The sequence below is a fragment of the Acomys minous genome, assembly GCF_964271855.1.
Source record: "Acomys minous genome assembly, chromosome: 8".
NCBI lineage: Eukaryota > Metazoa > Chordata > Mammalia > Rodentia > Muridae > Acomys > Acomys minous.
Genome location: NC_140489.1, coordinates 79,917,752 through 79,989,840, shown reverse-complemented (window position 1 = coordinate 79,989,840; position 72,089 = coordinate 79,917,752). Strand labels below are relative to the sequence as shown.

At 41.8% G+C, this 72,089-nt stretch overlaps 1 protein-coding gene and 1 long non-coding RNA gene across 2 annotated transcripts; one reads left to right on the top strand and one right to left on the bottom strand.

Annotated features, from left to right (window-relative positions):
* The first annotated feature begins 28,993 nt into the window (after window positions 1-28,993).
* Window positions 28,994-63,021, top strand: NAMPT (nicotinamide phosphoribosyltransferase). The gene is made up of 11 exons (XM_084791220.1): window positions 28,994-29,266; window positions 38,300-38,456; window positions 40,607-40,710; window positions 42,588-42,716; window positions 48,447-48,605; window positions 49,261-49,397; window positions 53,010-53,235; window positions 54,809-54,928; window positions 58,549-58,689; window positions 60,044-60,178; window positions 61,837-63,021. Exons 1-11 carry the CDS (start codon window positions 29,210-29,212, stop codon window positions 61,945-61,947), a joined length of 1,476 nt encoding a protein of 491 aa, XP_084647346.1. The 5' UTR covers window positions 28,994-29,209; the 3' UTR covers window positions 61,948-63,021.
* On the bottom strand, window positions 29,874-44,809 carry LOC311602738. Its single transcript, XR_014780828.1, has 2 exons — window positions 43,582-44,809; window positions 29,874-32,169 (listed from the first exon to the last, which is right to left on the bottom strand). It is a non-coding gene; the product is annotated as an uncharacterized lncRNA (long non-coding RNA).
* Window positions 63,022-72,089: the final 9,068 nt, after the last annotated feature.

Sequence of the window (72,089 nt, the reverse complement as noted above, 5' to 3'; positions counted from 1 at the left end):
AGAAAAAGAAATAAAGGAAGGAAGGAAGGAAGGAAGGAAGAGAAAGAAAGAGAGAAAGAGAAAGAAAAAAAGAAATGGCTCTAAAATCCTAGAAACAGCTAGCTACAACTGAGCTACGTGAGGTGGGGCTGAAGCACAACAATCCTGGGTTTAAAGTGAACCTGAGCTATACAGCAAAACCCGTCTCAAAACAAAACAAAAAATGCTAAAGTCAACAAATTTAAAAAATTGTTTTGTGGACCATGCAGCCTGAATGGGAGAGATGGTGAGAAAACCCCTGCCTGGCGCCACGCAGCCCAGGTGAGAGCGAGCCTGAGATGACCAGCAGTCCAGCCCCATGGAGCCCACACGGGGAGCCAGCCGGAAACAACCACCAGTCTGCCTCTGCGGAGGCCTGGGCGGGCAGGCCCTGACTGACATGACTCTTGCCTCATGCAGAACTGGAGGCTGAACGGTGGTGAGGAGCAGCCTGATATGATGCCACCTGGGACCACAGTGGGGTCTTGGCCTGCGCTGCCATCAGGGGACACATCTAGGTCTGTGGCCCTGAACCAACAAGGGTCTGCTACCATCAAAGGCAAGACTGTCACCTGGGGACGTGTTGATGTCGGAGGGCTGTGCAGAACTGATGCCACCCCTCACCTGGGCATGGAAGAGCGGACCCTGCTACTAGCCAGCTGTAGTACTCAGGAGGGTGCACCCAGACAAATACTCAGGAAACAGAGCAGAGCTGGCCCTGGTTGTGGACGTTGTAGCTGAGCTGGCCTGAAGGGTATGAGCATCGGAGAGCTGGCCCTGCCATGCATTCCCCATGTAGTAGCATAGATGAGGGAGAGATATCATCTTCCCTTGCCACCTGCAGCAGGCAGAAGACCTAGCTCTGGGGTCATGACAGCAGGAGATCTGTCCCTGTCCCTCACCTGCTGCAGGACTCAGGAGAGTGGGCCCTACACCTCACCTGGGCAGCCCAGTAGATCTGACCTTGGTGGCAGTGAGCTAACCCTCAGGGCATGAATGAGGGAGAGCTGGCCCCGCCACTAGTCTGCTACGCAGTAGTGTGGGCAAGAGAGAGATGCCCCTCCATGCCCCTTGCCATCCATAGCAGGCAGGAGAGCTGGCCCTGAGGTCATCAGAGCAGGAGAGCAGGCCCTGCACCTGGCCTGAGTAGCACAGTAGAACTGAGCCTGGGGGGTGGGGGGTGGGGGAGTCGTCCCCAGTCTCTGAGTTTGCAAAAGCTGGCTATACACCTTGTTGGCTGACTTATTGAATGGGCCAGCCAGGGCAGCACAGGAGAGCTCGCCCCAGTGACGTGGGTGCAGGAGACCTGTTGGTCTGACCACCTCAGATACCTCTCAGGCCCAGGCCCAGGCCTTCATGTTGGCCAACCCCGACATCTATCCCATTGACGAATGGCTGAAACACATGAAGGGGACGGTCCTATAGATCCAAAGCTGCAGGATCTCCAAGACACAGGCAACCACATGATATCTGAGAGGAGTCCCAGTGAGGATCCAGTATTGATAGTGTAGCAGAAACCAGAGGCCTCAAAACAGACCAATGAACATTTGCAAGCAAAGAATTGTTGACAACAGGGTACACTGTGGGACACACTGTGACACACAGCAGCTTTCGTAAGATTTTTTTTCTCCTCTTTTGTGGGGAGGTTGGAAGTGTGGAGGGTAGATACAAGGGGACAGGGAGATGAGTTGGATTGATGTGCATGATGTGAAATTCATATAGAACCAATAAAAAAAGTTTTAAAATTTTGTTTTACTAGCTTAAATGGCTCATTTCAAGCTAAAACTCTGAGAAATGTCAAGGATACTGAAATTTCTGAGGGGAAGCCAGGCTTGGTAACACCCACCTCTAATCTCAGCATTTAGGAATCTGAGTCCAGATAATTTTGAGTTCAAGGCCATGTTGGTCTGTGTGGCAAGACAAAGTGTTTATCTATCTGAGGTCATAACCTGACCCCATGGGGAAACTCAATAACATTTTATGTTCCAGACCTGGCCACAGTCATGTGAAAACATTAGGAGAAATAGTTTACTTAACTGAATAATAGACCTGATGCTTGGACCTTCAGAGGTAAAATAAAATGGAAAAGAAGAGGTCATAGGATGCTTTATGAACTAGCACCACCAGAGACTTCCCAGGAAGATTTACTACAGTACGTAACTAAAGGAGGCAGTACTACAGTTCCTGCTAATTGTAATTATTTAAATAAATTAGGGAATTTAACTGCTTCTGGAAAGAAATGACAAATCTGATGTCATAGGCTTTGAATCCTTGGCCTTAGCCACTCAATAACCAAGAAAAGGGAATCAATATAAGAAAACGAGGAGGATAGAGAAATGGCTGAGTGGTTAAAAATAGCTACTGCTCCTGCACAAGCCTGGGGTTGGGTGCCCAGCACCCGCTTGGCAGTTCACTACTTCCTGTAGCTATAATCCCAAGGGATCCTTGCAGCAATTCCGGTGCCCTCTTCCGGCTTCTGCGGACTCCTGCACACATGTGGTGCTTACAAACTCACACAAGCACACACACAAAAAGATAGTGAACTCAGGGCTAGAGTGATGGCTCAGCGGCTAAAAGTGCACTCCACTCCCAACACCTATGCTGGGTGCCTCATAACTGTCTGTGTTGCAGGATATTTGATCACACTGTGAATCCTGAAGTTGTGTTATTTACTGGGAAAATCTGTTTTTTCAGTTGTGGTGAGGCTCAGCCTTAGCACACACCTTTAATTCAAGAGCTTTCTGTTTGAATAGTGTAAACAGGACTAAATAGTCAACTATAGGTCAGGAGGTGGAGCAAGCAGCCAGCTGACAGGAAATGAACATAGGATTATTAAGAAAAGAAAAAAAAAACCAGAGAGGAAGCGGAAGTCGGGAGGAAGAAGAGAGAGATGCACAGGAAGTAGAAGGAAGGATCTCAAACAACCTCCTCCAAACTGAAGAGGAGAAGAGGATGCCTTCTCGGATGTTGGCTTAGGAGGAAGGTCAGCTGGGAGCTTTCTCTGCCTCTCTGAGAGAACAGGCTTTCACCCCAGCATCTGCCTCCAGGGTCTTTATTGGGAAAATCCAACAACTGAGACTTTTGTTAAAAACCACATGTTTGTAACTCCAGTTCCAGGGAAATCCAATGCCTCTGGCCTCTGTAGATGCTTGCATTCGTGTGCGCATACACAGACAAACACTCATACACATGATTGAATAAAAATTAAAATCTTAATAAAAATAAATCTTTTTTAAATGATTTTTTTCCCTTCTGGGAAGGAATTTTGGAGATAGTCCCATGTTAAACATTTTAAAATTTATTTATTTATTCACTTTACATCCCAATCATAGCCCCTTCCCTCCTTTCCCATATTAAACTTAATTCTGATAGCACTGACATTGAGCAGTCATTATCAGTTCTCAAGCTTTCTGTGAATATTTTTCTTATAAATAGAAAGTACCACCATCTCCAGACTGAGGTAGCACGTGCAGCTGATGGCTTCATACCCAGGATTGATTCACTCAACCCCTACCACCTACTGCTGGCAACTGCTCTGTCTCCCAGAGAAATTAGACTCAGATAAAGGAGATGATTCTATCAGTTGACACTCTACACACACAGCCACAAACATTCCTCCTCCTTGTATCCATCTAAACATATTGATCATGCCTCCCTTCAGCTGTACAGCAACGCTAGAGAAATACAAATTCAGTCATTGTTGGCTAGCCTAGGCCAGAAATGAGCCCAATTCTCATAATTTACAATCAGGTTTTTTTATTTGGCATGTGGAAAGAACGCTGTAATCAAGCTCTGCATTTCTCTCTCCCTCGGTTCTGTAAGCTCTAAAACAAAGGGATTTATTCTGTTCTCTCTGCTCTCTCAAGAGATACTTATTTTGAAATATGAGATATATATGTGTATGTGTATATATACACACAGTAACAGAAACATACTAACACACAAAATACACACAGACACACACATATACAAACACACATAGAGCCACAGACACAGACACACAAACACACAAGAAAGACACACAGACACATACAACACAAATAAAAAGACATAGACAAATATAGACAAAAATAGACACATAGTCCCACAGAGACACAGACACACAAAGACACACAGAAATACACACACACACACACACAAACACACAGGCATATATACACAGACTTACATTTACACACACAGGCACAAATAGAGAAACAGACATACACAAGGACACAGATTCAGGCAGACACACACACATACACAACACAGAGACAAACACACACAGAAAGACACACAGACACAAATGCACACAAATAGAGAAACACAGACACACACAAATATAAACACACACTCATACATTGAGGCACAAAAAGAGACACAAACACACAGACACACCCAGTCTTACATAGACACACATTCGTACATACAGAGAGAGACACACAAAGAATACCAGGCACAGACAAAGACACATGCACATAGACACACACATGTACACACACACACACACACACACACACACACACACACACACATTTAGTGGTTGTTTGATTATAAATACCAAGAATCTGTGCAAACTATAGTTTCTACTTGCAAAACATTCATTATAAATTTTCTATAATAAATAAATAAATAAATGTTTTGACCTTGCTTATACCAAAAAAAATCCAGTGTTATAAAAACTTTGAAAATGGGATATTTGCTAAAATATTGTTCCATTTGTTTTTCTTAGGCTCTCAGCCTTTTCAGCCTCAGGGCTGTATGTCCTGTGATCCTTTTTATACAAGGCTGACATTTAATACAGCCAACTTAAGAGAATACTTCCATTTGCTCTTCTGCCTCATCTGTTCTACTGAACATCTTAAGATTAAAGTTGCTCAAGCAGGGATTTGATGGGCAGATAAGATGGCTCAGCTCTGGCAGAGGACCATGTTTCATTCCCAGCATCTATATGGGGTAGCTCACAACCATCTGCAACTTCAGCTCCAAAGGAGCCAGTGTGTTTGGCCTCCACAAGCAACTGCACTCATGTGCACATAGCCTCACACAGGCACATAATTTAAAATAATATTAATTGAAATGTTGTGGAAAGAAGGGGCCTGATCTGAAGACTGTGGGGTAAGAGCCCTGCCTGAGTTTCCAACTTGTGTCATCTGCCCTGCAGATTTTCAGGTCAAAGTTGCAATATGAACTCTTACCTAAATTTCTAGTCCACTGCTCTGCCCTATGGAATTTAGACTTGTTAGTCTCTATAGTCGTATGTGCCAACTCCTTAAACCCCTTTTACTCTCTTTCTCTCTTTATGATGCAAGATATATACACACTCATGCCTGTAGCATACTTCTCTGCTTTGTTGCATGTCATGGAACTAAAAAACGGTCAACAGTTCTTCACACACAAAAAATATTAATTTTCTTCTGGATGAAATGAGAGACAGTATTGAACTACAGAAACCATACTATATTAAGAATAAAATAATTAGTCCCTCTTCCATCCCTTCATCCCTCAGGGCCCTGATTGTGCCACCAAGAGCAGTGGCAAACAGAATTGCCATATAGTCCTTGAAGTGGTCCCACAAGGAAGAACAGGATTCCTATTCTCACAACAGGCACTTTTAAATCCGTCCTTTCTCTACTTCTCTTCCATAACATGAGAGGAATGTGGATGTTTTTCGGCAGCCTTCTTGCCTCCTAGAACATTCAAATCTCATCAGAATGGTCTACTGCTGTCTGTCATCGTCAACACTGACCAATTCCACATTTCTCCTCTCCTTACTTACTGCTTCTCCCATCTTCTTAGTATAGAAGGTTTTCTCTACTGTGAGTGCCTAGGGAAAGGCAGGGCAGGACAGGGACTCCTTGCTGAACTTTGATGTGTCTCGTCCAGACACACGTGCCAGGATCTCTGTGAGAGCAGGTAGCTGGGCACACAGAACTCAGCAGACTTCCCTTAGGGTGCTGTGGAAGGTTGGTTTTAATAAGAGAATGAGACATATTTAGAGGAAGCAACCTCACACTGGAGATCACAAACATGTCCTGCCACCTTAAAGTATCAAGCATTTAGGAAATAAAATTTCCAGGGAAATACTGAAGTCATAAATATGATCAGGGTTGCGTTTTTAAAAGAGAGAAACTTCTAACTAGCAGAAAGGACAAATGCTGTGAGGAACTCCGCTAGATTTATAGGCCCCACCACATAGCTCTCAGCGCTGGGTGCTACCACTATTGCTTGCAGGAAAAGTTTTGGTGTCTTTTGAAACTCATTTATGTTATGTAAACATGCTTTTGTTGTAATCACAGGTGTGCAATATGGGGGCTGATCCAGTTGGTCCGCAGCTGATAACTGCCTCATGAGAGTGCATGGAACAGTTGTCAACAGGAAACTGCCTCGTGCGGCGGGGAAGAAAAGGCTTTTGCTGTGTTTGTTGTTACTCACTGAATATCTGAAACAGCAGGAAGTAGCGAAGAGAACTGTACTCTCCCTCCCCATTAACCTAGGGTCAGTGGGTTGAAAGGGACAAAGTAGATTTTTTAAAAATTAAAGCCTCCTCTGCATTGTTAGACTCACCGTTAGGCTGGTTACTAAGAAATGCACAGGTAGCATGAATCACAGACTCCACAACAGGCCTGGGTGTTTTATGGAAGGCAAGAGAGGCAGCAGTAGCCACAGCCAAGACTCTCGAAGTTAACGGCTCTGTCTCATCTCTGCTCTGTCTTTTCCCAGACCACCTGCCTCTATGTGTTCCCTCTCTTAGTGACAGCACACAACCTAAAGTCTTTAGTGCTGATTACCAGTAGGTTCGCTCATCTAGAGAAAGACTGGTGTGAGTTTGGGACCAAAGTCTAAATTCCTTGAGATGCAGACTGGATCTCGTATTCACCCCTGGGCTAATCAACCATGGCCAAAGCCTAAGATACATTGGAACTAACACTGCAGCTCCAATATTAACTGCATGAATGGGAAAGAAGGAAGAGTAGTCCCTTGAAATGGGAGGGAATACATCCAAAGGAAAACAGAATGGAGTGGAGCCAACAACTGCCCTCACACCTGCTCGAGGAATTCCATGCAACTTAGGGAAGACATACAGATGAGAAGTTTTTCCTCATAAAATGATCAGAGTATAGAATTATTTTTTGGTGGCAGACTTTATTTTAAAGAGCAACATTGTTTCAGAATATGAGAAAAAAGTATCAATAAGGACACAGATCCAGTAATTGGATGCGGGATGAGCTGGGATTTCCATCTCTGTGTCAAACTAGAGAAAGCCAGAGCATCCCTGAGATCAATAATCCTAGATGTGGACTGACGGACGCTCCCTCGGGGAGTAAAACTTGCCTGAGTGTGGCTTTGTGAGAAGACTGATACATTGTTACCTGTGCAGTCAGAGTACACGGGCCTGGGTCACGGCCTTCCCAGGGCTAATCTCACAAGTTTGAAGATGGGAGCTCAAAAGAGAAAATTACAAAAGGGAGACCATTTAGGCCCATTCCCTCAGTGCCCAGCTTCTGAAACAAACAACCTTAACAGCCCCACTCTCACTAGAGGTTAAGTGAGGCCTCATGGTTCCTGCTTCCACAAAAGACTGTGAAAGAAAAGACAAGAAACTGAAAGTGTTAGTTACTGGTGGGGAAATCATGTGTTTATGGAAAAATGTTGAAAGAGAAACTATTTTCTATATGAGTATTTGGATTTTTTTTTTTAACATTTGACCCATAGAATACTTAACAAAAACTAATTAAAATAATTTGCTTGTGACATCATTACCAGACAGTCATAAACAAGAATGTATAAGAAACAAATTACTGGTCAGATTTTATGTGTACAAATTTTATGACAGAAGGGGAATTATTTTCAAAATTACATCTGGATACAGTGGAAAGTATGTTTATGTTCCAAGAAGGCAGCAATGGGTGCAGAAACAACACCATCTTTTTCTTTGTAATATAGGCCAAAGGGCGGGGGGGGGGGGGGGGGGGGGGAGGCCCGCAGGGAGTCACTTTTACGCTGTCTCATGGTATCCTTCCAGCTTCCAGCCTTATGTCTTCCTGTTTATCAGCCCTGGCGTCTGGAGAGTTTCCTTTGTTGCTGATCCAATACAGCCATCTTCGCATACCTGAGTCACCTTCTTTCTCAGTGTACAGAAACATACACTCAGACTCAAACTTTTTTTTTTCTGTTTGTGTGTGCTAAGCACTAGACATTATATGAGAATACACAGGTAAGACCGTGTAAGGACTTCCGTAAATTCACACTCTGCTGGGGTTTTTCTGCATCTATGTCTGATACCATTTATTCATATCATTTGCTTGTTGCAGATACTTGCTTAGTAGCAAAAAGCCTGGATCTTAGGTAGAACTTAGTCACTGCCTTGCAAAACAAAGGAGAGTCTCTACGGCACACTGGATTTCAAAACTAAAACAAATCCATGAGCAAAGTTCACTCGGGGGATTTTTTTTAATACAAGAAACCTAAAGCTTGGTTTTTCTTCAGAAGAGCAAAGCTTGTTCCTCTTTAATTTTCCCCTGATTTTTCTTTTAAGTCACTAGTCATTGGCATTTTGTTTTTCTGGCTTTTGGTGCTCCCTGACAACCTCTCTATAACAGGAGCTTACTGCAGTCTTACTGTGTCTATGGACTAGTCAAACAGGATGCTACTCCATTCACCAATGTATCTGTACTTTTCTTTTGTAGGGGTTGCTGTTCTACCTGCTGGAGAGTCTGGGGTAGAGACTGTAGGTAAGCCAAAGGCCTTACATGAGCTCAAGCAGTTTCTTTTTTACAGAAACCCTCGTTTTTACTTTTCTGAGATGTTTATTTTTAAGTGCATAGTTATTTTCCTGTGTATGTCTGTGCACCATGTGCATGCGACACCAGCTGCATGCCAAAAGGATACACCCCCGGGAACTAACCTGAGACTATTGTGAGCTAGCATTGAGGTGCTAGGAACTGAACCTGGGTCCTCTGGGAGAGTAGTCAGTGCTCTTAATTACTGAACCATCTCTCCAGCCCAGAACAGTTAAGTGTTTTCACCTGAATTTCTCTAAGTTCCACTGCAGAAAATTATTATACTACTAATTATAATATAGTGAATCTCAGCTCAGCTCCAGATGGGTTTTCCTCCATCAGACAGGCTACTCCCGCTTCTGCATGTTATTGCCCCCAGGTACTCCAGTGCGATGCTTTCTAAATCCACAGCCTGGATGATAGTTTGAAAGAGAATGGCCCATAGGCTCATATGTTTGAATACTTGTTAAAACAGTTTGGAAGGGATTAGAAGGTGCGGTCTTGCTGGAAGAAGTGTGTCACCAGGAGTGAGCTTTGAGGCTTCCAAAGCCCACACCATTCCCGGATAACTCTCACTCTGTCTCACGCCTACAGTGAGATGCGAGCTCTCAGCTCCTGTTCTCAACTATCTCTGCAGGCCTGATGACATCCCCCTGCCATGATGGGCATGGACACACCCTCTATACCTGCAAACCTCCTACAAACTGTTCCTACGTAAGTTGCCTTGGTCATAGTGTCTCTTCAGAGCAATAGAAAAGTAACTAAGACAGCCTGTTCATCGGCTACAAGACTGTACCTTGAACAAATGATGTATTTCTAACTATGGAAGTAAAGCATCTAGAGCAGTGGATCTCAATCCGTAGAGTGCTGGAAGGGAGATGATTATAATAGAAATCACATATTATAACAAACGTATATACATATACATATACATATACATATACATATACATATACATATACATACATACACAAAAATGTAATGTGTCCTCTCTGTAAACAACAATGTTTTTTGGAGGCTAGAGGACAAATTATTATGTCACACCTATTAGGGGAAAATGGTGAGGAAACGCAAGAAGGTTCTAGACTAGCAGTTCTCAGCCTAAGGAGGTTGTGACTCCTTTGGAGGTTAAACACACACAAATATATATAATGTCTGTTCTTCATCCCAACACTAGAATAGCAGGATGGAACGTGATGTATTAGAAAGGTAAGACATATTTATTTGGGAAATTTTTCTAGAAAATTTTCTAGATAAATCTGATAATCTTTGTTCTACAATTTACTAGGAAAAATAGGATAGTATAAACCAACAGGAAGTATTCCTCAAACCTCAAAGGAAGAAAAAAATGGCTGGCTACCCAGTCTTGTCAGTCAAATGGGTATAAGCAACTAAAGGACCAGAGAGTAGGGGGAATATATATTTGATGATTTGAAAATACAAAGAATGGTAAAACAAAGAGGAGAAAGTAGGTAGCTTGCTCTAGGAAGCCATGAAGACTCTATGATGCGATCATGAGCACAGAATAAGGAGAGCAATGGGAAATGGTTCCAATTTTATTTCTGAGGAAGTAAAGAGTTGAAAAGAAACAGAAAAGAAGAACTAAGTGACGTGCTCAAAGATTCTGATAAGAAAAGGAACTTTATATAAGGAGAAAGTGAAAGAAAAGAAGAACATTACCCAATATGAGAAGTGTTGCATTAAGCAGCCCATATTTCTCAAGTCAATACTGTCTCCTAAGGAGCTGGGCAGATGCCGCCAAGCATACAGTTCTGGCCTGGCAAGCATGAAACCTCAGCACTATCTAGAACACACATACCAACTAAGGCCAACACAGGGCGCAAACTAGCAACCCTAGCACTGGGGAGGCAGAGATGGGAGGGCGATCCTTGATCTTCAAGCCAACAAAAGGCCTCATCTCAAAACACAAGGTTAATGGCTCCTGAAGAGTGATGCCCAAAGATATTCCCTAGCATACAACACACACACACACACACACACACACACACACACACACACAGAGCAGGGAAGAGAGAGAAAAACCTCAAAAATCAACATAAGCAGTGTTTCTTCCAGTGCAGAGAAGCAAGGCCATTCCATGAACGGGTCGGGAATGAGGCCTGTCCGCACAAGGGCTCCAGACCAGTGCAGAGTGTGGATGGATTAGGCCTGACCTGTTGGTCAACACGGAGGACAGAGGCTTTTCAGTCACCCACTCTCCGCCTCTAAATGCACTGAGTGGCCACTGAAATTGATGGCTGTTTATCCACTTAAGTCTAACATGGTGTGCTTGTGGTCAAGATCTTTTTTTACACATAAAAGACAAGCAACCCCTGGAGTGATACTTGGCACGGGAAGATGAGCACGATATGAGAAGCACATGGCTGTGGGGACCGAGCCCGACTGAGGGACGCTAGAGTACATGCTGCAGTTGCCCCCCATGTGACTTTACAGCCTACAATGGGCACTGCACTAGGTCCTTCTCTTTATCCAGGACACTAATGGCTATTCTCAGAAGATGAAGAAAAGGAGCTTAATGAAGAAGCGTCTGTAAATGTGTGAGCAAGATGCTGTGACTCATTCATTCACCACGATCAGGCACCCCAGGACCAGAAGACACAGCACAAATAGAGTCTCTAGGGAGACCATGAACATATCCAGGTATGGCTCTCTTCCATGTTGTACCAACATCATAGTACCCACACCATTAAAATTTCCCGTGGTCAAGATCAAACGCATTTTTGTCTCTCCCTCTCCAGCAATTATTAAACAGTACTACACATTTTAAATTGCAAATTTGGATTCTACCTTTGGTAGGATATTTTGTGGGTTCTGATCGCCAGAGTTTTTATAAGAAGCCCTCCTTCTGCTCCAGATTGTAAGTGGATTCCAGCCTTACTCCTGCAAGCTATGACAGGGGATTCATCTCATTTCTCTTCTTCTTGAAGAACATCGATTTCTCTGTTTTAATTTGGACTTCTTGCCTTCTAAGCCTGCTGAACAAATGTCATTCTGAGATTTCTCCTGTAGAAGATGATTACATTAACAACATACTTCCGTCTTCTCATTTATCCTGATGTCTCTTTCTGTGTGTGTGTGTGTGGGGGGGGGTGTTTTGTTTTGTTTGTTTGGGTTTGGTTTTTCGAGACAGAGTTTCTCTGTGTAGCCTTGGCTATCCTGGACTCACTCTGTAGTCCAGGCTGGCCTCAAACTCACATAGATCCTCTGCCTGCCTCTGCCTCCTGAGTGCTGGGATTAAAGGTGTGTGCCACCATGCCTGGCTCTTTCTGTGCATTTTTATCTTTGTTAAGAATTATTTCACTAAGTAAATTGGAAAAGTAGCAATGTTATCTTTCAAAGGACTTAACTTTTCTATTTTATTCTAGGATATCTTATGTGACTAATGTGGACTAGGCCTTTAGCTTGTCTTAGTTGCTGTTGAAGCTAGGGTACCAACCTTCAGTTGCATATTAGCCCATCTTTAGATGGACCCTGAGAACCAAGTCTTCAATTGCTCTGAAGGAAGATACACTCTCAGCTGAGTATGCTCCTGGCCTCTGATAGGCTGCCAGCTTCCACCATTTGGACCGACACAGCAGCCACTGCTTGCAGGGTTAATAGTGAGAGAGGTGGTGCCAGGTGAGAGAGTCACAGTGGTGAAAAAGTGGGAACTGCCTGTACCTCCTCTTCCCCACTTATCTGAAACCTAAACCTGGCATCAATCAAAACCCTGAGTCCCGCAAAGAGAGCTAGGGGAGATATAAACAGCCCTAGATGAAAGGACTTCATCCCTTAAAAGGCACATGCCACAAAAATGTATTTTAAAAAGAAGAGGGCCGTGTGCACAGCATTTGTGTAATGATGCCAAGAGCTTAAATGCTCCTGCTCTGTCCCACGTCCATTGGCTGGGTCAAAACCAGTAAGCAAAAAGCTGTGGTCAACACACATCCACCTGGGAAAGGTTTCAGGAGAAATCATGAAGCAGAGAGACATGGAGAGTGTGAGAGATGTTGCTTTTTAAGGAGGAATAAAAGAAGGCAGCTAGAGAGGTGACCAGGATTGTGTCAAAAAGCGTTGCAGGGAGCCAGTTAACAAATAGTTACTAGTTCCTATTCTAGACACAGTGTTACTGTAAGAGCTTTCAGATATATACTAAATGAAGGGAGATCCCAGACCAGAGTCAGCTCCTTTTCACCTGCCGACACTTACACTGGGCCAAGAGGTCTGCTGGAAAACTCTCACCTCAGAGACACAAACACTACTGTGGTGTACTATTACAGACCTCTAGGCCTTCAGCACAGCTTAAATTTCAATATGCTCCTCTGGCCACTTTCCTCCTCTCTACACTACAGAGATTTCAAATAGTCTTGCTCTTAATGTCTCTTCTCTTTCCTCTATCTGCAGGTGACATTGATCTGAGGTGTTGTGTTTTGTTGTTGCATTCCCCAAACCAAAACCAAGGCTCCAAAATGTGGCCTTGCCTTTACCAACCCACACTTTCTGTTCTCCCCCGGAATATACAACATAGGGGCTCTTTCTCCTTGTTTAGGTTCACTGCAGTCTCTATATCCCTGATGTATTTTTGTTTGTTTTGTTTTTGAGGGTGGCACTGAAACCCTGGTTGGCTTCGAGCTTGCTGTATAATCAAGGATGGCCTTAAGTTCCTGTGGTGTCTTGAATGAGAATGCCCTCCATGGGTTTGTATGTTTAAATAGTCCCCAGTTGGTGGAACTGTTTGGGAAGGATTGGGAGGCGTGGCCTGTTGGAGTGGGTGTGTCACTATGGGGTGCACAAACCCTTTGAAACAGTGAGCTTCAAATAAACTCTTTTTTAATTGCCCTTACCAATAGTAATAAAAAGGTAACTGAGGTAACTAAGCCAGTTTCTGATCACTCCAGCCTTCTCTCCAGTCTCCAGAGTTCTGGGATTACAGGCATGTATCACCATACCTGGTCCTCAAGCCAGACGTTATAATTGTTTTTTTTCTGAATTTCTGTAATATATTTGACTTCTGACATTAAAAATAATGATCAAAGTATGATGGTGTGCAGAATCCCGGTTTTCAGGAGCCCAGAGCTGGAATATAATGAGCTGGAGGCCACCCCAGGCTATACAGTAAGTTCCAGGCCAACCTCGGTTACCTATCAAGACTTTGTCTCAATGATAGCAGTAGTAATAACAGAAACAACAACAGAGTCAAAAGGAGAAGGACAAAAGGGTCAGGGAGATAGATAATTAGAAGAAAAAGCACAAGAAGAAAAGAAAATTATTTTGAACTCACTTCTCTCTCTAGAAACACCCTTTTACCTCTGGACTGATGGATGGGATTGGTTGTATCTCCTTAGCACAGCCTCTCACTTCCCAACTTCCTTGCTTTTGTTGTTGTTGTTGTTTTGAAAATACATTCTTCTCTCATACAATTCGTTCCAACAACAGATTCTCCTCGCTCCACTCCCCTTCTAGCCCCTCCATGCCTCTACTCTTCCCCAGATCCATTCCCCCTCCATTTCCTCTTCAGAAAAGAGCAGGCCTCCAAGAAACAACAGCCAGATGGGACAAAACAAGACACAATAAGACAAGGTAAAAGCTGTCATATCAAGGCTGAACAAGGTGACCCAATAGGAGGAAAAGAATGTCAAGAGCAGGCAAACAAGTCGGAGATACACTCGCTTCCACTGTGAGGAGTCCTGCAAAAACACCAAGCTAACAGCAACAATATATAGGCAAAGACCTGGTGCAGTCCCATTCAGGCCCTGTGCTGCCTCAGTCTCTGTGAGCCCATGAGAGCCCTGCTTAGTTGGCTCAGTGGGCTATGCTCTTCCAGTGTTTTCCATCCCTTCTGACACCTACAATCTTTCTGTCCCTCTTCTGTGGGATTCCCCAGTTTCTAAAGGGAGGGACCCAACAGAAACCTCCAATTTAGACTCTCTCTGCACAATGTCTGGCTGTGGGTCTTGGCACCCCCTCTCATCTCCTGCCATAGGAAGCATCTCTGATGACAACTGGATAAGACACTGATCTGACTGTTGCAAAATATCATCAGGAATCATTTCATTGATCTCTTCCCCCTTGTCTTGTTTGGTTCTACCCGAGGACTCTGTGCCATCGGGTCTCTGGTTCATGGCCATCCAGGCAGTGTAGGGCAGGGGCTCCCGCTCATGGCATGGGCCTCAAGTTAAACCAAACATTGGTTTCCCGTCCCTACAAGTTCTGAGCCACCATTGCCCCAGCACATCTTTCAGGCAGGATAAATTGTAGATCGAGGGTTTTTTGGTTGGGTTGTTATCCAAGTTTCTCTTTCCATAGCCTGTATAGTGCCTTCTCATGCCAAAGAGACTAGAACACAGGGATAAAGGCTCCAAGCCTACACCAGTGTGACCTTGTATAAGGGTCTGTGTAGAAGTTCTCCTTGGCAGTGGAGTCTAGCTGTCAGTTTTCAGAGAGTGACCTTCTTCTGTCCTAGCATCAATGGGAGTTCTTTAGGAATCTCCATGGGACCTGCTTGGCCAACAATTTAACTGAATTCAACCCAGTCCCAACACTGGAAGCCTTGCCTGGCTACAGAAGATGGCCAGTTCAGACTCTGTATCCTCCATTATTAGAAGTCCTCAGAACGGTCACCCTCATTGATTCCAGGAAGTCTCCACTGCACTAGGTTTCTTCACTGCCCCCAAATGCTCCCCAAATCAAACTACATCTCCCTGTACTCTCTCCCTCTACCCTCTCCCCCCAGCCCCACACATGATCCCTCCTGCTACTGTTCCCACCCAGCTAGTCTACCCACTGAGTCTATTCGAGTTCTCCTTCCCAGGGAGATTCATGCTTCCCCTCTATAATACTTCTAACCTCTCTGGGTCTGTGCATTATGGCTTATCATTTACCTAACAGCTGATACCCACTTAAAGTGAATACATACCGTATTTGTCTTTCCCTGGGTCTGGGTTACCTCATTGGGGATGATTTTTTTTTCTAGTGTCCTTATGGGAGGATAGAGTATAAACCCAGGAGTGGTATGGCTGGTTCTTGAGGTAGACCGATTCCCAACTTTCTGAGGAGCTGCTATCATGACTTCCATAGTGGTTGTACAATTTTGCCTCCCACCAGACATGGAAGAGTGTTCCCCTTCTTCTACATCATTGCTAGCATGGGCTGACACTTGTGTTTTTAATCTTAGTCATTCTGACAGGTATAGGATAAAAATCTCAAAGCAGTTTTGATTTGCATTTCCCTGATAGCTAAGGATGTTGAACATTTAAGTGTTTCTCACCCATTTGAGACTCCTATATTGAGAATTATCTGTTTAGGTAAGTACTCCATCTTTAATTTAATTACTTTTTTACTATCCAGTTCCTTGATTTCTTTATATATTTTAGATATTAGTCCTTTATCAGATGTGGAGTTGGTAAAAATATTTTCCCATTCCATAGGCTGCCACTTTATCCAATTGACAGCATTCTTTGCCTTACAGAAGCTTTTCAGTTTCATGAGGTCCCATTTACTGATTTTTTTTTTCTTAATCTTAGTGTCTGTGCTATGTGTGTTCTGTTCAGAAAGTTGAGCTCTGTGCCAATTCATTCAAGGCTCTTCCACACTTTCTCTTCTATTATGTTCAGTGTGCATTATTAGAGGAAGGCCCAACTGTGTTTTCAAATGCTAGTTTCAATACTTGAGATCTGGTTTGCACCTTGCCATGGGATTTGTTATGAATGTTGAACTATCTTCTTTAACCCTGATTGGCTAATAAAGAAGCTGATGCTTGTGACTGTGTAGAAGAGAGGGAGGCAGAGTTTTAGGTGCCTAGATTTGGGTGTGAGGGAGGAGGAAATATAAGACAAAGAGGAAAGGAAGCTGGAGAGAGAAGAGGAGCAATAAGGCAAGATGGCGCTGAGCTTGTGGCTGTAGGAACTGACTGATGGAGCACAAGCTCTCCCAGGAGCCATTTGATTGGCAAGTGATTGCTTTGTAGGTGGGTTTTAAAGGTACAGGAATGAGAGTTGCTCAGAATCTGCCCAGTATAGTGTTTACAGCTTAAAAATAAATCATAGTCTCTCTGTGTCAGTAACTGGCGAACTAGCTCATTAGAGAAAACTACTGCCTTAATAATTTAGTATATTGATTAATATAGAAAATTCATCCTTCAACAACAGTGTAAGGTTTTATGTTGAGGTCTTTGATCCACTTGGAGTTGAGTTTTATGCAGTGTGATTAGTATGATCTTTTTGCAGTCCTCTACATGATGACATCCAGTTTGACCAGCACCATTTGTTGAAGATGCTTTCTTTTGTTTTTTTTCCCCCAGGATGTATTTCTAGGTTCTTTATCAAAATCAGGTGTTCATAGATGTGTGAGTTTATGTCTAGGTCTTCAATTCAATTCCATTAATCAATGTGTCGTGTGTGTTTTTATGCCAATATCATGCAGTTTTTATTACTATAGCTCTGTAGTAGTATAACTTGAAATTGGGGGTGGTGATTCCTCCAGCAGCTTTTTGTTGTTGCTCAAGATTTTTTTTAATCTTTCCTGGCTTTCTTATTTTTTCATATGTAGTTGAGAATTTTCCTCTCAGGATCTGTAAAGAACTATGTTGGGTACCCTTAATCTCTGCACTCAGGAGGCAAAGGCGGGTGGATCTCTGTGAGTTCAAGGCCAGCCTAATCTACAATGTGAGTCCAGGACAGATAAGGCTACACAAAGAAACCCTATCTCCAAAGAAAAGAAAAGAAAAGAAAAAATTAGTGTTGGAATTTTGCTAGAGATTGCATTGACTCTATAGATTGCTTTTGGTAAAATGGCCATCTTTACTATGTTAATTCTACCAATTCAAGAGTATGAAAGATCTTTCCATCTTCTAATATCTTTCAAGAAAGACTTAAAAGATGAAATTTTTAGCACACAAGTCTTTAACTTGCTTGAGTAGAATTTTAAAATTGTATAAAACCACCACATTTTTATTCTCAGGTTAATTTCTAATTTTACTTCATCGAAACCAAAGAATCAAGATTATATGATTTCTAATTTCAATAATTTCTTTAAATTTGAGGTGTTTTCTCTGATTTGTTGTTCAATCTTTGTAGTTATTCTATGGCTATATAGGACACTATGCATGCACTTTTGAAAAATTAGGTATAAAGGCTAGGAATGTAGCTCAGCTGGCAGAGGGCTTGCCTAGAATATATACCATCAACTGAGTACACTATAATGTCAGCACTCAGGAGATGGAGGCAGGAACATCAGAAATTGAAGGTCATCCTTGACCAATAGGGAATTTGAGGCCAGCCTGGGCTAAAGACCTTGCAGATAGATAGATAGATAGATAGATAGATAGATAGATAGATAGATAGAAAGAAAGGTAGATATATAATATCAAATGTGATAATTGTACTGTTTAAATACTTTATATTCTTTTAAAATTTTCGTTATATTATTCTAATTCTCTATACTCTTAAGTTTGTTCACTTGCTGTATTGGCTTCTATTGATCCTTTGGTTTCAATGAAGTAAAATTAAGAATTAACATTAGAATAATATCTATCATATCTGTAAAAGTCTCCCAAATATGTATACAGAACTGTACATTTCTTTTTCTGTTAGTAATGTTTTCAGTTTTACACTTTAGATGTTATACTTTAAGTTAAAGTTTTTTAACTATTCCTTTTCCTTTTTAAATTTAGTTCTATTTGATGTGCATGGATGTTTTGTCTGTATACATGTGTGCCTGGTGCCCTTGGCAGCCAGAAGAAGTCACTGGATCTTCTGGAACTGTTGTTATAGACAGTTGTGAGTGCCATGTGGGTGCTGAGAAGGGAACCAGGGTTTTCTGGAAAAGCAGCCATCTCCCTAGTATCTCTCGTTGGCTTTTATCCAAATTGTTTCTTTCATCAATAAAAATATTCTCTTTATATATTCAATGATTTATCACTTTGAAATTTCTAATGTCATATTTGCTTTCTTTATATTAGTATTTATCTTAGGCATCTTCCAAACCTTTACTTGAATTGTTCTGAGTCATTTTGTCTTAGATGTGTCTGGTATAAAAAGTAAGCTTTTATAAAAATGCATATTCTAAGAAGTCTTATCCATTCAGATTCTTGGCTCACATCCTGACATTTTCCTTTCATAATTCTCATTTAATAGTCTTCCTTGTTGATTGTTTGCTTTCTTCTGAAGATCAGGAGAAAAATCCTAAAAGTTTTGGGGCAAAAAGGCAAACCACTTACAAGAGAGTAAGAATCAGAATGGCAGCAAGCTTTGCCTGGCAGCACAGGACACTGGGAGAGGACAGCACAGAAGCTCCGGCTTTGTGGGCACATCACTATGAAAGGAGAAGTCAGTACCAGCCACGCCTGCTGAACAGGAAAGAAGACATCTGGACCCTCCTTTCATTCTACAGGGGCTTCCTGAAACCTTGGCTGAAGCTGGAGACCTGGCAATGAAGACAGGGAAAATGGAGGAGCATTGGGAAGAAAAAACGAGTCCTCTGCCCTCGGGGAACTGTTTTGTGTTTTCCTGGCAGACGGTCACGAATTTCAGTGCAACTGACAAAACTGACATTGCTGATAAGGAGACCATATTCCTCTTTTCTGGGAGATTACAACCAAGACTATGAAAATAGCCAATGAGCCATGCTTGATGCAAAGATGTGTGTGATCCTGAGTTTATCACTTTCCTCCTTTGTAGCCCCGAACAATGCACCCTCTTAAACACCTCCTTTACTTACTACAGGAAAATCTTCAAGAGAAACAAGGAAGCCATTGCACATCTTCCTTCGCTCAACCTTTCAATCTGGTTGTAAATTCATCCTTTGAGACAATTCAAACACCACAAAAGCACGCATCCCAGTCAAGATCTCTGTCTCATCAGGACAGGAGTCTCGGAAACTCTTCCAGTGGGGTGCATAGCTGAGACAGAAGCTAGAGGATCAGAATTTCAGAGACATTCTCAGCTATAGACTCACTACACAGCCCTTAGTATACATTGCTCTCCAGTACCACCCGTAAACTGTCTCCAAAATCATTTGCCTATCTAAGGTGGTTTTCTTGTTTGTGTTACACACTACGACTTTCCACCTTCTGTTCCCTGTCTGTTCAAACACATTTCTTGGCTCATTGTTTTCATAATTTTTTCTAAGTATTTGAAGAAGAGAAGCAAGTGGATCTACTTTATTGAGACCTAACAATTTAGTCTAAGTACTATATTTCTTTGTACTAATAGACTGTTGTTCTTTTATTCCATTCCCCCGTCCCTACCCCAGTTTATGTCTTATTAGAAATGTTGCCTTCTGTGTTCCTGAAATTTTGTGTTTTGGGGTCTAAATCTGACAACACCAGGAACCCAGCATATAACTCCCATATATCAATATCAGTAATCGAACTCAAGGGTGAGATCAATAAAATAAAAATAAAAAGAACAATACAAAGATTTAACAAAACCAAGAGTTGGTTCTTTGGGAAAATCAACAAGTTGCACAAGCCCTTAGCCAGGAAGAGAGGTGGTATCCAAATTAACAAAATCAGAAATGTAAAGTGGGACTTAAGAACAGACAATGAGGAAATCCACAGAATCATTAGGTCTTACTTCAAAAGCCTCTATTACACAATATTGGAAAATCTCAGTGAATGTATCAATTTCTATATAGATACCACTTACCAAAGTTAAATCAAGATCAGGTAAGCTATCTAAATAGTCCTATAATCTCTAAGGATATAGACACAGTCATTAAAAGTCTCCCATCTGGGATTGGGGATTTAGTTCAGTGGTAGAGTGTCTGCCAAGTGCAAGGCCCTGGGTCTTGTCCTCAGCTCTAGGGGGGAAAAAATGTTTCCTAAGCAAAAAACTCCAGGGCCAGATAGTTTTAGCATAGGGTTCTACCAGAATTTCAAAGAAGAGCTAATACCAATACTCCTCAAACTATTCTACAAAATAGAAACAGAAGGATCATTGCCAAACTCATTCTATGAGGCCACAGGCACCCTGAAACCTAAACCACATATAGACTCAACAAAGAAGAAAAATTGTATACTGATCTCCTTTATGAACATTTTGCATAAATACTCAATAAAATACTTCCAAACAAAATCCAATAACACATCAAAAATGTCATCCACCATGATCAAGTAGGCTTCATAAAGGAATAGTTCAACATATGAAAATCCACCAATGTAGTCCATCATATAAAGAAGTTGAAAGAAAAATAAAAACACAGGATCTTTTCATTGGGTCCTGAAAAAGCCTTTGACAGTTATACCCCTTCATGTTAAAAAGCCTTGGAGAGATCTGGGATACAAGGCAGACCTAAACACGATAAAGACACTATACAGAAAGCCAATAGTCTATATCAAATTAAATGGAGAGACAATCAAAGCAATTCCACTGAAATCAGGAGCAAGGCAAGGCCATCCACTCTCTCCATATCTATTCAACATTGTTCTAGCTAGAACAATAAGATAACTAAAGGAGATCAAAGGAATACAAATTAGAAAGAAAGAACTCGAAGCATCACTGTTCCCAGATGATATGATATTATATCCTCCAAAACTCTACCAGGGAACACCTATATCTGATAAACACCTTCAGCAAAGAGGATGAATACAAAATTATCACTCCCCTCCCAAAATCAGTGGCCCTCCTTTATACAAACAATAAATGTGCCGAGAAAGAAATTCAGGAAACAGCACCATTCACAATAGCCACAAATAATAATAAAATATCTTCGTGTAACTCTAACCAAGCAAGTGAAAGACCTATATGACAAAAACTTCAAGTCCCTGAAGAAATAAACTGAAGAAGATATCAGAAGTTGGAAGGTCTCTCTTGCTCATGGATCGATATGATTAATATAGTAAAAATGCCCATCTTAACAAAAGCAATCTACAGATTCAATGCAACTCAAATCAAAATTCAAACACATTCTTTATAGAACATGAAAGGAGCAATCCTCAACTTTGTATGAAAAAAATTTAAAAGCCCAGATAGCTAAAACTATTCTGTACAATAAAAGAACTTCTTGAAGTGTCACCATACCTGATTTCAAGATGTACTACACAGCAACAGTAATAAAAACTGCATGTTATTGGCATAAAAACAGACAGTTCGACCAATGGAATCAAATAAAAGACTTAAAAATAAACCCACACACCTAGAGACACTTGATTTTTGACAAAAAGCCAACACCATATAATGGAAAATAGAAGGCATCTTCAACAAGTGGTACTGGTTTAACTAAATGTCTGTATGTAGAAGAATGCAAATAGATCCATATTTATCACCCTGCACAAAACTCAAATCCAAGTGGATCAAAGACCTCAACATAAAACCAGATACACTAAATCTAATAGAAGAGAAAGTGGGAAATAGCCTTGAACTCATTGGTACAGGAGACCACTTTCTGAACAGAACACCAACAGCTCAGACACTGAGATCAACAATTAATAAATGGGACCTCATGAAACGGAAAAACTTCTTCAAAGCAAAGGGCACTGTCAATAGAACAAAATGGCAGGCTACAGGTTGGAAAAAGATCTTTATCAACCTTACATCTGACAAAAGGTTAATATTCAAGATACATAAAGAACTCAAGAAAGTAAGCACCAACAAATCAAATACAAATAACCCAATTTAAAAGTGGTGTACAGAACTAAACAGAGAATTCTCAACAGAGGAATCTCTAATGGTTGAGAAGCACTTAAAGAAATGCTGAGCATCCTTAGTCATCAGGGAAATCCAAGTCAAAACAACTTTTTCTTGCCAACTGTCCTTGTGAGAAAGAAATAAGGGAAGCAAGGAAGGAAGGAAGGAAGGAAGAAGAAAGAAAGAAAGAAAGAAAGAAAGAAAGAAGCACAAAAGACACTACAAATTGTCTACATTCAACAGTGGACTAATATCCAAAATATATAAAGAACTCAAGAATTTAAAAAGAATAAACTAAATAACCTAATTAAAAATGGGGTTCAGTGCTAAATAGAGAATTCTCAACAGAGCAATCTCTAATGGCTGAGAAGTACTTAAAGAAATGTTCAGCATCCTTAGTAACCAGGGAAATGCAAATCAAACATTTCTGACATTCCATTGTACACCCATCAGAATGGTTAACATCAAAAACTCAAGTGACAGCACATGCTGATGAGAATGTAAAGCAAGGGGAACACTCCTCCACTGCTGGTGGGAGTTCAGACTTTACAACCAATTAATCTGGAAGTTTCTCAGAAAATTGGGAACAGTTCTACCTCAAGATCTAGCTGTACAACTCCTGGGCATAACCCAAAATGTGCTCCACTACACCAGAAGGATACTTGCTCAACTATGATCACAGCAGCTTTATTCATAATAGGCAGAAACTGGAAACAACCAAATGTTCCTCAGTGGAAGAATGGATAAAGAAACTGTGGTAGATTTGCACAATGGAATGCTATTGAGCTATTAAAAATAAAGACATCATGCAAATTTGCAGGCAAATGGATACAACACTGGAAAAGATCATTCAGAGTGAGGTAACCCAGACCCAGAAAGACATGCATAATATGTACTCACTTATAAGTGGATATTAGCCATAAAGTACAGGATAATCATGCTACAATCCACAGGCCCAGAGAAGCCAAGGAGGGCCCAAGAGAGGATGCTTGAATCTCACTCAGAAGAGGAAATAAAATAGATATGTGAAGTAGATGGAGGAAGGGAACTGAGTGGGAGAAGGAATGGAGCAGGTAACAGGGTGGGGATCAGGTGTGGAGAGAGCAGGGGTGAGGAGGACCAGGATGCAGAACAGACATTGCTGTGGGGGCAGCACACAGCACACAGTCCCCTGGGACAGGGGAGGCTCACAGGAGCCTATGGGTGACTCTAACTCAGACTTCTAGCAGCAGGGGGTTAGGGAGCCTGAAGTTGCCTCCTGTTGTAGCCAAGTGGGCCTTCCAGTGGAGAGGGGATAGGAACCATCGACCCAAAAGTTGTCTTGCCTATAAGAAGTACAGGGATAAAGATGGAGCAGAGACTGAGGCAATGGCAAACCAATAACTGGTCCAACCTGAGACCCACCCCACGGGAGACAGCCAACCCCTGACACAATTAGTGATACTCTGCTATGCTTGCAGCCAGGAGCCTAGCACAGCTTTCTTCTAAGAGGCTCCATCCAGCAGCTAGTGGAAACAGATGCAGAGACCCACAGCCAAACAATATGGCAAGCTCCAGGAATTCTGTGGAAGAGTAGGAGGAAGATTAGAGAGAGCTGAAGGGGTCCAGGACAGTACAAGGGGAGTTACACAGCAAACTAACCTGGGCCCATGAGGGCTCACAGAGACTGAACCACCAACCAAAGATAACGCATGGGCTGTACCTAGACTCCCTACACATATGTAGCAGTGTGGTAAACATCTGGGTCCCCTAACAATAGGAGTGGGGGCTGTCTAGGACTCTGTTGCCTGCTCCTGGATCCCTTTCCCCTTGCCGTGCTGCCTTGTCAGGCCTCAGTGGGAGAGGATGCACTTAGTCCTGCTGTGACTTGAGGTGCTAGTGTGGGTCCTCCCCTTCTGTAAGAAGGAGAGGTAGAAATGAGGGGTGGGGGGCATGAGGGTTGCACTGGGAGGAGAGGAGGCAAGGGGCTGGGATCAGGCTGTAAAGAGATTAAATAAATAAATAAGTAGGAAAAAACGTTAGATGATGCCATAGTCGTGGTGTCTCTTCACTGTTGCAGAAAATGCATAGGCTATTAATTGTTATTATTAAAAGCCTATAATTATTACGGTGATATTCTTTAACCCAATATCAAATCAATAAAAGACACAGACACCTGATAGACTTTAGATAAGCCTTACTTTACCTGGTGCTGGGCAGATATTTCTGCTAAGCTCCCTCATCACTGCTCAGCCTCCACCCCAGGCCGTCTGCTTTAATCACTCCTATCTGGGCTACTTCCCATCTGTAATCCCAAAATGCTTGCACATGTCTTCCATCTGGCCCACTCTTCTCCACATCATTCTCAGAGTTCTTCCTCCTGGCCACGTGGGCCTTTTCCTCTCCCATGGAGGCTCTGCCTTCTTTCTCCTCCAGGACCTTTCTCTCCCCTTCCTGTAATCCTTCTATCCTCAAAGCCCCTCCCTGCCCCGCCCCGCCCCGCCCCTCAGAGCCTTAGCTCCGCCTCTCACTTCTGCCCTGCCCAGGCTTCAGTATTTTTTTTTTTATTAACCAATCAACTTTAAATTAGGTAGAATAAAATTTACACAAGGACAGGTGTGTGTGAGAATGTGCTTGTAAGAGACAGCAAGCAGACCTGGGGAGCAAAATAATTAACAATCAAGTACAAAGCACCAGGCCATGCTGTTACACTTGACAGCAATAGAAACCCTAACTAAGACAAATATCCTTCCACATTAGCTGCACTGCTTTGTTTACAGGTTTGCCAGTAGAATACTATATGGAATTACGTGCATAATTAATGCTTTCAGGTGGTGGCAATAAAAAAAAATCTATTGAACAGACACTCACATTATTTTTTAGGACTCTATGCCATGTATCCAGGCATAGTGGCTCAGGCGCCTATAATTTCAGCACTCAAAGGACTGAGGCAGAGACAGGCAGATCTCTGAGAGTTTGAACCCGATATGGTCTACAAAGCAAGTTCCAGAACAGCGAGGGCTGTTACGCAGAGAAACCCTGTCTTTGCCTTATGACCTTTTATAAATAAGTAACTACATAAGAATTCTACTGTAGGTGGGCATTTGAAAGCCCAGAGGCAACAATGGATGAGGACCTACCTACCATATAAGGAAAGAGCAGGGAGATTAACCTGGGACTGAATCTCTTTTTCTGAGCCTAGAGGAAAAAGAAAATGTGTGGGGTCTGTTGGGATTCAGCAGGTTACACTGTAGTGACATCTGTGGCTTGCCTCACTCACTCACATATCCAATGTGGGTGGCTCTGCTCCATCTCTGCTGTTCCAGTGGCGGAGAAGTGAACAGAGTGAACGGAGAAGAGGGCTGTGTCTACAAATGGACAAAGGAAAACAAGGGCAGTCAGAGCTGAGTAAACAGCGCCATGTGCCACAGCGCTATCTTTGTTGATTCAGTAAATATTTACTAACCCCTTAATATGTATCTAGCACTGCACTTTCCTCTGGGAACAGGTTTGTACATAAGGTATACCTCCACTCTCACAACTGTTACAGGTTAGGTGAGTTTCTAACTGATGGTGGTGTCCTCAGTTTTACCTAAACCATAGGCAAGTACATCATCTTCCAAGATAAAGGGATGGTTGGGAGGTAGGGATTTGAGAAGGGTACAATTTTAAAATAACTGTCAAGCAACTGGGAAAAGAAGCTGAGCGGGAAATACATGAGTTCCAGATGCTATGGATGGCCAGCTCATAGCTCTGTGGTATTCTCTGTTAGGATATAAGAAGCTGCCTACTTTAAAATGCTGTACAGTAAAGGTCTGAAGATTAGAGGGCTTTAAGGAACATCAGAAAGAGGGGAATAGAGTCCAAGCTAGGTGGAATAATGTATTGAATGTAAATGTGCCCGTAGGCTTATATGCTGAAGGTTTGATCCCCCAGCTGCTGAGACTACTCTGAGAGGTTATGGACACTGTGAAATGGGACTTAGGTAGAGGAAACAAGTCTCTATCCTGTACCTTGTCCCCATTCCTTTCCTTGTGCCTCTCCGCTTCCTAATTTCCATGTGGGACAAACTTTGCTCTATCTTGCCTTTCAACCATGATGAAGGCCAAGAAACATGGGCCGAGCCAAGATGACTCTTTCCTCTTTGTTTGAGGTATTTGCTATATGATATATTTGTAGCAATGAGTGACTAGCACAAAACAATTGACAATAGGATCATTGCTGTGGTTATCAGAAACTTCAGGGAGTCTCACAATGGACACCACATGTTCCTGGGGGTGGGGTGGGGGCGGAGATTGGGACTCTCTTTTGTGGATTCTTAGTCTCATCAATAAAAACCAGAAGTCAAAGGGAAGCTTGAAGACAACTTATTAGAGTTTGAGAAAACACCAACAACAGGAGCAAGTCTGTGGCAGTGTAATCCTTCCTGTTCAGTTTCTTCAAGAATATCCTTCATATGGCAAATACAGGCTACAGAAGGTCAAAAAAAAAAGTACGTCTCACCACCTAAGTGTCCTTCATTTGGATTCACTCTAAGTTAAAAACTCCCAAGGCAAATCAAATCCTACGTGCAAGTTAACATTTTTCTAATGTCCCTTAAAATAATTATTAAAATTCAGACTCTCTCTAGACAACATTAATATCCATCTCCTATTGCATACATGATAAGCAAGTCTCACATAGGAAAATACTAAATTAAAAGATCTTGACATCCTCCACTAATCCTAACAGCGTTATTTTCTCAGGCAATGATTTGGACTATTGGATCTTAGACAAGCAGCCATCAGCAGAATTTCTCAGTAGTGATGACGACTGAACCCATAGAACGTTGCAACACGTGCATATTTGCCTTTCCTTTAAAGATGGACATTTTAGCTTTGCTGAGTTTGTTCTCATTGTCTTAGTTACTTTTTTATTGTAGTGACAAAACACCATGATCAAGGTAACATAGAAAAGGAAGCATTTAATTTGAGGGATCATGCTTCCAGAAAGCTAGTGTCTGTGACCAGCATGATGGCGTTAGTCAGCTTTCACCACTACGGCAAAATGCCTGAGAGAATCAACTCTGAAAGGAGAAAAGGGTTGTTTTGGCTCATAGTTTCAGCCCACAGTTCTTCGGCCCTGTTGCTTTGTGCGTGCAGGGGCAAGGTGCATCTCATCAGAAGGGAAAGAGAAGGCGGGAGACGGAGCTCCAACAGCTCCCATCTCCTCAACTGTGGTAGCACCTCCAATCAGACCCCCAACTCCTAAAAGTTGTAAGGCTTTCCACTTGTCAGAGGCTGGCAGGCAGCACTAGCATACAGGATTTGGGGGTGACATTTAAGATCCAAACTCTAACAGCTTCATTGCCGTCTTCCTCTAAAGACTGCTATGAGGCTGAGGCAGCAATACTTCTGCAGACGTTGTTCTTGAACGGTCAGTATGCTTACAGTGTTCACATTTTTACATTTTGAGCTTTTTCCATTTTTATACAAGAAAAATAAACAATTGCAAGATTAAATTTTGCTTTTAAAAACGCGATCATGGACAAAGACTACTTTGTAATCAGACTCCTATTTTTTTTTCTGCATAAAACTGCCCAGAACAGGTCAATTGTAAATGAATAGATTCCAGGAAGCTACTAACTTGATGGAGACGCTGCCAGTTTTGTTAAACCAAAAAAAACCTAAATCCTAGAATTGTTAAATGCTACTAAACCTGCAAAGGGAATTTTAGCTTTATGCAAAAAAAAAATCCCAACTATGTATGTGAAAACTGAGTAAGAGGAAGGTTTCAAGGATGTTGGATGACGTCATCAGACGTCATTTCGCTTATTTGGGAGGTTGCATGTTCTTTTCCGAGAATTTAACGATTTAAAGGAGGAAAACAGTTCTGCTGTCAGTGACTTGGCTGGATGCCTTTTATTTCCCAACATTAGATTCAATTTGGTCTTATCCCTACATTGTCTGAGGGAGTTGAATTTAGCCTTCCCCTTTAGACGCAAAGGACTGTTTAGACTTTTCTCCAGGAAAAGTCAAACAGCCTTCAAAGGATCAAAGAGCTCAGCTTCCGACCCAGCAGGAAGGAAAGCGGGTCCACGCACAAGGGGAACTCAGACCTCAAGCACCTCCTCGGATTTTAAAGGAAAATATAGAGGATCAAGATCGAAAGGTTCCATCCTTATGCCAAGCGGGGGACAAAGGTATTCAGAGCGTACGGCAGCACGGAGAGGACAGTGGGAGGCTCCTTGGCTACAGCCGGGTGGCGTGACTCCAACAAGACTCCCAGGACGAGCAGGGACTGGGTACGACAACAGGAAGGTCCGGATTGGGGCGGGCAGAGAGGTTCCAGGCAGGAGGGGCGAGGCCAGGAACGCCCAAGCCACGCCCCTTCAGCAAGCCACGCCCCTCGGAGGCAGGGGACAGAGGCGGAGGCGGACGCCCAGGTCACGCGCTGGGGTGACCGACGGCCTTAGGCCTGGGGCGGACGCCGCTGAGGTAGAGCGCGTGCCTCACGTCCTCCTCTGTGCCCCCCCCCACCCTCCCCTGCGTTGCGCACGCGCAGCCGTGCCCCGCCCCTTGTCCCCGAGGTGGGCGGGGCGCAGAGCGGAGCCGGGAAGCCGCGGGAGCGCTGGGCTGGGTAGCACACGAGCCTCCGCCGCCGCCGCGTCACGGACCTGCCCGCCCTCCCGGCCCCTCCCCGCGCTCCGTTCCCTGCTCTCCCGCCCCCCCCCCCCACTGCGAGCGAGCGGTGACTTAAGCAACGGAGCGCAGCGAAGCCCATTTTTCTCCTTGCTCGCACCCGCGCCGGGCAGCTCGTGGCGCGGCGCCTCCGCTCCGGCCCGAGATGAATGCTGCGGCAGAAGCCGAGTTCAACATCCTGCTGGCCACCGACTCGTACAAGGTGGAGCTGCGATGGGGGCCTCGGGGCCGGGGGCGACGGGAGCTAGGGCGGCGGGATGGGGCAGGTGGAGGAGCCGCAACGCGGCGGCAGAAGGATGGAGGCGCGGGCCGGAGGCGGGGCCTGCGCCGCGGCGGGGGCGCGGCCGGAGGCTCGGCGGGATGGGCGCACGCTGCCTCTACGGTCGCCGCCGGCGGCCTTGGCTCCCTGGCTGGGTGGACCGGATGAGAGTGCCCGACGATCGGGCTGGTTAGGTAACGGCCCCAGGCTGGGCAGGTACGTTCCTGCCCAGGGGAGAGCGGGGAGAGGTCCTGGCGGCGGGCCCCCGCACCCAGCCAGTGGCCCCCAGCGTGGAGGACAAACCCGGCCCCTGGAACCGCGTCTGATTCAGCCGTCCCACTCTTCTGGGCTGCATTTCAAACTCCTTTGCACCTAGGGATCATTCACGTGCTTAGCCCTGGTTGCAGAGGCCAGTGTGCTCTGACTCTTCAGGGTCACTACAGGATTTCTGTGAAAAGGAAAGTGAAACACCAGGAGGTAAAGGAACTGGAGTTTTAACCCTGGAGAACTTGGGGGAGGGGAGAGGTGGCACATTGCTTTAAGGCTTATTGATTTGACTCTTGCATTAATTCCATTTTGAAACGCACCTTAGCAAAGAGAGCAGTGATGAGGAAATCCTCCTCTGATCTTAAGCTAAGTTTTGATAGCCAAAATGCGTAAAAGGTAAAACAACATTCTAGTACTAGAACAAATTAAATTTTAGCTTTCACGCTTTTTACTTGAGCAGCGCGATGGTTTTGAGTGTAGTGATTAGGCGTAGTACTCTAGTGTTTTTGTTTTGGTTCTTTGCTTTTTACTTTTTAACCCTGTAATCTAAGTGTTTCAGGGAGCCCCATTTTGTTTACATTCTAGTTTGTCCATTTCTTCGTAATCTATTGTAAAGTAGGTGAGTTTTCATTTTAATAGAGCCCAAATTTATCAACAGGTGGTCTTTCACATGAAATTTTATTTTATTTCATTTTAGTTTTTAGAGAGAGTGTCTATGTAATAGCCTTCGCAGTCCTAGAACTCCTTTGTAGACCAGGCTGGCCGCAGAGAGATCTTCCTGCCTCTGCCTCCTGAGTGCTGGGATTAAAGGCTTGTGTCACCGTGGCCTGATTCTGATGGGATTTTAAAGCGGAAATCACCTTTGCTGCATCATTATCATTTCTACTGTGGTACTTGAGACCAACATCTCTGCTTGATTTAATGCAGTGAGGTGTTTGGAGTTTCAGTAATTTTTTTTTTTTTAGAAAAGTCTCATTCATAGTTTTGTAATATTTCAATAAATCTCCCCAAATAATTTTCAGATTACTGTATTATGTATGAAACGATGGAATGTAAGTGGGAAGCAAACAAATGTTAAGTGCAAACTTTAAAAAGGTCAGGCTTGGGAGAGTACACCTTTATTTTAAGCCCAACACTCAGAAGTCAGAGAGGCCTACCTCTGAGGTCCAGGCTAGCATGCTCTACATAGCAGATAGGGGCAGCCAGAGCTACAAAGTGTCTCAGAAAGAAAGCAGCAGCATGTGGGTGAGTATCAGAAGTAAAGTCGCTTTAGCAGCAGGTTTGGGTGGTGTTTTGGAGATGCTTTTACTTAAATAATCTTAAAGCTTTTCTAATCTCTTAGCAAGTCATTCATGATTATAATTTGCATGTAATAAATTTTATTTCTGCCCAGTCTCATCAGGCTGATATAAAATATTTATCCTTTACTTTTTGCCTCTTTATCTTAGGTACAGAGATAGCAAAAATGTTAAACTTGAGATTGCAAGTAATGAGAATTCTTTTTATATGGAAATTAATATTTTTGTCAGTTTGTAAAAATTCTTGCATGGCTAGAAGACAGTGGCTGGATGATGATGAAGAGATTTCTTCTAAAACTAAAGGGAAGGTTATTTCCTAAACTACACAGAGTAGATAAGGTGGTGGCCAAGCATATAGCAACATGTGGGATACATTTTCACAGTGTCCTTAAGAAAGGGCGGGACGCTCGGGACCAGTGAAGAAGCATTGGAAATGTGCTTCCATTTCTGTGATCTCATGTTTCATTGTGTGTAATAAGGAGTTGAGAACACGGGCAAATGCAGCTCTTCAGTTTCATCAATTCTTTTTCCAAATAAAAAGAGCCTGCTCTTACATCTTCAATCATTTATGTTTTCAGAATAGCTTAAGGCACAATTCCTACCCAGCTTTAGTGGCATTGCACTAGCCCAGCTAGGGAACATGAGTGTGAGCCAGTGTAGTTGGTAGCTTGTATTTGGGCCTTTGCCTGTGAAGCAGACATGGTTTTTCTTTTTTAGCTTACCTCTGGGATAATAAGTTTCCAAATAACTGGGAAGCAATAAAAGATGCTTTTCTTCTGGATTCCACAAAACTGTATAGTTTTAAGATTTGTCAACATTTTATCTCTAGCAGATTAGCAGAAGACATCATTGTGCTGTGACTAGAAAGGACAGGATACACAAAAGTCCTTCATCGCTGTTCAGGCCTCATTGCACTATTGTGTAATGTGCTGCCAGGGTAACTTGCTTCTCAGAGGCCTCCTGGGCCAGCTGGTCAGAGCTCAGTACCTCTGTAGTCATTCATTAATACGTAGCACAGGAGCACAGAGAAGAACACCAGTATGTTACAGCAGTGGCGAAAGACACTTCCAAGAGCTGCGTCACTTCCTTGAAGCAATGAAGCAGTCAGACATTGTCATCTCCAGTGCTGAGGAACACAGGAAGCTGAACATTATTGCAGAAAAAAGTTAGAGAGATGAGAATCATAGGACCAAGTTAGTTCATATGACTTCCATATGACAAAAATTTCCAGTGTTTTCTTCTTACTGGTTCCCGTTTTTTGTAGTTGCCTCTTCAATGCTTCTGAGAAAACACAAAAGGATTAGGGACATAGACCCATGACACCAGAGCTTGTCAGAGAGGAGGGGCACCGCTAGGACTCCTTATTTTTTTTCCTGATCTTTCCTTAAAGACATACATGTGCCAGTCAGTGACAGACCTCTGTAATCTTAGCACTGAGAAAGTAGAGGTGCGAGGCTACCCTTGGTTACATATATTTTTTTCAAGTTAGCTTTATAACGTGTAGGGAAAACTTGGGCAGCTGAAATAAAATGGTAGGGCTGCAAACATCAGGTAGAGAGATGCTTGTTGTCAAGCGGGGACCTGTGAGGTAGAAGGAGAGAACCAACTCCTGCAGGTATTTATCAAGTAGTTTATGCTTCAGAGCTAAATAGCAATGAATTATTTTCTGTGGCAGCAAATTTCCAGGGTTTCACAGACCTTAAAAATCTCCTGAAAAGCAGAACTGTTTATAATCCTTGCTCTGTTTCATACATTAGCTCAAGTGAGGCAGAGGCCAGTCAGGACAGGGCTAGTGTATCTTTTTCTGGTGCCATAGGCATTGCACAAATAATGTAACTTGTTCTGTGGCCTTGGGTATGTCAGCTCATTGTATTTTAAATCTTGGCTGCTGCTGCTGCTTTTTTTTTTTTTCATTTAAAAATACAGGTGTAACTGAAAAAGTAGGCAAGTACTAATAGTACTAGTTGTCTTCGGTGATATGATACCAGTTTAGGAGGAAAGATCTTGAGAAAGCAACTTGGGTCAACCTATGGAATGCCTTAAAGAAAGTTACATGTAACTCTGTCTTAGTTAGGGTTTTATTGCTGTGAAAGACACCATGACCATGGGAACTTATTTTTTTATTAATTTATTCAGATTACAACTCAATTGTTATCCCATCACTTGTGTCATTCCATTACTCCCTGCGGCCTTCACCCTATTCCCCTCCCCTAGGTCAATGACCGAGGGGGACCTCCTCCCCTACTATGACCATGGCAACTTTTACAAAGGAAAATAATTAACTGCGGCTGGCTTTCAGTTTCAGGGGTTTAGTCCATTGTCATCATGGCAGAAGCATGGCAGCATGCAGGCACACGTGGTGCTGGAGGAGGAGCTGAGTTCTTGATCCTCAAGCAGCAAAAGGAAACTATCACACTGGGGGTAGCTTAAGCATAGGAGAGCTCAAAGCCTGCCCCCAGAATGACACACTTCCTCCAACAAGGCCACACCTCCTAATAGTGCCACTCCCTACGGGCCAAGCAGTGAAACACATGCGTGTATGAGGCCATACCTATTCAAACCACCGCATTCCCCAGGAGGAGGATGCTTACCTTAAATGTGCCTCCATCCTCAGCCCCCACTGTCCTAGTAGGACAAGGGCAGGGACCCTTGGGAATGGAATGCATTGATGCAATTGCCTGGCTAACACTCCACATTGGAGAATGCTCCTACTATTAAAACACAGGAATAGAACCTTTTTATTCTAGGCAGTGAAAGTTATTGCCTGGTACCTAATCATTTTAGAAGGATTGTAGGAGCTACCTTTTTCATTCGTGTGTGTGTGTGTGTGTGTGTGTGTGTGTGTGTGTGTGTGTGTGTAAAGGTTGCCTCCATGTATGTCTGTACCACCTGTGTGCTAGGTGTCTCTGGCTTCCCTGGAACTGGAATTACAGTTGTAAGCAGCCGTGTGGGTATTAATTAATCTCCAGGCCCCAAGTTTATCTTGTCATTGGGAAAGCAAGTGTGACGAAGTTCTGTTACAAGGCTGTATTCAAGGGGTCCTTTGTTCGTCATGGTGCTCTGTTAGCCACAGGAGGGCCCTGCCAGTTCAGGGAACATTTAGTACTGAGGTTGCCTAGGAATGTGAAGAATTTGGTATTTCTCATTGAATCACTTTATCTAGCCTTAGAAATCAGAGCCATCAGAAATTAACAAGAGTCAAGAACATCCTTCTCATACACTTAATTCTGAGCATATAAATCTGATTAGTATTGCTTAATATTGAACACTGAGCTCTTTATTTCCCCCCACTCATTCCTTCCATAGTGTTTATCAACTCGATAAATAGAACCCTTTCTGTGAGGAGTTGCTGAAGTAGGGTTTGCTAAATGCCTATGGTTAGTCTGACACTGGTGTCCCAGGCTGGCCTCTGCTCCAGGCAGTCTTCCTGCCCTACCTGAGTGCTTGGATCACACAGGTATACGCCTCTATTCCTGACTTAAATGGTACCATTGTTAACCCAGTTGCCCCAGCCAGACTCGGGGGTATCTGTAACATCTCATTACACTACACATCCAGTTCTAGTTCCCCTTTACCCCCCAAAATCCTAGGCAGGTCTGTTTTTCCATCTGCCTTAGCTGTGTGCAGTAACTTAATTCCTCGTTCTGCTCTGAGTATCCTGTAATCATATGCCCCTTACTGAGAGATTGACCGCTTTATACTATTCATGTGTTTATGTTTGTGTCACACACTTCCAGCTGTGCCAGCTCTCTGCCCTCAGCCCCCAGACTGATACATTGTGAGGAGGGGCTAGGAGTTGTAGCTCCACGTTAGAATGTGTACTTACCATATATAACAGCCTAGGTTCAGTTCCCCAGCATCGAAGAAAAAAAAAAAAGAAAAAAGAAAGCTGCAAACCATATTATATTTACCCCAGTTTAAAAGATAAAGAATATACAATCAGAGCTCCTTCCCAGCACCTGTGCCGATGTATGATCTTGCCTATTCTGACCTTAGCATTTCCAAGGACCAATGACATTGGCCATTATTCTGTACTTTCCCTAAGAGCATATTGGGTGTTCATAGGTCAGCGGTTCTGTTTCATGGTTAATAACCCGTGAACTTGCCTAGAAGACATTCTTAACCTGTATTCTCTAAAATACTTTTAAATTTCTCTTAATTGTAGAATATGATTTACTTCTAATTCAACAACTTATGCAACTTTGAACTAGTATCTTTTTTAACATAGAAAACATTCTGAATATTTAGGCAAAGTGGGTTATAAAGCACCATTTTTTAAGTATTCTAAACAAAGCTTTAAAATGTAAATGCTTGTAGATGAAGACATTGCTCAGCAGTTAAGAGCACTGGCTGTTCCTGCAGAGGAGTTCAGTTCCCAGCATCCACATGGTGACTCAACCCTCTGGAACTCCAGTTCCAGGAGACCTGATGCCCTCTTCTGGCCTCCTCAGGCACAGCATGGATGTGGTACACAGACATACACGTAGACAAAACACCCATACACATAAAATAAGAATAAATAAATCTTTTTTAATTAAGGGCTTTAAAATTTGTAACTTTTATTCTAACTGCACTGTTGTGATGGGAAAGGGTTATTGTCCTTTTAGACCCTGGTGGAGTTAAATGAGTTAGAGGTATTTCCATTCAGCTTTGACTTTGCACTTCTCAGAGAAGTAGTTAGTTTGCGTTGCAGTGTATATCTATGTAGTAGTGTGTATATGCATGTTTGTGTGCTTCTGATTCTGTTCATACAGACATGGTATATGAATATGTGTGGAGGCCAGAGATTAATGTCTGGTATCTTCTCAATTGTTGTCCAAAATAATATATTGAAATGGGGCCCCCTTGAGCCCAGAGATCCACAGTTTGGCTAGTCTGAGCTAGCTAGTTTGTTCTGTGGACCCTGTCTGCACTTCCCAGTGCTGGGATTGCAGTTGGGCCACTATACCTGCTTGGAGTTATGTGGGTGCCACGGATCCAAATGGTCCTCGTGCTTGTGTGCAAATGTTTGCCAACTGCCCTATCCCCTAGCTTGCAAAGTGTAAATTCCGGTAGGAGATGTGCTATTGGCTGTATGAACACTCACAACTCAGGTCAAGGCAGATGCTATGAAACCCAGCGATGAACCTGAGTTTCGTCAAGTGTGCACTGTGGGAGACAGGCCTGTATTTCGTTTTTCCTCTTCTCCTGCTCTAGTGCCTAGGTTCCTAGGTTGGAGCTTGGAGGACATTGTGCTTTACATACATCTTGGGTATATTTTAAGTTTTAGTTATCTTTTTTTCCTAGTCAGCTTAACTATTACTGAAAAGTCATTTATAAATACACTTACCTTGGGATGTTTGTTTTGTTTACACTGTGGTAAATTAGTAGGTTTAATTCCTGTGGGTTCTGTATTAGCTTTCTCACTTGGTATTTTTTGGCTTTCCTTAAACTGACAGTGATATCAGTCCATGGGTTCCTGAGCCTTTTATTGTGGTTGTTTTTTTGGGGTTTTGTTTTTGTTTCTTTGGTGGTTGTTGTTGTTTTTCTGTGCCTAAACAAAATGGAGCTGCAAGCCCCCTGCAGGACCCAGGCTCTCAAAGTCCATGTAACTGTAGAGCCGTGGTGCAGCAGAAGGGAAGCTGCAAGCATGCCTCCCTGGGAAGGAAGCAGAGGGGATGGCCATTCAGAAGTGACAGTGGGGATCCACTGTGACAGTTTACTTTAGAATGCTACTGCCAAGCTACAGAGATTGTTTAGAATAGAGCCAAGCTTCACTGAGACTATGCAGCCAAATTAGATTGTGCTGACTTTCCTAAACTTGAAGCCATGGCTCAGCAGGGATCATGGTGTGAACTGTGGTCACCTGTGAAACTTGGTCCACTTGGCTGTGATCTACCCTGTACCTTACATTTTAAAGTTACTCTTTCTATTCTTAGTGCAAATAAGGACACACTACTCTTCTGGTCACTTATTTGTAAGTACATTTATAGATTTACAAATAAATGCCTTAATAACACAGTTTAGTTGCATTAGTGTGACAAAAACGCTAAAGTAAATTGAAAGTCCAGTGAATGACTTTTTCTTCAAATGGAAGTTGGAAGTTTTTAACAGTGGCCCTTACCAAATGTATAGAATAGAAACTGATAAAAGGCTTTGATGTTTTTAAGCTCGTAAGAGTTACATTGTATAATAACTTACTTTTCATTCAGGAAGCAATTAGAGAAATAACAAAGTGGGAGGCTCTGTTTCTGTTTTTAGATGTTTCAGTGCATCTTACTTGTATGTATGTGTAGGGGTACACGTGCCATGGTGTCCAAATAGAGGACAGAGAATGGCAGGACGGAATCTGTGCTTGCCTACTGTGTGTCCCTGGGATCAAAGTCAGGTCATTAGGATTATTAGCAACAACTACCTTTATCTTCTGAGCCATATCACACAGCCCCTAAAACAGGCTTTCTGTTTGCTTGTGTTGTTTCTTTTTGCTGCTGCTGTTGCTTTCATCCAGGTTTCTGTAGCACACCCTGGCAGCCAAGAGTGTCCTCGGTGCCTCATAATTGCATAAAGAAGTGGGTCACAAGCAGGCACCCACTTACCACACTCAGCAAGCATATCAGAGAGTACTGGTATTGGTTGGGCGTTCTTGATCAAAAACTCAAAACCTGTTGAGCATGATGTCACGGGACCAAAAATCCAAGCCTGACCTCATAAAACAAGTCAGAGTCAAAATATGGAGGGTAGGAAGATGGCCCAGGCGGAACGTGACTGACGACCTGAGTTTGATCTCCAACACCTGACATGAAAAGCCAGGCATGTGAGCACAGGCTCATAGTGCCAGTGCTGGGAAAGCGGAGGTGGAAGACCCCTGGGCTCACTGGCCGAATTGGTAAGCTCCAGGTTTGATAAGAGATTCTGCCTCAAAAATAAAAGGGAGAATGACTGAGGAAGACCTGAAATCAACGTCTGGCCCCTATACACCTGCATGCACGTGTACACACACACAAACCTACACACAAAAATGATAAAAGTCTTATCCCCAAAATACAAGTACAGGCAAGTATTCCAAAGCCCCAAGACTGAAGTGCCTCTGATCTCAAGCATATCACTAAAAGTAAACACGTGCACAACTTCCCTGAATCTGCCGCCTTGGTCTGTTTGATATGGTTGTGTACCTCAGACTGCAAAAAAAGCTATACCCTAAGACCAGGTGAGAGCCTTTCCACCCTCAGTCACTTGTTTTGACTCTGAGGTAAGGTCTTCTTAGAAGGATTGTGGGGATACACCTGTCTCTTGCTCTGTGCAGCCAGGGTGGGAGGTTGACCAATAGCAAGTAAGAAACAACAATCTCTGACTTGGAAATAATTGGAAGGCTTGCTGTTGTGCTTTATTCTACTCTTAGTGCATCCTAATGAAAGTATTTTTCTTCATATAGGTTACTCACTATAAACAATACCCACCCAACACAAGCAAAGTTTATTCCTACTTTGAATGCCGTGAAAAGAAGACAGAAAACTCCAAAGTAAGGAAGGTGAAATACGAGGAAACAGTATTTTATGGGTTGCAGTACATTCTTAATAAGTACTTAAAAGGTATTGCTTTTCCCAGTATGTTTAAAACACTGCTTTTATGTGACTTCATATTTTTCTATATTGTTCTGTTCTGCTATTTGAAGTAAATTTTTGAGTAATCTAATTTTGATATTTAAATCAATCACCGCTTTAGATGCTATTTTGAGGGTTTTGTTTTTGAGACAATACCTTACTCTGTACCCTAGGCTGACCTTAAATTCGGTGAGTAGCTCAGGCTGTCTTCTGCCTCAGCCTCTCAAGTGTTAATATTATAGTATTGAGCTACTACCATGCCTACCTTCTTTTGCAAACATTTTGATATATTAATTTGAATGCATTAAATCTTAGAATTTGTGATCATATTTTCATTTAGGGAAATATTTGCTCTTTAAATCCATTGCTCACAGCTCTTAAACAATGGTGAAAGCTTAAAGTGGCTTTGACTAATTGTAAGCTCTCACCAGAATCATTACTTAAATATAGGCTTTTAAGATTTACTTTTAATTGACTTTGTATCAATTTATTGCATAAACATTTCATTTGCTATTGCTGGCCTTTAAGCTTGGGATCCATGCACAGTGAAAGAACCGATGGGTTATGGGCAAGGCTCATCTACAAGGCAGTGATGTACCGTGACAGACAGGGCTGGTGCAGTGGAGTGCTGCAGCCTGGAAACAGCTCCTTCTTTTTCTGATAATAAAAATGAAGATTAAAAAATAAATCTTGGAATTTGTTGTGTATGTGTTAGGTGTTTTAGGTTAGAGAGCTTTTCTGAAACTGATGCGTTTCCAGAGAAAGTTTCGGGCAGTCATACTCACAGGCCATTTTAGTTTACTATAGACTTGGCTATGCACTCAGGGCAACAGGTTTATTATTAATCTGAAAACTCATTTTGAATTATGATAGATTCGACTAGAATATTTTTATATTGCTTTAGATATGCCCTAAGGTTTCATTTTTCAAAACTGTTTACAATAGTGGGTTTATTTCTGAATGTATTTAAAATAGGAAAATTCCCTCCAGTAATTTTCTGGCGTCACTTGTTTATTGAAGCCATTTACAACATGCTTTGTAATGGAGAAGTTCTTAAAACCAAACACTATAACACTACATAGTACTGTGCACCAGCTTAAACTACATACTTAGGAGTGACAGTTGGAAAACACTAAAAGTCTGTTTTCCGTGGGTAAGCTGTTGTGTATCTGTAAGAACAGAAATTTGTACATACAATAAGAATACTGCAGTTTATAGCAGACACTAGTCGTGAAGATGAGCAATATATTTTAAGCAGCATTTGTTGACATTGTATGGTATAACAGCATGCACAGTGCAAAATGCACATGTGTGTGTTCATACCCAACTGGATGAAGTTGTATGATCCAACACAGGTGAACATGGCCAAAATCCACTTTGAATTCATTACATGTGTGGTTTTGAATTAACTTATGGCACTTACACATTCACAAGTTTTTACTGTTGTCAAATTTTTATAAAACTGATTATATATCCCTATGAGTTTAGCTCTAGGCCAGTGTTTTCTGAATAGTTGTGTATCTTCAGCCATGTATTTCCTGCTCCCATCCTGGAAGCAGCTACGTTGTCCTTATCCTCATTACACAGATAGGAAAAGCTAGCTAAGAATGGGGGTGAGTGTAAAACTTTAGTACTTGGGGAAAGTACTGATTTGCAAGCCCCAGAGACGGCTCTGAAGAAAGTTCACCTGGAAAATAAATTATAGATTATCTTAAATTTAAAGAATTGCCCAAAGTACTGGGGAGAGGGTTGTTTGTTTTGTTTGATGCTATGTATGTGATTTTCTGTTCTTTACTTGTTTGTTTTCATTTTTCAAGACATAGAGTCTCAGCATGTAACCCAGGCTGGCTTCAAAACTCATAATCCTCCTGCCTTGGCTTTTTGAGTGCTTCATTTATGAGCCTGAGTCCTGTGCTTGGCTGCTCCTGTACTTTTAAAATAAATGAGCGTTTATGCTTAGGGTGAACTCCTGAAAGGACAGGTTCCTTTCTGAATCTGCTCTTGACCTGGTGACACTCGTTTCATCTTCTATGGACCTTTCAGTCGTAACGGGGTGAGAGAGCCGGAGACAGTGCTGAGGTGACACAGCAGTTGAGAGTGTATTTCAGAGTGTAAGCAAAGCCTGTGTGTCCTTTCAGGTAAAGTAGTGACCAAAGAGAAAATCCAAGAGGCCAAAGAAGTGTACAAAGAACATTTCCAAGATGACGTCTTTAATGAAAGAGGATGGAACTACATTCTTGAGGTAAAATTGGCTGTCGGTTTTTATCTATTTTGATTTTCATTTAGTTAACATTTTCTTGCCATGGAGTTTGACTAGAAAATTCAATGATCACTAAAGCTTTTTGTTGATGATTTAAGTATAATGGTTATCTTTAGATATTCTTACCAAAAAATTGTAGGCAACATTTGGTTCTCTCCTGTAACATGAATCATTAACAGATAGTTTGCAGTAGATGTAAGTAATATGCTATGTAACTTAGAGTTTAAATAACTCATGTTTTTGAAAGATGATTTAATATATTTCTGGAAAATATACCTTAGAAATGGAAATAAACTAATAATTTTTAAAGGGTATGATTACTTGGCAGTTTCAAATGTTATTTCTAACTTCCTCAAGTGAAAGTAGATGCTATGAATTTATTACAACATGATAAGTAACTTTTTCTCCCCAAGTAGTCAAAATAGTTTGGTGTAGCTCTTTGGAGTTGATGCTTATTTTTTACTTTACTATAATGCCCTAAACATCCAAATACTAGGAATTGAATTAATAATAAGAGCAAAAGACATCTAGTGGTTTCTATATTACTACACTACACTAAGATAAAAGTGTTATGCAGCATATCAAATCCATCACAATTAGAAATATTTGTAACTTTCATACATAAAATAAAATGAACTTTATCTTTTTATGTTAAAATGCGTGCCTGTGGGTTTTTGACAAAGTAGAAGAATCACACCACATTGTGTATGTGTAGGCTGTGTTAATGTGCCTCTGTCATCTCTCCCTTCTGTGAGGTTTGTTTTGAAGATAATATGCAGTGCTGAGTGTGTAATTTCTAGTGCCAGTCTTTTGATTATGTGTTCAGGAAATCTTAGGGTTAGCTAGACATAATCTGGCCTGGCTCAGTCTACAGTCAGGCCTGGGCTGTTAAATGACTCCCCAAGGTCTTGCCGATATGTTTAGGCTCAAACCAGGGTTTGTAAAGAAGTGTTCTTCTGCTACGTCACGATGCCTGCAGTGTTTCATTTCACAGTTTTTTCTCATGTAAATGCTGTGTCTTGAATTACATAAAGTCTTGGGATTCCCATAACAACTTGCCTTCTACACAAGGATTAATTATAACTTTCAGCTTGAGAAAGGGTTGTGCTAAAACAGCATGATCAAGGCAACTTATAGAAGAGTTTATTGGGGCATACATTTTCAAAAGTTGAGTTCTATGACCATCATAGGAGGCAGTGGATGGAGCAGTGGCTAACAGCTTACTTCCTTCTCCACAAAGCAAAGAAAAATGTCCACCTCCCCGGTGACACACCTCCTCCAACAAGGCCATACTTCTTAACCCTTCCCAGACAGTTCTGCCATCTGGGAACCAAGTATTCAAGTCTATGAAGTTATGGGCTATAGCTTAAATGTTGGCGTTGAATGTCAGGGTCTTCCTGCTTTTAAAAGTCTGCTGCCAGAAAAGAGAGAAAACTTACAAATCTTCTATATAGTGACTTTCTTTTCTTTATGTGTTCGTTAACACTAGTCTTTAATCTTTCCTTCTGTTTTTCATGTGTGAAAATGACCTGTGTAGAACAGGTTGTTTTTGTAAGGTATCTTAGTTTGCACTTACTTTTTGACTTTTCTGAACAAATCGGAGAAGTGCTATTTTGATCAGTGTTGATCCTAAGTGGTAGGTGTTCTTAGCAGAAGCTGCATGAACTAGATCGGAACCTGAGTTGTTAATCTTTTTAACCCACTTTAGAAGCTGCAGGTACTATTGAACAACTAGATCTGTACCTTCTGCAGTGGGAAAAGTTTAGTTTTCATAAAATGTAAAAAACAAAAAACCTTAATACAGCAGGCAACTGCATATCTGCTGTTGAATGAATGGGTGTATTGTTGCCTCCTGCCAGAAATACGACGGTCATCTTCCAATTGAAGTGAAGGCCGTTCCCGAGGGCTCCGTCATCCCCAGAGGGAATGTGCTGTTCACAGTGGAAAACACGGACCCAGAATGCTACTGGCTGACCAATTGGATTGAGGTGAGTGGGGGTTTGCTTTTTTCAGAATTTAGAATTCTGTCTTGGTGATTAAAGATTTAAAAACAAACAACAACAACAAATAACATTGAACTAGGAATCTGGTAAGTTTGCTACTGTCAGTAAAGTTGTGTAATCTGCAGTTAATTCCTGTTTCAGCTTCCTCATCAATGAATGATAGTTGGACTAAATGATCTTTTAGGTCCTTCTAATGAAATCTGATCTTAGGAGATTCTGTCTAAATCAAATGACCAATAATGGTTACTTAAAGCTCATTTGACTTCTGTCTTAAAATTGTTTTTGTTTCTATTAGCACTGCTAGGGCTGGGATCCAGGACCAGTGCACACTAGGCAACTCTCACTAAACTCCATCTCCAGCCTCTTTTTTTTTTTTCTTCAAAAAGTTTTTTGAGGCAAGGTCTTAGCAAGTTACTCAGGCAGTTTTTGAATTGGCTGCCCTCCTGCCTCCGCCTCTCAGACAGCTGCTCCACCAAGCCAGCTGATCCCTCGTCATTTTATAGGTATGCTAGCATGGAGTATGATGAGGAAAACAGCCCATGTCCATCTCGTAGCTGCAGACTTCTGCTGGACATCCTGCACCTATGAGAGCAGTGAAATTCTCAGCTTCTAATCTAAATATAGACATGCTTCTGTGTTCCTGCTGTTTAATTTCTAAGTCGAAAAGAACAGTGTCACAGACATGAAGATAAGTCAGCCGTAGAGGCTTTGCTTGACAAAGTTCTAGAGACCCCTGACTCTCCAGCATGATCTCTAGACATCTAGAACAACTGTTGAGGCAGAAGGACATGTATGTAATCTGATTTTTGTTTCTGTTCTTGCCTTTTTGGCATGGGGGGAGGTTCCTTACCTGTATCTCAGCGTGGCTCCACATTGCCACAGTCACAGTTTTGATGAAGATAATATCTAGCTTCTTGATGGATTACTATAATAGTTCATCTGCGGAAGAAATAACCCAGCAAGCAACAATAAAACAACACGTCACTGAATGGTGGATACAGTTACCATCAGCATTTCAATATTGATTAAAGTCGTTTGTTGTTACACTGAATAAAATCAGACCCAAGGATGTGTTTAAAATACATTTTACTAAGTTGACAGAGAATCAAAATTGTTACTAGACTCCTGATGGGCCACCAACTAATAAGGACTCAAATAGGCTAGAAAAAAAAGATAATCGGCTACAATAAAAGTTCTGCTAAGTCTATGCTATATAGTCCAACTCTGAATTAACTGTAGCTAGCAGTAAGTGACAATGAATCTTAGTTTGTGTTCACAGATTTTGAATTTGAAAGATAAAAGATAAAAACATAAGAGTCGCCAGGTGTGATGGCGCACACCTTTAATCCCAGCACTCGGGAGACAGAGGCAGGAGGATCACTGTGAGTTCGAGGCCAGCCTGGTCTACAAAGGAAGTCCAGGACAACCAAGACTACACAGAGAAACCCTGTCTCAGAAACACCCCCCCAAAAAAAAACCATAAGAGTCAAGGAAGGGCTTGGGGATTTGGTTTTGTTAGTGCTGGAGATGGAGCCCAGCACACAGGACAGCATGCGTGCTAAGCACATACCTGTCGCTCTAAGCTGTGTCCCTGCCTGTAGTAGAGTGGTTCTCAACCACACTACCTCAGCTGGTACATGCACACTAGCATTTTTGTCCTCAAGCCGTGAGGCACACTGATCACTTCCACTGTGTAGCTGAGGGGCCCCTCATTCAGTCGTGCCTGCTGGGATCATTGACTTCCCAGAGGCAGATAAAGAGTGTGCAGTGGGAGCTGGAAGGGGCTTAGTGGTTAAAGTAATTCCTCACAGTCTTGGAAACATGGGAGTACAGATTCCAAGATCCCATGTAAATGCTAGGTGGACTTAATAGGAGACAGAGACAGGATCCCCAGAGCAAGCCTGGGAGACCGGTTCTGGGTTTGATTGAGAGACCCTGTCTCAATGAATAAAATGGAAGAGCAATCCTGGATGATTCCCAACATGAAGCTCAGGTATCCATATACACAGACAGACAGACACACACACACACACACACACTCTCTCTCTCTCTCTCTCTCTCTCTCTCTCTCTCTCTCTCTCTCCACACTTGAAAAGTGGAAAAAGGAAAAAAAAAAGATTAAATAATTAGCATGTCACTTTGCTCCTTAGAGTTTTCCTTTATACTCTTCTGAAAGTGACTGTTTAATGATTGTCATTATCTTTGGTATATTTTACTAAGAAGCCACAAAGTTAAAAAAAAAATTTATCACACAGCTTAGAGTGGTAGCTAGCAACATGTAATTAGCATTTGTTCTCCTCTCTCCTTTGATAAATACCAGTTTTAATTTTAAAAAATTATTAAACAAATGGTGCTATAGAGATGACTCAATGGTGAAAGTATTTGCTGCACCTATGTGAGAATCTGAGTCCCAGTGTCCAGTAACCACACAAAAAGCTAGCAAGGCCATGTGCACCTTCACATGCTGGGTAGGGGTGGGAGGACAGGGAAATTACTAGAGCTTGCTGACAACCAGCAGCACCAAAAATCAATGAACTCCAACTTCATAAAGAGTTCTCATTCTCCTCGAGGGAACAAGGCAAAGGAGAGAAGAGGCCACTGAGCACCCCTCTTCCTCTGCAAGGGCACATGCACACATACTGCTAAACATAAGTGGAGTCACTGTTTCTTTTGTAGAAATCTATCCTGAGTCCTCAGCTCTGAGTTTCCTAGTGGATACTTAAAATCTGTTGCTTGACACAGCAAACTGACTACTTACAAACTTGAACATGCTTGTCCTTTAACATACTTAAAAGACATCAGAACAGCTCACTTCCCTCTCTGAATATGTGTTTGAAACGGTGAATAACTTTGTAGATGGCCACTCACCTGAGTGAGCATTGGTGCCAGGAAAAGCCTCCTAGTCCTTTCAAACTATATCTCCAGATAAGTTTAATAAGAGAGCCCAGGAGCTCTGTAGAGGCTTTCAGGCATCCACGTGGGCTGAGGAGCAAGCACATTAGGCCAGACACTCCTCCCTTATGACCAAATAACAGAATGAAACTTTCTGGTATTAAAAGATTACACTGATGAAATGCCATTTCAAAGATGGAGAAACTGAGGCCTGCTGGGGGAGCAAATGGGAGAATAGCCACATCATTTCAGTTAAGTAAGTGCCATTATACTAAGCACTTCTGAAAGGACAGGTCTCAGTTTGCTGCTAAAACCTGTCTTGATCAGTGTGGGCATACTGCTATTTGGAAATGTTGCTGTCAAGGCCTGCCTGCCTGCCTCCTACCGTAGACCTTGGATTAGCCCAAATTGTAGAGGGGTGTGGTTCTACAACACTGTCTCACATACACACACACACACACACACACACTTCTTACACCTACAGTGTCTTTTGTAGAAGGGTGTGGTGCTACAGCAGTATAATTTAAGCTGTTGGTGTTGTACAGGAGCACTGTATCTGATAGTTTCTCTCCTCTCTTCTGTTCTGTTAACACAACTAGAGTTTTTCAGGTTGTGCTTTATTTATCCTTGTCATACTCCTGGGAAAAAAAACTGATGGCCAAGCTTAATTAAAATACAGAGGTGAGCTAGGTATAGTACACACCTTTAATCCCAGCACTCAGGCCTCTGAGTTCAAGGCCAGCCAGGGCGACATAGTGACAAACAAACAAATGTAGAGCTGATTGGATTTGATTCAATAAATCCGTCTTGGTGCTTGGCACAAAAATTAGAGTAAGATACCTTATTAAGGTCCTTTATGGGAGAATGGCAGCTTGTTAGCTAACTGTGAATATAAATATGAAAATGTATGCTGAGTTGGTATTAGAGGGCAAGTCTGTCCTAGGAATCATAAAATTGGGGTGGAGTTAAAGGAGCTGAGGGTGTGGACATAGTTCAGCAAAGGTTGCAGTGTGAAAATAAAGCTGTAGTGACAGAGCTGTTTAAGGTGGTAAACTTGACAAGACCATAGTAGACCTCAAGTCTGTTTGAATTGCCATTGCCTCCCATACCTCACAGAAAGCAGATAGGTGGCAATTAAACTTTGTGAGGAGCCAGACATGGTGGCAGAAGCAGGACGGAGCATGGTAAGTTCAAGGATGACTTTGACATCACAGTGAGATCCTGTCCTAATTGAAGTAATTAATGCTTTGTAAAGAATGATAAAACCAGCACTCAGGGAGGCAGAGGCAGGCTGATCTCTGTGAGTTTGAGGCCAGCCTGATCTACAAAGCGAGTCCAGGACAGCCAGGACTACAAGAGAACCCCTGTTTCAAAAAACAGACAAAAAGATGACAGAGCCTGTCTAAAGCTCACATTGGAATGATACCCAGTGACAGAGTGAAGCACAGGTCACAGGCTAACACTGGATTTAGGATCATGATTGGCAGTGGGATCAGAAGAGGAACTTCGTGAGGTCAGAGGTGAGAAATGCGTCAGTTTGTTGTCTAACAAACCATTCCTAGACTTCGTAGATTTATACAGCTATTGTTCCTGTAGTTTTGTGATTTCCCCTGATGGTCCTCAGGTCTTGCTTGGATTTAAACGCCTGCCTTCAGCTAAGCTAGGCAACCTCTCAGGCAGGCAGGCAGTGAAAGGGGGGTGGGGGATGGGGTAAGGGGGCACACACAGAGACAAAGAGAGAGACAAGCTTGATCACAGGATAACCCAGAATCTAGGAGTGAGGGCTGGAGCTTCAAATGAGGGGAGGAGCTTGGAGGACACTTAATTAATTCAGCCACAGGACTAAACCACAGTGGTTTTCTTTTTAGATGAGCAGGTTATGATGGCTAACATAAAATAATCTCTCTTTACTTATTTCATTTACTGATCACTTAGCTTATGTTTAGTAAGTCTGGTTCATGCAGTTTATATCAGAAATGAACTATCTTTTTCATTGAGCTCTGATATCTATTATTACCATTTTAGTAATGATATCTTTTAGCTTTTTTTCAAAGTAGATTAGAAGCTGCTTCTGAAAACATATTAGCAGGCTTAGAAAGTAAAAATGGAAATTTATCATCCTAGGATGAACTAGTAAATTCTCAATACAAATTAACTAGTGTTATTCGAATGGTTACACACCAGCATGAATTTGGAACTTCTGGCAGCCAAGAAAAAAGTGAAACTATAGAACAGTTTTACTAGAAAGCAAGAACCTAACAACTGTTCTTCACATAATGACTTCACCGCTTCCTTACAACAAGCTTTAGTAAAAGCTAAGGAAGCAAAGCATGTGTCTCCAAATGGAATTCTCTAATATTAGCCCTACTGGAACCAAATTGGTCTAAAGGAGTAACGACATGACTACTTTAAGTAAGCACTTCTTAGAGTCTAGTGCAAAGTCAGAGCTGTTGTGTGGGCCTGTTTGGTGCAGACCCACACAAGTAAAGAAATCAAGAATAAGCACTTAGGAACTTAGGACAGTTTGATGCTACCTCAACATGAGCTGGTCCTTCATCGGTCACTCAAAACATTTCCCTCTTTGCAGCTTTGAATCAAAAGTTTGTTTGGAGTTGTCTCCCTGAGGCTTCGAGAGCTCACTTACCTCCCTTTACAGTAATGGAGCGACACTACATCTGCAGTGCACCTCCTGTGTCTCCTCAGAGAGCCAACTGAGGTTTCTAAGAGTCCAGATGCACAGGATGTTCCTTCTGAGAAAGCTGTGATTTCTCCCAAAAGAAACCCAATATTTTATGTTTCTAATGTGGTTAATTTTTGTTACAGACTATTCTTGTTCAATCCTGGTATCCAATTACAGTGGCCACAAATTCGAGAGAGCAGAAGAAAATATTGGCCAAATATTTGTTAGAAACTTCTGGTAACTTGGATGGTCTAGAATACAAGTTACATGACTTCGGTTATAGAGGAGTCTCTTCGCAAGAGGTAAGAACCCAAAATAAGTCTCCTGGAATGCAATATGGATTGTTGGTGCTGTATTAACTTCTTCTGTTGCCGTGAGAAAACACCATTACCAAAAGCAGCAGATGGAAGGAAGTTTTGAGAGCCGTCATGGTAGGGAGGTGTGACAGCAGGGACAGGAGGCCAAGAGCTTACCCTTCCAAATGCAAGCGTGAAGCACAGGGAGAAAATTGGAAGTGCCATGAGGCTCAAGCCATGAAGGCTCCTCCAGTCACACACTTACTCCAGCAAGGCTGTACCTCCTAAACCAACCCGGAAGCACCACCAGGTGTTCCAGTATCTGCGCCTATAGTAGGGAACATTCGCATCTGAACCAGAACAGTGACAAGTCACCGTCAACTGGCCAGCATAGCACTGGGACAGCTTGCTTTTAAGGAGGCCATTTCTTGCGATTCTGGAGACATAGTCAACAGATAACCAAACACCTACTGGGTGTCCTGTTCCCAGTGTGTGGAGCACACCTCTCAGCACGTGTCCCATGGAGGGTAGACAGACAGGTTCAGTGCGTACTGGAACAGAGCAGCACACTCACAGGGGTGAAGACACTGGTGAGAAGTGGGGTGAGGCAGATGGCTGTTATGCGCCTCTTTTGAATTTTTGTTTATGCTTGATCTTTCAGACTGCTGGCATAGGGGCGTCTGCTCATTTGGTTAACTTCAAAGGAACAGATACAGTGGCAGGAATTGCTCTCATTAAAAAGTACTATGGGACAAAAGATCCTGTTCCAGGCTACTCTGTTCCAGCAGCAGAGCACAGGTAAAACTGAGTTTGTTCTCAATCTCATGTTTGCTCTTTGAACACTTGCCGTGCATGCACAAAGCCCTGGATTCTCTCTGTGGCACTGCAAACAAACACTTGCTCTCTAAAACTTGTTTGAACTTGTTATTTGTAACTCGGCAATGCCTTACTTGACAACAGAGCCAGATGAACAGTATTGGATAGTCACACTTTTTATGAGTAGTACCCAGCAGCACTAGCACTTTTGAACCTCTCTAGTAAAAGAATTGAAGAGCTTTCCCAGCACTTAACAATTGCCATGTTGGGATTTTATTTTAAGGAATGATTTTTCATTTGCTGCATTGCTTACACAGATTTTTTCTTCATTGAGTAAAGACTGGGAATGCTGTACGTGCTGGGTTTTTCCCCTTGCTTTTCTATATGATCTCACCTATCTTTGCCCAGAAAATTGTCTTCTGGACCCAGTGTCTTCAATTCTAGATAAGACATTTTAATAAGAATATTTTAAAAATAGTAAAGGTGTTCTGATTCTCCTATGCTTACTTACTTACTCTTACTAAACCATCTCAAGATACACTAGAGAATTATAACCCTGGTTTCAGTCAGTCTGGTTCTAGAGCTCCCTTTATTGGAAGGAAACAGCGTGTGTGGTAAGTGTATGTCAAACCTTGTCCACATTGAGTACAGAACAGGCTGGGCCTTATGACTCTCTGACACGTAGGAACTCACTAGCTCTCATGTGCAAGGCAGTCTGCTGGGTACTGCAAGGGACAGAAAGATACAAAGCTGATCCTCTGAAGATAAAAATAGTACACTAGTAACAGTCGCTCTGTTTGCTAAGCATTTTTATTTAAAGAAACACAATTAGGGTGTTTGTTGTAGCCGCAAACAAGCTGAAGAGAGTTCCTATCCATTGGCCAGATCAAAAAAGCTTTTATAGAGACAATATGTGGAATCTTGACTTCTTAAGAGAATAATAAAATTTGATTGAACATTTTCTGTGTAATACTTTTTCATGATTTACCAATTACTAAGCATTATGATAGAGTATATGCATGCTTTAGGGGACTAAGGGCTGAAACAGGTATGTCAAAGTGAAAGTTAATTTATTAAGAACGTTAATGTTGAGTGTTAACAGTGTGTACATCATGCTGGCTTGTTTGTTTGTTTGTTTTTTAATACAGGGTCTCATTTAGCCCAGGCTGGCCTCAAACTTGTTATGTAGCTTGAACTCCTGATTCTCCTGCCTCTGTTGCCAAAGTGCCCTATATCCAGCTCTAGCTTACTATTAATTAGGCATTTTCACAGAAAAGTAGATCCTGAGGTTTTGAGCGAATGATATTATTAGAAATAGATTTTATGTTATTTAGATAGCAGCAAAATAGAAACACTTGAATGTTTCTAGGAAAATTGTATAGGGAACAGTAGCCTTGGGGAGGTCAGGTCCAGAGCTAGGTGGCTGAATGAATGCAAAGAAGTTGATAAACACCAAGTAAAATTGCTAAATTGCGATTCAGGAGAACAGATTCGCTAACATTAAGAAGACTGCTATGTGGGAAGGCCGTTGGAGGACTTTTTTATGAAAGTGTCAAGATTAAGAATTGGAAAATTGTGGGTGTTAAGTGATGAAGGTTTTGAGTTTCTCTTTGTGTATACACGTCTTTTACACATTTACTGTAGTAATCACACTGTGGGCTGTCAGCTGAATACATCTTGAAGTTGTAATACATGCTATACTGTGAGTCTAAGACAAGGAAAGTCTCTTGGGCTTCTGGGCTAAATGAAGAGGACACTGTGTGCATACACAGGGCGGAAGCCCCGTGTACTTCATGGTCCCATAATATTTTCTCTCTGACTGAAAGCCTGCGTGACGTAAGAGCTGACACAGGGGGTGGTTTGCGTACATCATTCATCCCTCTTTGCTTTCATTTCTATCCAACCACACAAAAGGAGAAGCTGCAAGTTGACAACAGAAGGCCATTTAGGATAAATCTGCAACAGCTCTACACCATAGCTGCTCTTGTAAATATCTCCTTAGAGAATTTGACTCGGAAAGTCAAGATCATTCAGTTAGGCACCTTTTCCCCTCAGACTGGAAAGGTGTCAGCCCAGTCTGACGACTGGATTGGAGCAGTGGCGTCAGTAAAAATGCCGTCTTAGAGAAATAGTAGATGTTTGGGTGATGCTGTGCAGAAGTTGCGTCCCATGTGTCTGTGGGGTGGACATGGAAGGAGAAAGGAAGACATTCCAAAACACCAAAATGTGGAAGGTGACATTGAAGTCAAGGGAAAGAAAAACATGCATTACGAAAGTTCAGCAACTGTCAGTGGGTAACAGACCAGTGTACACAAACAGCAGCCTGGGGCTGACGATATGGACTTACTCAGTAGGAGCTCCTTAAACTACATTAAGACTAGCAGTTTGCTCTGCGTTGTGGATCTCTAGGGTTGGTAACCCCTGAGTTTAATTCTCTGACTTAGGACAGGAGCCATTTTGATGAAAGTGGGCTTCTCATCTGTGTCTTCCCTGTAGCATGCAGACATGCTTCCCCATAGCATGAAGTGTGATGTCATAGCCACTGGTTTATAAGAAGTGTTCACTATGATGTGACTTGTATAAATAGACCTTTTCTTGATTTCAGTGAGTATAGTCTTATTTATAGTCCTCAAATTCACCTGCTAACTACCCCTAACGACCACTGACAGAGAAAAGGTGTTTACTTTAGCCTTTTAGGATAAAAAGAATAACCTAAAGTTACAACTTCTGAGTTCATTGAATATAGTTAGTTGGCTTCCCATCTTCATCAAGGAATACCTGAAAAAAATCATCTTAAAGGAGGAATGAAATACGGCTCATGGTGTCAGGTTTGCCCTTAGTTGCTTGGTGCAGTGGGCCACTGTGGGCCTTTGGCAAGGTCATAAGTCATTCTTTCCTAATAGAAGCTTTTACATTTCGCTTTCTGTCTTAAATTACATTATACTTAAACTAACTGTTAATATTCTTGTTCAAAAAAAAATTCTTGTTCTTTGAGCACATATTAATAAGGAACCTATCAGTAAACTGTATCGTTGCCTATTACTGGGCATTTTAAGATAAAACAATTATAGTTACATAGTATATACTGTTTATACAGTATAAATAATTACTTCTAAGTGTAAGATTTTGGAAGATAAAACAGACAGATGTGTCGTTTGGTATACAGTTTCAGAAATTCGTAGAAAAGAACCAAGTGCTAGTGTTGCCAAGCAAAAATGGGAGCATGTATCCCCACTTCGGGGAGCATGTATCCCCACTTCCTAACGTCTTGGAAGTCTGTGTATGCTTTTAGCTCACAGACTGAGTAGAATGAGGGATGCTGAAACTAAACTTGCTTTGCTATTGATTAGCTACTGATTTCAGAGCTAAGTGATAATAACTACTAAGTGAATATAATAAACTTGTGCTAACAACGAAGTGGCCAAGGAGTGGTTTGGCCCAAGTATCTCATTTGCCTTCTGATGTGCACTTCACTAACTGATCTCCTTCCCTGTGACACTGAAATGTGGTGTGATGAGTAAAGTGGTTAAGGATGCTTCAGAAACAGGTTGTATGTCTGTCTGAGTCAATCTGTACTTTCACTTTGTTTTCTAGTACCATAACAGCTTGGGGGAAAGACCACGAAAAAGATGCTTTTGAACACATAGTAACACAGTTCTCATCAGTGCCTGTGTCTGTAGTCAGCGATAGCTATGACATCTATAATGCGTGTGAGAAAATATGGGGTGAAGACCTAAGGCATTTAATAGTATCGAGAAGTACAGAGGCACCACTTATCATTAGACCTGATTCTGGAAACCCACTGGACACTGTGTTGAAGGTAAGTTGTGATCTATACCATTAGTGCCTGTATACCAGCTGCTTCGCTACTCATCTGGGTAGACATCATTTCAAGAAGTCTCCTATTTTTCAGAGTTTTAACTCAGAGACAGAGCAATAAATTTTCCCAAGGTCACATTTTAATTACAGAGAAAAGATATAAAGGTTAGTTTACTTCTATATTGTCAAGTAGCCGGTTAAGGGCTGCTGAATACTTCCTATGTGCCTTCAGAGTTAGTAGTGTCACCACCTTAATCAGGCTCGCTCTTTAATCAGCTTGCTTGTGGTCTGTTCCATTTATTAGAAATCACTGTTACAACTTTGAAGTTGCTAGTACAGAAGGCGTGTGTTCAGAGTCATAAGGAATACAGATAATTCAAACCCGCTTCAAGGTCTGCCTGATGGAGATAGTACTGCTTCTCTAATAAGCAGAAAGGCTTATTTACTGTTCAGGGCCTGGTTTGCCTTTTTTACAAAGTATTCGTCACAGCAGGCGTTCATTGGTGCCTTCTACTAGAGAACTACCATGCAGTGCTTCACACCAAAATGTTTTCTTTAATCTTTAAAACAAAACAAATTCTGGTAGCTCTTACTGTCTCTGTTTAAAGGAGGAAATCAAGGTTGAAAAACATGGAAATAGGGTCCTGGTATCCAATGTAGGCCTCTGCCTGGAGTTCTATACAACTGTTCGCAGCTAATGAGCAAATGACATGTCACTAGTCACTATTTACTTGCAGGAACTGGGCTATAAATTACAGGAGGTCTTTTTTATTCTGTAAACAGCCCAGTCTCAATGCCTTAGCCTGAAGTATTTTACTTTTGACAAACTAAACAGCATTTACATTTCCATTGGAAAGCTATAAGAATAAAGAAAGTCATTTACATGGAATATTTTTATTAAGATCTTTAAGCAATTTGTATCAGAAAAGGAAATAATTATTGTGGGAAGGGAGTGTGTCTGATAAGTGTCTCTTATCAAGGTTTCAAATCTGTTAAATGCAAGCTGCTATTAAATTCTGAGCAGCAGTCACTGGAAAGAGTGGGTTAATACACAGAAGTTAGCTTTAATGGAGCCAAGAGCGTTGGACAAACTACACATTACATATGCTTGTTTCCATCTTACTCTGATGTTGCCTTTTCTCTCGCTGTTGTGACTCAATGTCAGACAAATATTAAGCAAGCAGAACTGTTGGCCACAAGCAGAATAAGCCCCAATCAAAGGCATAATGATGAGTGTCGTGCCGTGCCCTACATTCTTTCAAATAGGTGATGTTTTACTATTATGGTTTTTTCCCTGAATCTGTGTAGTTTGAAAGATGTGAAGGAAAACTCGTTTGTGCAACTTTAATGATATAAATTGACTGAATAGGAAAGAACATGCCTGTTTCTAATGTGATTGAAAGGTATTGAAACCAAATTTTATACAACTTTATATGTGGTTTAATTAAGATTATTTAAGTAATTTAACTTTTTTATTCTCAAAATCGTTCAACCTTTTTTAGCTTAGGAAGCATACCCCCCCTCCACCCCAGTTTTCTTATGTCATGCGTTTCTTTTATTTGTTTTTCATTCAGGTCTTAGATATTTTAGGCAAGAAGTTTCCTGTTACTGAGAACTCAAAGGGCTACAGGTTGTTGCCGCCTTATCTTAGAGTCATTCAAGGAGATGGCGTGGACATCAATACTTTACAGGAGGTATGTGTTTGCATCAGTGTTTCAAGAAGGAAATCCTTTTTATTCATAAACAGCCTATTAAAATTTAAATGCAGTTATTTTCTTTAAAAGACTTATGGTGGATGATAAATGTCTTTGTGTAGCACTTAAAGTTTAGCAATAATAGTAGCTTAAAGTACTGAGATGGCAGCCAAAGCCTCCATAAGTACCTTCTACTACAAGTCTAAAGAGAAATGGAAATAAAGGCTTTGGTTTGGAGAGCTCAAAGTGTATAAGAACTGGTGTTTGTTGTCAGCACGGCAGATCTAGAGTCACTTGGGAACACTCTCACTGAGGAATCATCTAGATCAGGTGGGTGTGTGAGCTTGTGGTGGTATTTCGATCACATTGAGGTAGGAAGACACATCTATTGTGGACTGCACAATTCCCTAGGGCTGAGTCCTGTGCTGTCTTGACTTCCCCATAGTGAGGGACTGTGACTTGGATGTGAGCCAAATAAACCTGTCTCCAGCCTTGAATTGCTTTCTTGGGGTATTTTATCACAGTAGGCAAAGAAACTGTAAGACAGTTTGAGTCAAGCCAGTGCCCAGGTTTTCCAAAGGTTGAGTTGAAGATGAGTGCTTTGGTGTATAATGGGATTTTTGTGGTTTCCTGTGTTCCACAGTGAGGTTCTGGGGGTTGGTAAGAGCAGAATGAAGGTGCTTCTGCCTGTTTTCTCAAACTGCCTTGCTTAAGTGGGAACTCCCTTAGCTTAAAGACACTGGGTCTTGGGACATTAGAAGCTTCAGTTGAAGTTCCCTTTTCCTGTGACTATAGGTTGTTTCACAATGACAGCTGTAGCTAATCATGTGACATGATTGTGTGAAAAGGAATTAAGTACTGGCAGGACAGCCTACAGGGGAATGGGGGGAACCTTGACTATAGAAACTGGGGATGGCACATTGACTTGTTCTAAACCCCGTCATTCAGCTACCTGTCTCAGGACAGCTCAGGCCACCTCTCTGGGAGTGGCACTGTTCACGGTGGGATGGGCCCTCCTGTATCAATTAGCAATTAAGAAAATGTCCCATAGACATGACCACAGGCTGGTCTAATCTGGGCAATTCTTCAGTTACAGTTCCCTCTCCCTGTCTGTGTCACAATAGGCTTGTGTCACAGTAGCAGCCAACTCTATCCGAATGTGATGTACAGTTTTCTGTTAATGCAAATGCATTCATGGGTATAGGAATAATATCTTAAATTGGTTCTCAAAGCAAAGTAGTTTGGAGAAGTGGGTGGAAGAAATCCACACCCAGAGAATAGTACCTGAGTTTTTCATGTTGGAAGTGAAATGTGTGTGGTTTTAGAACCAAGAAACAGAATTCATCTTAACAGTTCCTCTCTACATATGCTAATCAGATTCCTTCATTTTGATAAAAATGGAGGGGTGGCGCTTTATCTAACAAACCGCCCTCCCTCCTTGACTGCCAGCCTCACTCGCCCTTAGATTCCCCATCGATGTTCATTCTCCTGCAGCATCCTGCTCTAGCTTCCACTGTGAACCAGAACAAATCTGCTTAAGAAGCTTGGCCCAAAGTCTCACTTCTATTACACAAAACAGTGTCCTTTTCCATTGGTGTCCTGGGGACTAGATCTCCTTGTGTACTGTTAGGCTCTCTACACTACACAGACTTACTAATATGATTGAAATAGTACTGACCCCTCAAAGTCCATAGAGGTAGGGTTTCTTTGACATCTAACAGAGTCCCAAGGTGTTTCTGCTCAGGGTGTTACATCGCACTGTCTCTGTTCAGGTCGATGAGGCATTCCCTCTCCTTCAGCTGTCCTGCACCCGGATCTGGGAACCCTTCAGGCTACATCTCTCGGATGGTTTCATATTGAAACTCACTTCATTCATAGTCCCCCCAGTGTAAGCTCTGTGTTTAGGTCCTCGTACACCTTTGGGTTTGGGCAGTGTGTTGGCTGGGGCAGAGCCTTTGTGACCACCACAGCTAACAGTCCTCAGGCAGCAAGAAGGTAGTTCAGTTCAACACAACTAGGTAGTTGTTGGTTCATACTTCAAAAGTCTGGCCCCAGGTACTTTACTGTAGTCATATTTAAGCACAGCACAATTTGGAGAATTTGCTTTTCTGGTGAATCTTATTTGTACAGTAAAGCTGAAGACACACTTCATAAAGTAATATGACATCTTCTATAAAGATGGTGCCTACAGTAAGTTCTGTAGGTTGGCAAGCTTAAGGGCCCTGGGGGAAGATTGGATGTGGTGTCAGCCACACAGAAAGTGCAAAAGTCACTAGGCTGTTAACCACATCTGCTGTTAGCCTTCCTGGCAGGGAGCAGGTTCTGTATCTGTCTTCTGGAAGAGGCAGTCCGGTGTGTTTGCATCTCTGTTCCATGGTGCTTCTCTGTGAGCACAAGAAGCCCCAGGCCTCCTGCAGAGCACAGCAGACACCAGGCTAAATTTGTATAAAAGCTGAAGGAATCACTTTATTAAACTGTGTGTGGTTTACCTTAAGTCTTACTGAAAAACAGTTTGGTTTTTTAAAAAATCCATACAAGAATTAGGTGGTTGGAATATTAAACGTGATTGCATTTCTCTTTGTTGGATTACTAACATGAGGCTGTTTGGGGTTCTGATTCCTTTTACAATGTTGAAATTCAAGAGAAAAGGTTAATTTGAGACAGTATGGCAGGAGAGCATGTAAATGATATGTGGGGACATGTGTAAAAGATTCGTTTCAAAGCTATAACTGACCTATTTTAATCACTTCAGAAATGCATTTTAAATAGGCCTTTTAAACAAAACATAGCTATTTTCATGAATCAAAAAAATAAAACTGTTAATAAATTTCATTTACTGTTTCTATGGAGAACATGATTGGATTTGTTTGTAAATAAGGTATGCGATTGGTAAATCAGTACCTTAAAAAACATAGGTGACACTGACAACGTAGTTTTTAAATCTTACATCCCTTGACAAAACTATATAAAGCAGCAGAACTGTGTACCATGCAGGTCTCTCCCACTGCCTCATAATCATCCTTTCCCAGAGATGTAGTCTTAAGTCCTAACACCTAGAGAGCATCATCCATTGTCTTGTTTATGCACTGGAGGACCAGGCAGTGTCACTGGTGTTACATACAAGAAGTATTACATGCTCCTGCCAATAACAACTGACTCACATACTCATTACTGTGTATATAATATCTGTCACATGTAGTAACACAGTGCATTGTGATTTATTCGTGATGACTAGAAATCCCTAGAGTCTAGTAATTTGGAGCAAGTATTCAGCTATGGTTAATGGCATTGGGCAGTAATTTTTTTCTGAGGTGGCTGGGAGAGAGAGCTTACAAAGCCGTAACTATATACAATTTCCTCATTCCTCTTCACTCCCACAGCCCAACTGCAAAGACAATGCAATGAAAAACTGCAGGTGAAACCCCCTCTTTCCTCACACCTGTTTCAGCCTGCCTTTTTCGCAATGAGAGACTTTAGAAAGAAAGTATGTGCTATTGTCTGCCTAGGCTTATCTAAGTATTGACTGGTACAAAACAACTGTAGAGTTTCACAATATTGTCCTTTGGAAATAACCTGCATCATCTTCTAGACCATGTGTTTGCTTGTTTTTTATCTTCTAGATTGTAGAGGGAATGAAACAGAAAAAATGGAGCATTGAGAATGTTTCCTTTGGTTCTGGCGGAGCTTTGCTGCAAAAGTTAACAAGAGACCTCTTGAACTGCTCCTTCAAATGCAGCTATGTTGTAACCAATGGCCTCGGGGTATGTCCTTCAGCTTTTCTTCTCCTGTTCCATGAATCTGGGGAAAGTGCAGTGAGTGCCATAGTCAAAGGACAATATGATGTTGATGGGCACTACCTAACTTAGAACCAGGGAAAGAAAGACATAGGAGTAACAAAAGAAATGGGGGAACCAATAAACTGAAGAATTTAAGAGAAAGAGTGTTGGTCAGTCATTGTCACTGTTTTGGTATATGCCTTTGTATAAAGGAGTTGGTTCTATTTGGGTTAGATTGTCAGCTACCTTGGCCATTAAGTACTGACAATAATCACTGTCAAGACTTATGAGGTTGGAGTTTGAGCTTCTGATTTTGATACCAGAGTCATGTTCCATTGCCATAGCGTAGCTAGGAGGCCCTCCCTTTCATCTTTCATCGCCTCTTAAAGACTGAGGAATCTGTGGAGTAGGGGTCAGGGAATGCTGTGAGCCCTGAAAAATAGAGCAGCCTTGATGGCTCAGCAGAGTTGTTTTCCTTGCAAGTGTGGTAACCAGAGTTCAATCCGCAGAACCCACATAGAGGTGGAGGAGAGAACCAACTCTACAGAGTTGTACTTTGACCACCATCACATACATGCACACAGCAAGTATAAACAAACACCCTGAAGAAAGCCTGTGTACCACCTTTCTTTGGAGATTCCAGAGAACTCTGGGTTATCTGTTGCTCTTCCATGCCACTGCAATTCCTGGTGCCATCTGTTAGTGGTTTGCCCCTGATTTTTCTGGTCCTAAAATAAACTTGCTTCAGATTCTGTTTGTTTGTTTGTTTACATCCCAAACACAGCCCCCTTCCTCTTTTCCCACTCCCACCCTCTTCCCCCTTTCCCTTGTCTTCAGATTTTTTAAGCCTTTTGTGTTCTGATTCAGGGTCTTGCAGTGTAGTGGCCCTGGCTGGACTTGATTGCCAAACCCACCTCTGAGCTCTTACTAGAGTGAAGGGAATAAAGTAGCAAAAGGAAGAGTTTATGGAACAAAAATATCTTTATCTTAAACACTCTAGTTCTCTCTACCATGTGTAAATGCATGTCTATCCAAATCATCCTATAAAAGATACCCCAGATTTGGGTTTCCATAACATGACTATTTCAAAGGAAACAGGTTAATTAATGAGTTCTAACAGCCAGTTCTAGACTGATACAGTTACACATGCAACATTACAGACTTTTTAAACTTGTATATAATACACTTAAAAACAAACAAACAAGCTTGGGTTTTAGCTAGAGATCCAACCCAAAGCCTTATGTGTGCTGGCGAGAGCTCTAGCATTGAACTGTATACATGCTTTCAGAGACATTTGGTGGAAGATGACGTATTGTTTTTCTCTTAATTTGGATTTCAGGTTAATGTTTTTAAGGATCCAGTTGCTGATCCCAACAAAAGGTCAAAAAAGGGCCGGTTGTCTTTACACAGGACGCCCACGGGAAACTTCGTTACACTGGAGGAAGGGAAAGGGGACCTTGAGGAATATGGCCAAGTAAGTGTCGTCTGACTGGAGTTTTCACAACAGCACTGAACTGGCTTTTCAAATTAAGAAAAAGGAGTTTTATGTTACACTTTGACATTGTTTTCACAACAGTTTTCTGGCATTGAAATAATTTTTTTTCCACAGTGACCAGCATGATAGATATTGATGACCTTTAACAGGCTTTTGTACGTATTTGGTCTTAATCTTACTGTCAGCTAGCAGTGACTCATTTCTGGAGAAGCATAGCAAAGAATACTTGGTTTAGATGTTGCTATTGGACTTCACATAACTACTTGTATTATTGAAAAATATTGTAATTTTATAATAGACCAAATAACCATATACCAAACTTTTTGAAAAGATGTGTTTAGAACTTAATGACTGTTTTAGAAGGTTTTCATGAGTCTCAAGAAATTCTGAGCTTAAAAAAAAGCTAGTTGTCTTAGTATCATAGAAATGGAGTGGGTCATTCAGATTATATAATTAGCAGATGGGAAAGCTGTAACTGAGTTTTTTTTATTCTAGTTAACCAAACTGGAAACATCATCCAGTATGTGTGCTGACATAGGTCATGTGACCTGATGGCTTTCAGCATAAGCACACTTAAAACTGTGTACGAAAGGGTTAAAAGACGATGGATGCCGAAGCCACTAGATGGAAGGAGGGATGCAGTTGGAGAGGAAAAGCGTGTCATGAGTGTTTGTGTTCTCCACAAACAAAGGCGCATTTAGTGCTGTTGTGATGCTTTGGTACTGTGCAAATTAGACTGCTTCAACAACTATGTCTTCTAAGGTTTGGGGTTGGAATTAATAAGATAATCTTTTTGTAAAAACCATGTGAACTTGTACATTAGGCTTTTAGATATGTAGTCCACCAGCCGTGCTTTGAGAAGGTTTCACGTAACAATTGGAGCTACCAAGGTTCTGCTGTATTGGGTCATCTCAAATGAGGCAAAGCCAGTTGAGGTGATGTGAAAGGAAATACGTGTGTGAGCATCAGTCCAGTCTGCTGTCCAGTCAGAGTACAATGGTAATGATCGTGGAGACATTTTGGTTAGCACATAAAACCCAGCATTCTCTGCTAGTTTATATTGAAACTTATAAAAGAAAATGCTACATCTAGAACACTGTCATTTGGAGCACACAATATTCCAGCTAGTATTGTGTCTCATGAGAAAGGAAATTAAGATGAGCTTCAGTGGGTTTTTCATGTAGAAACTGGGCTTTGCAGAGCCCAAGGAAGATCCAGCCCTCGTGCTCTGCTTAGTCCTCAGTGACTTTGAAGGAACAGCCTTCATGTACCTTGGTCACTATAATGAGACAGAAATCAATACCTGACTGTCTCTATCTTGTGTTTGGGAATCTGATCCCTTTTTTAAGGCCAAAATTGAATGGCTAACACATTTATTAAACTTGCAGAATGATAGGTCTAGGTTGTTGGCCAGATTTTATGAATAATAATTGCTAGGGCCACCTCCAAGCAAACATATTTCTTCAATAGTGAAAAGATGAAGCATCTGTTGTTTTGTTTCTCCTTTTAAGAAAACAGGCCTAAGAATGTTTTCTCATAATCTTACTATTATAAGTTGACCTCTTAGGTAAATTCATCAAAGCATGACTTGAATATTTGGTAATGGTCTTTTTAATAATGAAATTTACATTCTACAGGATCTTCTCCATACAGTTTTCAAGAATGGGAAGGTGACAAAAAGCTATTCATTTGATGAAGTCAGAAAAAATGCACAGCTGAACATCGAGCAGGATGTGGCACCTCACTAGGCTTGTTCAGCCTGCTTGTTATGTGTGCAGTGTGTGTAGACGTACATGCACGTGTGTGTGTGCCTGTGTGTGTGGAATAACATGTCCATTGTACAGATGTGTGGGTTTGTGTTTATAATACATTGCAGCCAGATTATTTGTTGGTTTATGGACATACTGCCCTTTTTATTTTCTTTTTCTCAGTGTTTAGATGATCTCAAATTAGGAAAGACTTATAACCATGTACAAGATTAATGGCTAAAGTAAGCTTTTTAGGGCCCTTTGCTAATAGATAGTAACTCAATCTGGTGTTGATCTTTTCACAAATAACAGAACCAAGAAACTTTTATATATAACTACAGATCACATAAAACAGATTTGCATAAAATTACCATGACTGCTTTATGTTTATATTTAACTTGTATTTTTGTACAAACGAGATTGTGTAAGATATATTTAAAGTTTCAGTGATTTAACAGTCGTTTCCAACTTTTCATGATTTTTATGAGCACAGACTTTCAAGAAAATACTTGAAAATAAATTACATTGCCTTTTGTCCATTAATCAGCAAATAAAACATGGCCTTAACGAAGTTGTTTGTGTTGTTGTACATTTGGAAATTATGTCAGGACATATACCCAACAGAATTACTAATCTCACTGCCCTTGTAGAATTTGCATTAGTCATTCTACATCGAAGAGAATAATGATTCTTACTCGAGTGTCTAGGCATTGTACAGTTCTTCACCTTGGTCATTGTATTGTACCAGTGATGCCAAATTCGAAAGGCCTGTTCTGCAATTTTATATGTCAGATATTGCCTGTGGCTCTAATTGCACCTCAAGATTTTAAGGAGATAATGTTTTTAGAGAGAATTTCTGCTTCCACTATAGACTATATACATAAATGTAAAATATTAAAGTGGAAGCAGTGTATTTTAAAGTAATTACACTTCTGAATTTATTTTTCATATTCTAGAGTTGGTATGACTTAAATGAATTGCTGGAGTGGGTAGTGAGTGTGTTTATTTTAAATGTCTTGATTCTGTTATATTTTCATTAAGTTTTTTAAAAATTAAATTGGATATTAAACTGTATGGACATCATTTATTTTTAAATGATTTAAAATCATTTAATTTTAAATTAAACCCTTAGTAACTAATACTTAGGCAATTTCTCGATGTTATCCCCAATGGAAAACATAATTAATTCTTACTAGAAGAAGATTATTTAATGCAGAGATTTAGCCAAATTTAAAATATTCATCACCTGTGTTCATATGATTTACTGCTAGATCCTGAGTCAGCCATCACACCCAACAAGACACTAACCTCTTGGAGGTGACACTGCATCAGTTCTAAGGTGGGGTTGGCCAGTTCCCTGCAGGCCAACTTCACACTGCTCCTTCATTTGTAATTACACCCTGCCTAAGGCTGCCTCCCATTTCAGTGGCAGAAACTGAGTAGTTGCAGTAAAGACAAATAGTCCACAAAGCCTGGAATGTGCACTTCTGAGTTCACTAAACAAACACAGAAAGCTCGCTGGCCTGTGTTCTAAGAAAGGAGCCTGCCTTTGCATCTTAAGAGAAATGTTGGTTTTTCTGGGAGGGGAGGAAGGTGAATTTATGGAGTTTTTCCTCTTTCTCATTTAAGAATCTGATACCAGAAACCTCATTTAGAAAAGTTTTAACAACTTGCCATTAAGATGAAGTTTTATAAGCCATAAATCATCTAAAACAGTTATGTGAGAAAGCATATTAATAATGAGATAAATTAGAAGTTTTTGCACAGTGAGCAGTACTCAGTCTTAGTAATCCTTATCCTGTAATACATGGTCTAAAATACATATATTTTAAACTGATTTTTTTTTTTAATGTAGCCAAGTAGTCTGGGTGTGGTGTGCTACATGCCTGTAGTCCCAGAACTGAAGTGGAGACAGAGAAATCAGAACCCAGCATCATCCTTGACTTCATAGCAAAGTCCAGGCTAGCCTGTGCTACCTGGCTCAAGAAAATTAAAATGTCCCTAAGATGAATAGCACTAAAAAGGCATGTCCTGGATGAGGTAGGGATAGGCAGTGGTAATCACAGTACTTGAGAGGTACATACACAGGAGGATTGTTGAGTTCAAAACCAGCCTGAGCTATATAGACCCTAGACTCTAATCCCAGAAAGGAGAGATACAGCTTCACAAAATATGCTACAAGGCTTACAGAATACTACAGAAAATTGCCATTAATATCACACTACAATCAGTATGTTTGTGTTATGTGAACTCCACCAGCTCCACATAGCAGTTTTGTCTGGAAACATACAGTGAAGACTAGTGGACTCCGTTTGTGTACATTGTGGGTCCAGAAGTGGAGTGAGCATTTATCTTGGCTCGGTACCCTTGGAACTGATTAATTTTTAATTTCTGTCACGAAGCAGTATTTAGCCATCCCCATTCTGAATACCAAATGGTTAACATGAATGTCAAATGGAGTTAATTCGTGTGTCACCCTTAGATTGGCCTGACCATCCCTGACAAAAGCAAATTGCATATGCAGATTTATGACACTAGACTCAATTCATGACTTTAAGCAGGCAGTAGGATTTTGTGTTAAGGCTTCTATTTGTACCCTAAACTTAAAAAGGTTTTTATGAGTAGTCCTTCCTTCCTTCCTTCCTTTCTTCCTTCCTTGAAACAAAAAAGCTTTTATAGTGAAATCCATCTTGGAAAATTAGAGAAAAATAGCAAGATATTTGTTGTTGTATTTACCATAATTTAGAACTCAAGATGAAACTAGAGTTTTGTAGTTTTACATTCCTTTTTAACCCATTCAGTGGAGACTATCAAACTTTCGAACAAGTTGTATGTTAAGTCAATTCTAATATGTACTCAGCATCAAAGACAAACATGTAATAAACATGGAAATAAAATCTAGTTCTATTAGTGAAATGTTAAATTTGACTGTGTGTGTCAAGTGCCATTTCCAGACCTACCTCTTCTAGGTATCTCCGAAGAAGTAGAGGATGAGAGAGGCAGGCATGTTGAGGATCACACCGTTTTCAGCCCTCAGCAGCTCTGGATAGCAGAACCATTTACTAAGAGTGGTGGGGGTTCGGGGGACTTGGGGACATTTAGATGCAGAGAGTAAATGGTTATTTGGAGAACACAGAGTTGGATACAGGAAGTCCTCTAGGTAGGGTGTGTGTGTGTGTGTGTGCGCGCGTGCGTGCGTGCATGCGTGCGTGCGCTCATGTTCAATGGAGGAGACAACTCTGAAGAGTGTGGAGAAGTTGGCAACACCCATTCCACCCCTTCTGGCAATGCAACCCACTATCTGGTTTGCAAATAATTTTATTGGAACATAGCACTGCCCATTCATTTAGTTATGGTCACCGTTGTTTTCATGCCTTAGCGTGCTATGGTGGTAAGGATTGAGTAGTTGAAACACAAGCTAGAGCCTGAAAGCTGAGATACTCCACTACCTTACATTTTCCAGAAAAGGAATCTCAACCTAATACAGAACGACTCAAGACCAACTTGCGGTGAACTTCTGAAGGTTACGGGGCATAAGCATAAGCAAACAAAGGATACTGATCAGCATCATAAAGAGAAAGAAGTAATAATAGAATCACAGGAAAGTTTTGTCTGGGGAGAGACAGCTTAGTAAGTAGAAAGGCATGCTACACAAGCCTGGAGACCCAAGTTCAAATCCTCAGCCCTCAGAGTTGATGACAGCTGTGGACCCTCTTCCCATAAAACATCTTAATTGCGAATACATAAACACAATGGACCTGCTCTAAGCTTCCTGGTTTCACTGACTCACTCCCTGGGTCATGGCTGTTAGGGATAGAAATTAAGCTCAAGAGCTGAAAGCAAGAAGCCCAGAAGCAGCTGTGTGCTTTGGACTCTGAACAGCACTATAGAGGTGAAGCAGGAGGGTGGTGAGTTTGCGGTCAGCCTGAGTTAGCTAGTGAAATCCTGTCTACATCTCCCCAGAAGAAAAAAAAGTCTGACCAAATGATGTAGGAGACTGAAAACACCTGACATCTGTGCAAGTAAGCAGCACCAAGCACTCACTGGTTTCCGAGGACTGGACCAAGCAGCAAAGAAATTACAAGGTCAGAGTCTAAGTACAGATGGAAGGTCAACAAACAGCAAACTTTTGCCTAGAGATGTTCTCCAAAATGGGGTAAACTAAATGTTTAGGGCCATGATGGACAGAGATGCTGCTGCTCTAAAACAGGCTCCCTAGGAGTCTACCCCACCCTTCAGGATGACCATGAGCCAGTAGACCTTCCAGCCCCTGGGACACTCCACGGAAAGCTGCTCACACTCCGAGCAGGAAATTATAAAAGGCAAAGCTTAGCTGTCACTGCAGTCCAGATCTCATTCTTGTGTATTAGTAGACTGTCGGACTAAGAACGGTCAGAATCCCTTAGTGGTTCGGTGAGTTATGAAAATAATGTTCTAAAGAAATGTGAACAACTCACAGAATAATCACACAAAATACTACTAACAAAGCAGGGGCTTCAGGCATGAGTTAGGAAACAGATTGGTATGTTCTTTAAAAATGAAAAATGCTGGGCATGGTAGTGCACATTTGTAATCCCAACAGGCAGGGAGGCAGAGGCAGGCAGATCTCTGAGTTCCAGGCCAGCCTGGTCTACAAAACAAGTCCGGGACAGCCAAGGTTATACAAAGAAACCGTATCTCAAAAATAAATAATTTTTTTTTTACAAAATCACTTTGAAACAGACGCCAGAAATGAGATTTTAAATGTCGTAATATTTGAAAAGAGGATTGATAGAATGTGAGAATTAAAAGTGCAAAGCTACTGAGGGGACCAATGACTTGGCAGGTCAGAAGGAATTGTTCAGCATAGGAAGAAATAGAAGTTAAGCAATTAAAAACCAAAAGCTGAAAAAGGCCCAACATTAGTTTTAGTAGTGTTCTAGAATAGAAAAAAGAAGGGTAGAGGATATATTTTAAGAACTTGGACTTCAGCAAGAATTAGCATGTCACAAACACATTACATAATGTGATGGTTTGGATAGGTATGGACCCCGCAGATTAATGTGTTTGAATGTTTGGCCATAGGGAGTGGCAGTACTAGGAGGTGTGGCCTTGGAAGTGTGTCATGGAGGAAGGGCTTTGAGGTCTTAAATGCTCAAGTTATGCCCAGCGTGAAACACATCCAGTCTCCTCACTGTCTTCAGATCAAGATGTAGAACTCTGAGTTCCTCCAACACTGCGTCTGTGTGCATGCTGCCATGCTTCCCGCCATGACAGTAACGAACTGAGACTAAAAACAAACCCCTAATTAAATATGATTAAATATGGTGTCTCTTAACAGCAATAAAACCCTAAGACTCATGCATACATACATACACACATACACAACATGTACATATACTATACATACACAGGCAGACATATGACACTAAGCACATAAGACCAGTGCAGCAGAATTGAGAACTTGGAAATTAAATCCATGCAGCAATGAAGAAAAGACAGCCTCTTTAACAAATAGTTCCAGGAAATGGGATGCCCAAGTGTAGGAAAATGAAACTGGAACTGTATTTTTCCATCCTGTATCAAAATAAGCTCCAAATGAATAAAAAAACCTCAATGTAAGAGAAAGTGGAAGTGAAACAGTAGAAGACGTGAGTACAGGCACAAATAGGACGTGGGAGCTCAAGAATCAAAGCAAAGACTGCATGGGACCTCCAAAGTGGGAGATCTTTGCTGTTCATCTAAGAGGAGGTGAGTATCCAGAACATACAGAGAACTCAAAAAATAAACCACAAAACTACTTTCAAAAGAGCAAGAATTGAACAGACTTCAAAAGTAGTAGAATTCTTCAATAAGTAAATGCATGGGGAAAAGGTTGAGTATTCTCAGCCATCAGGGAAATACAAAGTGAAGCAACAGAGAAACCACCTATCCTAGTCAGAGTGGTTGTTATCAAAGATATAGAAACAGAAGCTGGAAGAGAGGGAAAATGGGGCCCCTTGCATGCTGTTGGGAGTGTACATCAGTGCTGCCACAATGGAAGGCAGTATGGAGGTTTTACACACATATCTTTTAAGTTGAAATTACCACTTGGGTATATACTCAGTTGCAATCATATTAAAAGGTATGTGCTCACTCGTATATTGCTACACTGTTTACAATAGCCCAGTTATGGAATCATCTTAACAGCAAGTGTGTGTATACACAGTGCTTTTGATTCAGCCATAAAGAGCAGCAAATGTCATTTGCAGGAAAATGGACGGAGCTGGAGACCATCAAGTGAGGGAAAAGTAAGTCAGGCTTGGACAGGTAGTGAAAGTTCCTTCTCGTATGCAGAATCTTTTTTTTTTTTTTTTAAGTATGAATGCAGAGGAGGGGGCTATCTAGGAGGAGGAATCAAACCAACCAGAGGTAGACAGAATGGTTGAATAGGATCAAAGTACATTGTATACTCTTTTTAAATGTCTTAACAAAGGCTGAGGTAGAAGGATCACAGATTGGGCCAGCCTGGGGAGCAGAGTGAGGCCCTGTCTTGAAAGTCCATACTTTGTACAAGTAATAATAAATGGTTGTTTTTCATAAAGCCTCAGGACTCACCTGAACTCAGGGGAAGCAACCATCTAAAGATTAACTAAGTCTCAATGAATCCGCAGCAAAATCAACTCCCATCCAGACAGGAGAGTGGAACTGCAGCCTGGAGTTGCAGAGGGCGTCTTTGAAAGGCACAGGGTCGGGGGTACAGATCTGAGCAAAGCACAGTGATTAACACACATGGAAATGTATAAGCCCATTATTTCATGCACTTGCTAATAAAAATATTGGTGAAGGCCAGAACAAAGCACGTTCTAAGGAAAGAAGCTACTACTGCCCCAGCAGTTGCAGTGGATGCCCGTCTCTGAACTGGGAAGTCATTCCCAAGACAACCTTGTTCCTGCTGAACCAGTTTCAGGAATAAGAATAAACAGTTCTGTCACAGCACCAAAAACTGTGGCATTTTCTGCATGCCATGATTTTGGAAAATTCTGCAGGATAAAGGGAGGAGGAGCAATCAGCAGAACAGAGAGTAAACCCAGGAGATCCTGACTATGTGAAACAACAGTGAGAAGCAATATGCCCAGAATTTACTTAAACAGGATTGGCACCAAAATAGCACAAATCAGTAGCAAATTGGAATTAGGTGTTCTGAGTGCTTTAGTTATCAGGAAGGCTGGCTAAAGCTACTCATCCATCTTATAGTGTAAGGTGCATGTACAAGCTGAACAAACATGGAAGTTTGGCATGGAAGTAAGTATATCGCTTTCAGACCAACAGGAAAAAGTCAAATGTTCTATTTTTTAATAAACAAGAAAAGCAGGTGAAACAATTAACCAAAAAGCAAGATTAATCATAACTTTTATGTATATAATGTGAACCATACATACCCTAAAGGTATTAAAAGGTAGACCTGTTTGCCACTTTAAAAAGCCACATCTGAGACAAGGATGGAATGTCTTTAAAGGGACAGTGGCTGGAGCCATAGCTGCACTTTTTCCTGTGGTCAGATGGCTTGTGTGTTCAGGGTTGCTGACGTCACTCATCCCCAGAATAGTGTGCCAGCAAAGTGTGGTGCCCAAAAGGAACAGAGCATTCCAACACCAGGCTGTGGCTTATTTACTAAGCCTTGAGGAAAATAAAGCTTCAGACAGTGCCCGCTCTTCTCAAATGAGCCATGTTTGGAAATGTCAGAGGGTAGTCAGTGCAGGAAAAGATGCATATAAGACACAGTGCTGCTCTTCACCGTGTTTCTAGAGTCTCGTGCTTCCGCTGTTGTTTCCTCATGCACATTTTCTGCACTTGTGTGGGATTATAGTCTATCAGTCTTTCATTGATAGGTGGGTGGTGAAAGGGACATTCCATCAGGTTACCTATGGGTTTTTCTGAACTTCACACATCTACTCCAAAAATCTGATACATGCCACAAAATGACAGTAGGAAGGTCTTGGTCAAATACCTGGTTGAGAACCACTGTTGTGTGCAGAGCACCTCCCCAGCTTTGGAGCAGGATTTCACCCCTAGGACCAATGGATGCCCTTTATCCCTGTGTTAGTAGTGCTCTCTCTCCTGCTTAGGGAACAAGGCTCAGCACAAGATGGCCGCAAGTGGTCCTCTGAGGCTCATAAAACTTGTCATCACCCTAGCCTGCCTGTGGATGGAAAGGTCACTGTGTTTTTCCTCCGGGTAGCAGAATATAACTTAACTGAGAAAGACATTTTGCATCATTCTCAGTCTGCAAATCTAGTGACCAGTCCAAACACATCTTCTCCTGCCTTTGGTAAACAACAACTCTAAGGAGGCTGTATCATAAAATTTACATCCATAAAAAATTCTAGAGTTTTCTGACTTACTCTTATTCTCCGTAGTATATAAAAGTATTGCTTTTATTATCAAGCAAGGAAAACAGTATTATACATTGCCAGTTCTAGCTGGGTGGCGTGCCCAGGCCTTCTCAGGAAATGAGGCGTGTCTCTAATTGCTAGTGGTGGGTGAGCAGAGCTTTCTGTTCTCCAGGGCTCCGAGCCCACTGCGGGGGATGGGTAGTGAACCGAACAACAACTGGCCTTACTGTTTGTGTATGAGAATGCAGGAAGCGGGAGAGGGGGCGGGTAGGTAAATATCTCATCCCTCTTAGGTGGCTTTGAAACAAAGAACAAAACAATATATACATAATTGTGGAAAACTGTAATACACATAACAGACATCCTGAGTAGTTGAAGATTATTTCAGGGCCGCTAAGCCAAGTGACAGGAACTTGACAAGTGACATTTTTGACTCCTTTGCTGGAACTGTCTCTTTGGTAGGAGGCCTTGCCTAGTTCCGCTCACTAAATTAGAATGTGTGCTTCAGGTCTAACCTGAGGCTTGGCCTACGGAGCACACGCAGCTCTCACATACCCATGCTCACGGGATGCTCATTATCCCGAGCCCTGCCGCACACCCCCTCCCCACCTAACACCATCCAGCCACGGTTCATTCTCTACCCACTTCTGCTCGGTATGCCCCAAGCCCTCATTTGCCTCAAGCCAAAAACTGGTACTTTTTAAGACAAAAACAAAAATAATGATAATAATAATTAAGAGCAACCAGTCAGCCATTCGGCTGCATCTTGTGGAAAATTCCAAACACAACATTTCCTCCTTTTGTTCTAGAAAGGGCTCTGTACAGGAAGGCTGTTTGGCTCCTAGGCTGCCTCTCATGGTCCTGACTGTATTCACCAACCACATCAAAATGGGCCTCCTCGCTTTCTGTCTACACATAGCATCTCTCTCCACATCTGGTTTTCTTGTCTCTTCCTCCAGAAGGCCCAGGAAACATGCTCGTGAACGTATGCACACATCTCCTTGGTTCTGCCCTACTCGGAAATGGCTGGCCACTGTGTGCTGTGTGTGCATATTATCACACAGACATGAATGTGTACATAAGTATGTGTCTGTTGCTCTTCTGCTAAAGCCACACACAGCTTTTGGAAAATAAGCAATTGCATTTCTTGCTTGCCAGGCTCCATCTTTCTTTTTTCTGGAGCCTCAGCTGACCCACTCTCCCTTGAGACAGACGAGCCAAAGCATTTCCAACTATTTTTAGTTCCTTTGGCTGCTGACTTGAACTGTTTGGGAGGAGGCAGTAGGATGGCTTGATTGGTCTCCCTCAAACCACATCTCAGACAGCTGACGGCCACAGCTTTAAATCAAGGGCAGAAAATACATCTATAGGATGAACTTGCCAAATGGGCAAAGAGCACAGCATAGACCAGACTGTCCCTAGGTCACCTGAGCTTGTGGGAAGAAGGTGGCAAAGGTCCTAGCAAGAGAGAAAGGGGCATCTTAGACAGTCATCCTGGACTCTGGAGCAAAGCCATCTGCATAAGAAGGACCAACCAGTGGCTTCCTTCCAGACTTCCCTCCCTCTCTGGGGACTTCCTGGTGTTTGAGAACCACAGGAAACTGAGAGGAGTCACATGGAGGCCATGAACTTGGGGAAGCTGCCATGCTCACCCCTGGTAATGCTGACGGCCTCTCCCAGGCCAACTCCATTGGACTGTGCCCTTCGAGGCTGTACATGTGAACTCATGTAACATTTGCTCAGCTCTCAAGTCAGCACATCTGATCCAACTTTACTTTTGAGGAGTGT

Excerpts from the sequence above, each read along its gene's own strand:
- NAMPT (XM_084791220.1), top strand. The coding sequence starts at position 29,210 with ATGAATGCTGCGGCAGAAGCCGAGTTCAACATCCTGCTGGCCACCGAC. Across the intron at positions 29,267-38,299 it reads TGGCCACCGACTCGTACAAG|GTTACTCACTATAAACAATA; the intron begins GTGGAGCTGCGA and ends TTCTTCATATAG. Across the intron at positions 58,690-60,043 it reads TTGTAACCAATGGCCTCGGG|GTTAATGTTTTTAAGGATCC; the intron begins GTATGTCCTTCA and ends TTTGGATTTCAG.